Below are 72,089 nucleotides of genomic sequence, written 5' to 3' on the forward strand. Positions count from 1 at the left end.
ACAAGATTTCATCAATCATGTCTCCGGGTAGGTCTCTTAAAATATTGGGTTGTCTATCCATTTTGTGTTTTTATACTGTAAAATAGACAAGAGTTAGATTCATAAAAAAAATACTTATTAATACAAGCAATTTTTACGTATATCAAAAAGCATAAGCACACTATATTACATATATTACACCACACGAATACAACTATCTTATTCCTACTCGCTCGTTTCTTCTTCTTCGGTTTTGGTTCGTTTTGCCAAGTTTCTAGGGATATATGATGTTCCCCTAATACGAGCCATCGTTTTCCACATTGGTTTAGAAAAACCTGGTGGTTTAGAAGTTCCCGGATTATTGTCACAACTTAAGAAATACGGGTGTTGACGATACATATAAAGTTCATCGGGTTTGGAATCAAATTTCTCTATTTTTATGCCCTTTCCCTTATTGTTCTCTTTTGCCTTATTAAATTGTGTTGGGGTAATTTCTATAACATCATCGGAATCCTTGTCGGGATCCGATTCATCGGAGAATTGGTAATCCTCCCAATACTTTGCTTCCTTGGCGGAAACACCATTGACCATAATTAACTTTGGTCGGTTGGTTGAGGATTTTCTTCTAATTAACCATTTTATTATTTCCACCACTGGTTCTATTTCTTCTTCTGGTTCCGATTCTTCTTCCGGTTCCGATTCTTCTTCCGGTTTCGACTCTTCTTCCGGTTCCTCTTCGGGAACTTGTGAATCAGTCCACGAATCATTCCAATTTACATTTGACTCTTCATTATTATTAGATGAGTCAATGGGACTTGTTCTAGAGGTAGACATCTATCACATAATATCAAACGCGTTAAGAGATTAATATATCACATAATATTCACATGTTAAAAATATATAGTTTTCAACAAAATTTGTTAAGCAATCATTTTTCAAGTAAACACGGTCGAAGTCCAGACTCACTAATGCATCCTAAAAAACTCGATAAGACACACTAATACAAAATTCTGGTTCTCTAAGACCAACGCTCGGATACCAACTGAAATGTCCCGTTTTTATTAATTAAAAACGTTCCATATTAATTGATTTCGTTGCGAGGTTTTGACCTCTATATGAGACATTTTTCAAAGACTGCATTCATTTTAAAACAAACCATAACCTTTATTTCATCAATAAAGGTTTAAAAAGCTTTACGTAGATTATCAAATAATGATAATCTAAAATATCCTGTTTACACACGACCATTACATAATGATTTACAATACAAATATGTTAAAACGAAATAAGTTTCTTGAATGCAGTTTTTACACAATATCATACAAGCATGGACACCAAATCTCGTCCTTATTTAAGTATACGACAGCGGAAGCTCTTAACAATCACCTGAGAATAAACATGCTTAAAACGTCAACAAAAATGTTGGTGAGTTATAGGTTTAACCTATATATTATCAAATCATAATAATAGACCACAAGATTTCATATTTCAATACACATCCCATACATAGAGATAAAAATCATTCATATGGTGAACACCTGGTAACCGACATTAACAAGATGCATATTTAAGAATATCCTCATCATTCCGGGACACCCTTCGGATATGATATAAATTTCGAAGTACTAAAGCATCCGGTACTTTGGATGGGGTTTGTTAGGCCCACTAGATCTATCTTTAGGATTCGCGTCAATTAGGGTGTCTGTTCCCTAATTCTTAAATTACGAGACTTAATAAAAAGGGGCATATTCGATTTCGATAATTCAACCATAGAATGTAGTTTCACGTACTTGTGTCTATTTTGTAAATCATTTATAAAACCTGCATGTATTCTCATCCCAAAAATATTTGATTTTAAAAGTGGGACTATAACTCACTTTCACATATTTTTACTTTGTCGGGAAGTAAGACTTGGCCACTGGTCGATTCACGAACCTATAACAAATATGTACATATATATCAAAGTATATTCAAAATATATTTACAACATTTTTAATATATTTTGATGTTTTAAGTTTATTAAGTCAGCTGTCCTCGTTAGTAACCTACAACTAGTTGTCCAAAGTTAGATGTACAGAAAAAAATTGATATATATTATCTTGAATCAATCCACGACCCAGTGTATACACGTCTCAGGCTAGATCACAACTCAAAGTATATATATTTTTGGAATCAACCTCAACCCTGTATAGCTAACTCCCACATTACTGCATATAGAGTGTCTATGGTTGTTCCAAATAATATATACACATGGGTCGATATGATATGTCAAAATATTTGCAAACGTGTCTATGGTATCCCAAGATTAAATAATATATTAGAATACATGTATAATACAATATAAGTTAGCTAGGATATGATTAATATAGATTTGTTACCAATTTTCACGTTGCTACAACAAGAAAAATTATCCAATCTTGTTTTACCCATAACTTCTTCATTTTAAATCCGTTTTGAGTGAATCAAATTGCTATGGTTTCATATTGAACTCTATTTTATGAATCTAAACAGAAAAAGTATAGTTTTATAGTCAGAAATATAAGTTACAAGTCATTTTTGTAAAGGTAGTCATTTCAGTCGAAAGAACGACGTCTAGATGACCATTTTAGAAAACATACTTCCACTTTGAGTTTAACTATGATTTTTGGATATAGTTTCATGTTCATAAGAAAAATCATTTTCCCAGAAGAACAACTTTTAAATCAAAGTTTTTCATAGTTTTTAATTAACTAACCCAAAACAGCCCGCGGTGTTGCTACGACGGCGTAAATCCGGTTTTACGGTGTTTTTCGTGTTTCCAGGTTTTAAATCATTAAGTTAGCATATCTTATAGGTATAGAACATGTGTTTAGTTGATTTTAAAAGTCAAGTTAGAAAGATTAACTTTTGTTTGCGAACAAGTTTAGAATTAACTAAACTATGTTCTAGTGATTACAAGTTTAAACCTTCGAATAAGATAGCTTTATATGTATGAATCGAATGATGTTATGAACATCATTACTACCTCAAGTTTTCTGGATAAATCTACTGAAAATGAGAAAAATGGATCTAGCTTCAAAGGATCCTTGGATGGCTTGAAAGTTCTTGAAGCAGAATCATGACACGAAAACAGTTCAAGTAAGATTTTCACTCGAAATAAGATTGTTATAGTTATAGAAATTGAATCAAAGTTTGAATATGAGTATTACCTTGTATTAGAAAGATATCTTACTATAAATAAGAAATATTTCTTGAGGTTGAATGATCACTCTACAAGATTGGAAGTAAGCTAGCAAACTTGGAAGTATTCTTGATTTTATGAAACTAGAACTTGTAGAATTTATGAAGAACACTTAGAACTTGAAGATAGAACTTGAGAGAGATCAATTAGATGAAGAAAATTGAAGAATGAAAGTGTTTGTAGGTGTTTTTGGTCGTTGGTGTATGGATTAGATATAAAGGACATGTAATTTTGTTTTCATGTAAATAAGTCATGAATGATTACTCATATTTTTGTAATTTTATGAGATATTTCATGCTAGTTGCCAAATGATGGTTCCCACATGTGTTAGGTGACTCACATGGGCTGCTAAAATCTGATCATTGGAGTATATATACCAATAGTACATACATCTAAAAGCTGTGTATTGTACGAGTACGAATACTGGTGCATACGAGTAGAATTGTTGATGAAACTGAACGAGGATGTAATTGTAAGCATTTTTGTTAAGTAGAAGTATTTTGATAAGTGTCTTGAAGTCTTTCAAAAGTGTATGAATACATATTAAAACACTACATGTATATACATTTTAACTGAGTCGTTAAGTCATCGTTAGTCGTTACATGTAAGTGTTGTTTTGAAACCTTTAGGTTAACGATCTTGTTAAATGTTGTTAACCCAACGTTTATAATATAAAATGAGATTTTAAATTATTATATTATCATGATATTATGATGTACGAATATCTCTTAATATGATATATATACATTAAATATCGTTACAACGATAATCGTTACATACATGTCTCGTTTCAAAATCATTAAGTTAGTAGTCTTGTTTTTACATATGTAGTTCATTATTAATATACTTAATGATATGTTTACTTATAATAATATCATGTTAACTATATATATAACCATATATATGTCATCATATAGTTTTTACAAGTTTTAACGTTCGTGAATCACCGGTCAACTTGGGTAGTCAATTGTCTATATGAAACCTATTTCAATTAATCAAGTCTTAACAAGTTTGATTGCTTAATATGTTAGAAACACTTAATCATGTAAATAAAAATTTCATTTAATATATATATATAAACATGGAAAAGTTCGGGTCACTACACAATAGTGCTCTGCCTAGAGCTCTTTCAATCAACTGTCTTGCCCATCATGACAAATAAACAACGTGACTGGATCGAGAATCATCTTAATTAGTTTGGAAACTAGAATCAGTATAAAACTTAATACTTAACTCTTCTTCCAAACCACCGTAAATCAAGAACATATCATTAGTACTCTGCAAATACTAAAGAATATTCTTAACAACAATCCAATGTACTTCACCTGGATTATGTTGACAATGACTCGTTAAACTCAAAACTAACGAAATATCGAGTATAGTACATATCATGACATACATAATGGATCATATAGCCGGAGCATATGTGATACATTTCATTTGTCTCATCTCATCTGCTGTGATAGGACTTTTGAGACTTTCTCAAGGTTATGCCCTTTTGCATTGGCAAAGCTCCATGCTTGGAGTTTTGCATGCTAAATCTCTGCAAGATAATGTATGTACTTTGATTCAAACCAATAAGCCAATTGGATCTATTGTATAGATCCTCATTCCAATAATATAAGTAGCTTCAACAAGATCCTTTATGGAAATACATTTTCCAAGCCAAGACTTGACATCTTGCAAGTTGGAATGTTATTTCTAATCAGTAATATGTCATCAACATATAAGATCAAGAAGACTACTTTTCTCCCACTAGCTCTAATGTAAACTCGGGGCTTATCTTGGTTTTGATAAAAATTAAACACTTTGATTTTCTCATTAAACTTAAGATTCTAGCTCCTGGATGCTTGCTTTAATCCATAAATGGATTTTAGAAGCTTGCATAATTTATTAGGATGCTTAGGATTCATAAACCCTTCTGGCTGAACCATATATATATGCCCTCACTTAGGTCGCCATTTAGGAAAGCGGTTTTGACATCCATTAGCCATATTTTATTATCATGAAAAGTAACCATGGCAATAAGTATCCAAATTGTTTTAAGGCTCGCGACTGGTGAAAAACTTTCATCATAACCTTTTGTCACCAATTGAGCTTTAAAAGTGTTTACATCACCGTCCATAGCAGTCTTCCTTTGAAGACCCATTTTTACCTCATTGTCTTACAATTGGGTAGAAGATCAATCAAGTCTCATACTTGATTATCCTTCATGGACTGCATATCTGTATTCATAGAATCTAGTCATTTTTAGATTCAGGATCTGATATGGCCTCACGCAGCTAGAGGGTTCATCATAATCTCTTAGTTGAGGTTTATCTGAATTAATCAGATAATTAAACCTCATAAGCCAATGAGTTCTACTAGATCTATAAAGTGCAGGTGTAACACGTTCTGGCTCACCAACAGTGCACTCAGTTTCAACGTGTGGATTGCTAGTGCTTACTGAAGGTATGTTACTTTAAAGTACTTGAATTTCTTCAAGATCTACTTTACTCCCACTGACTTCTTGTAAGAGAAGATCTCTTTCCAGGAATTCAGTAGACCGAGCATAAAACAAGTTGCCTTCAGCTTGGTAGTAAAAATAGTAACCCATTGTTTTCTTTATGTATCGTACAAAGTAACATTAGATAGTTCTGGGTTCTAATTTGTTTGAAGTGTCATGCTTCACGTACGCTTTACAACCCCAGACTTTCAGATAAGACAACTTGGGATTCTTCCCATGCCATAACTCATATGCTGTCTTTTCTACCTTCATAGTTGGAATCACATTGAGTATGTCTGCAGCAGACTCTCATGCATATCCCTAAAAGACGGTAGTAGAGAAATCAGACTCATCATAAATCAAACTATATCAAGTAAAGTTCGATTCCTCTTACTCAGACACACCATCGTGTTATGGTGTGTAAGGTAGAGTGAACTATGAGACAATCCCACAATTCTTTAGGTGGTCCAAAAACTCTTGACTCAAAAACTCACTTACTCTACCAGAGCGAAGTGCTTTAATGGTCTTTCCAAGCTGATTATCTACTTCATTTTGGAATACTTTTGAATGTTAAAATAGCTTTATATTTATGTTTCAGCAAGTGAACATAATCATAGCTACTGTACTCGTCAGTAAATGTAATGAAGTAAAATTAACTAAATCTATACATTGTTCTTAAAGGGCTACATACAACAGTATGTATTAGTCCTAAAAGATCTTTAGCTCTTTTACCTAAATCGGAGAAAGAAGCATTTGTCATCTTTTCACATAAACATGATTCGCATACATCAAATGACTCGGAGTCAATTGATTCCAAAAGTCCATTAGATTGGAGTTTTGAAATGCATTGTTTGTTTATATGACCAATATGACAATGTCATAGATAGTTCTTATTCAGGTCTTGCTTGAAGACTTTGGCGGTGTAGGTATACACATAATTCTCATTTGAAATTACACTATGCATATCAATTTCAAAAATACCATCACGTGGATAGGTATTAAGATAAATATATTATCCTTAGAAACTGAAATACCTAAGTGTGTAAATGCAAGTTCAATACTAACATCTTTCAAACTATGTCGCTCGCAGTATTGAGAGTATAATGCTATTGTTCCAACAAAACAATAAGACCACTTAGAGAAGTAAGTTCAGAGGTACCAATAGCTTTAACAAAAGCTTGATCCCCCTTGCCTACTTGCAAATCCAGTGTGTCTTTCTTCAGTCTATTACTTCTTCTCATTCCCTTCATATTGTTACAGGTGTGAAGGCCACAACTAGTTAACAAAGATCTAGGAATCACTAGAAGAAGTATATAACTATATATGGAATATACCTGATTTGCTAGTCTCACCAGCGTTGCCTTTTCTCAGCTCAGATTGGAAGATAAGACAACTTCCTTCTCCAATTGCCAACCTTTCCATAATGGAAACATTCGGCGTCTTTTGTTGGGCTTTCCTTCTTGGAAGGTGGAATATTTTTCCTAGCAAATGATTTGTCATTTTCCTTCCACAAAGTATTCGGCTTATTCTTTTTATCCCTTTAATCCTATTTCTTCCTGATCATCGAACAACATTCGATAATCATTTTGCTGAGCAGTAGCAACTGCCACAACCGGAAGAAAGGATATGGGTTCTAAACTTTATTCAACTTCCAATTATGCTTGAGAACAATTCTCAGGTTGCAGTGCCTGTCTAGGAAGTTTGAACATTGAGTTATATTTCTCCAACAAATAAGGAAGTGTGTTTGGTTTACGTTTTGATTATTTAACATCTACAACAGAAATAAGATTCAATTTAGTATTTTCGATATTGAGCTTTAATAAATTAACTACCCAAGTTTTTTTATAATTTTTTAAAAACAATTAATTTACGAAAGCCTAAGATCCACATAGAGGTTCCATAGCCACATCTGTTGATCAGCTAGCAGTTATGGAGTCTATTGGTAGGTAGCGAGTACCAATTGCATCACAAGTGCAACTCTTAGTTCTTTATGGGACCTAGAGATATGTGTAGTCCAACAAACTACTATTATCTACTGGCGTGTTTGTCCCATCCTTGCCTCAAACTCAGGTCTCACCGTGAATACGATTAAGTCGTCCAATTTGGAAATAGTGGAAATTCACGCCAGTCTTACTAGATTAGAAATTCTACCTCGTGGTTATAATTCATGCTAGTCTTACTAGGTTAGAAAAACAACGAGGAGTGTTTGCAAGCTCATTGGATGGCATGACTTAAATTTGACGGGTATTTGAAAATGTTTGTGTCAACGAATAATGCATGCACACAAGATTCGCTACACTATTTGTTAAAAAAATCATTTTAACCAATTATATATGTCGATCGTGTTTATGTGTCAAGTTTGTAATTTAATTTCTAGCATAAAAATAACAAATACACAAACCTGTATCGTTTTAAAACAGTTTTAAAAGATGTCGTCCATATATATTATTTGACTTTCAAAATCATTTGACATTAAGCTCGTTAGAATTTAACTTATTTTAAAATCATCAATTTTAATCTTTGAAACTCGTTTAGAGTTTTATTTAATGTTTTCATCAAAAACATATATAACTTGAGTCTCAAAATTATTTAACTTTAAACTCGTTAGAGTTTAACCTTTTAAAATCATCAATTTTAATATTTGAAACTCGTTATCAGTTTTATTTAATGTTTTCATCAAAAACATTTAGCATATATATTCTAATCAACAATTATATATAAATGCAAAATTAAAACACAACCATGCATCACACACACATAGTCTAGCCCAAAAATCATATGCTTGATCCCATGAGCCTACATGGGATCAAGAGGTCAAACTAAGGGTAATATCGTAGCTCCCACTTAATTCAAGAATCAAGTGAAAACTTGACAAACGTCATCATTGTCAACTTGACCTGTTCGCCATCTTCTAAGTCAACTCCACGTTGCATCTTTATCTTTAATCTTCATCTTATTACATTTATTTAAAATTGAAAAATATAACTAATCTAATACTTTTACAATTTAGAATAAACTTAAATACAATACCATGAAAATGAAAAATAAATATAATACAACTTTGGCTTCAAAATGACCTTTCTAATAAATCAAATAATCAGCATAATATTGTCGTAATCAACAATCACAACAATCATACATAGGTCGGGGCATTATGGGCTATGTGTGAAATCACAATTTTAATAACTACATTATTAAAACCTACATATGGCTTGTCCATGGTTACAATACATGTGTACAACCATGGGATGAAATAAACAACAATTATTCAAGTCATAAAAAATAAATTCAAAATTTATAACAGTGATTTTTTCAGATCTTATTCGTGCGTCATGAGGTAATCAACAAAGTTGACTTTCAAAACCATAAAGGTTTTGACTCTTACCAATTCACCACAAAGCTAAATCTAAAGAAAATCACGCGACAATTAAGATGGTGTAAAAGCAGCTCGGATACCACTGTTGGAAAATCGTGTGTAGTTTTAAATCAGATTAACGCAGCGGATGGTTAAAATAATAATCAATTATTATTTTATAAACCATTTACAAAATTAAATATTCATATATTTAAATTTAATAAAACATGCACGTGATTAACGATCCCAAAGATCCAGTTACACCACTAATAATTGTCAAAATATGTAATTCACAAAGTGAGTAACGATATACCTTTCTTGAAGAAACTGATTGAAGGCGAGAAACCTACGATCAAAAATATGACCGTCCCTTAGGATAGTCCACACTTTCTTGAAGAACGGAGAGAAACCTACGATCAAAAGTATGACCGTCTCTTTAGATATTCCACACTTTCTTGAAGAACGGAGAGAAACCTACGATCAAAAGTATGACCGTCTCTTTGGATAGTCCAGACTACACTTCAAACAACGTCAATGGATGCTAGTCCAAACCCAAGTAATAATTAATCAACCTTTGATTAATATTGTGAACCCAAAATAATACTCCGTATGTGTTTATGGATGATATTGAAATGGAATAATAGGATATCTTTCTATTCAATATTTGTAATCTCTTTTCTAATTTGTTTTCCCGTTTGTGTATCTCAAAAAGAAACAACACATATTAGAATATATATGGTCTTACAAGGTAGCTAAACATATCCTTTTGGTATACATCTAAGAGGATAAAAACAAAATCCAAAAGACAACATATTGATTGATCACTTAAAATCAATTTATATCAATCACAAAAAGATACGGAGGATTTGATATAATTTTAAAAAGTCGTATTTCTCAAATATTTTAGGAGTATGTTATTTAACTTATAATTAATAATTTCTATCATGTCACTTTCATGTGAATAGTAAATTAATTAATTTCGTTTCATTTACTATTCATATGAATACTAAATGAATTAATTTCGATTTACTATTTTGTTACTTGAGTAGAATTGTAATCCCTTTAATCCAATAATTTGCTTGAAATTCAACGGACCAATCAGAGCGCGACATGTGACGCAACAATCACATGTTATTGGAAAAAAAAATTAAATTTTTTTTTTCTAAATAAATTTTTTTTGAAAAAAAAAATTTTAATTTTTTTTTGAATTTTTTTTTTTAAATTTAACATTTCAAATCCAATCACATGTGATTGTAAAACACAATCACATGTGATTCTGCATGTCAAATCCAATCACATGTGATTGAAAAAAAAATTCAATTTTTTAAAAAAAAAATTTCAAATTTTTTTTCAAAAAAAAATTCAAATTTTTTTTTCAAAAAAAAAAATTTCAACCGAAAAGCGACTTTAATTTGGTGATTTGATCAAGTTTGTTAGCGTTTCGTGATCATATCTTCAAAATTTCAGATTTTAATTCGGTGATTTGATCAAAAACTTGGTGTTTAAAGGTTTTAGCACAAATTAACTGAAAATCGTCATTTTACTATAAAAAAAACTTTCAATCACATGTGATTGAATTTGACATGCAGAATCACATGTGGTTGAGTTTTACAATCACATGTGATTTACTGTATGTCAAATCCAATCACATGTGATTGAAAAAAAAAATAAAAAAAATCCGAAAAAAAAAATTTCGGAAAAAAAAATTTGGAAAAAAATTAATTTTTTTTTTTGAAAACTTTTTTTTTAATTTTTTTTTTCAATCACATATGATTATTGCGCCACATGTCGCACTCTGATTGGTCCCTTGAATCTCAACTTAAAATTTGGTTTCATTTGAATATTCCTCATAAAGTAATATATATATATATATATATATATATATATATATATATATATATATATATATATATATATATATATATATATATATATATATCTTATTTGACGTCTCGGTGTATATGTGTGTGACCCCGAAGGCTCAAATGAAGTTGGTCATATAGTTATATGTTGTACCTTGCACATTAATCCTACAGTTTGTAGAGTTTGTTGATGCTTCATTGGTTAGTTGGCCCAATTTCGTTTCAGATTTATGTATGGTTTTGTTTAGAAGAGGCTCGGTATCGATAGTTTGTTCGAAGACAACTACCGACTAACAACACAAATTCAAACCCCACTAACCGATGACCTCATCGCCGGTGATGTTGGTGTCGTCGCCATTGCCCCCCTAGCCTTGAACGAAAAGGTCGTACCGCTTCCGGTCCCGCCACCTATGTAAGTATCCGACAGAGGAGGACTAAAATCCATTTTTTAAGCTACTCGAAAAAATTGCTTTTTCTATATTAAAAAAAAAAAAAACGGGAAATTGTTATAAATCATAGACTTTTGATAAAGTAAATTTAGTGGCCGACACTTTTGATAAAGTAGATTTAGTAGATCAACAAATTTGGTGGATCAACTCACGGATGTATTACTATTCCACCTAACTGCACAGTGAAATATTGTACTATAAATATGTAAAGATGTAGTTTGCAGTTGGATACCATTCTTACATATATATGAAATATATATTCATCTCTCTCCATTACTACTCTTCAATATATAAGTATTAGTATAAACTTAGACAAAAGGTAGTAATAAACTACTAAATTACAACACGTTATCAGCACGAAGAGCTCCCGCCAACCACCGTCCTCCGCCGCTAAAACCACCGGAAGATCTAGAAACCTCTGATGTGTCTTCTGATAAAAAATTTATCAGCTTGAATTCTTCCACCACTGAGTTATACTCATCAGGTATTCCAAAAATTATTGACGTTATTTAATTTAAATTACTTTGAATTAATTAATTAATCAACTCCTGAAAGGAGGTACAGAAAATTAATACACATAATAAATGTAATAATATTTAAAATTAAAGAAATTCCTTAATGAAAAGATGTTGAAAAATGATCATGTGCAAAGCAGCACTAATACAGTAAAACTTGAAAATTGTAAGGGTGAGGTGGACTCATGAATGAGTCTGTTTGATTATGTTAAATCTCAAACATCACTCCGTATATGTCATGTTTATCCGATAAAAAATTGACAAGATTATTATAGTCCAGTTTTTTTTCAATTTCATAGTTTCATACATCTTTCTTTCTCTCATAACTACACCCAAATACATCTCTCACCGCCACCACACCCATATAATTTTCAGTTTCAATGTTCCAAACTATAAATGTATAAAAATGGAATACCGGGCACTTTACTACATAAAAAAAAAAAGGCAACCATAACAAAGTTGTACCTGGTGCTTACAAAGTTGTACAATTTGCTGAGAGGGTTGTAAATCGGCCAGAAACGGAACCAGAAAAGTAAGTGTCCGGGATAGCATCAACACACAAGAAGGACACCATCAACTTTTTTTATATATACATACATGAATACATGATACGAGATGTTATAAGCATTTTAATTTATAACTTACACATTACTAAGCTTCATTAGTGCGGGTGGGACAGGTTTTCCATTTCATACCCTAAAGAACAAACATAATGATAAGGTTATATATTTTAAAAACTACTAGTGGGGTTATGTCTTAGCATATGTCGGCTATAGAAAAAAAAATGCCAAGGAGATTCAATTCACTACAAAATAAATATATATAATTCTCAAGTATGCAGTAGTTAGCATCCCTTCATTCCTTTTCTTTATTTAGCTTTAATCACAAATCAACAAGTGTTTCATCTTGTTTTAGTGGGTGCCGGTAAAAAAATAAAATAAAAGAATCCGATGTTGTGAGTGGGAGATAGAATAACGACATGTGGGTTTGGTTCTTCATCAATATTGTATCCCCATGATCATAATCATAATCATGGTCTTCACGAAATAAAAATAAATATATATATATATATATATATATATATATATATATATATATATATATATATATATATATATATATATATATATATATATATATATATATATATATATGAAACGTCCTTTAGTTGGCTCGTATAGGTCAGCCACAATTCCCACTATTTCCACTTGCTTTGTAAAGTGTAGACCAAGGGATAAAAATATATATATCAAGAAACCAACTTGCTTAATAGTTCGGTTTTTAAGATGCAAAAGTATTCAAGTGGGGTATCTCCTTTTCTTTTGATTGTCGACCAACAGAGAGGGACAAAGAAAGAAAAAAATAATCCTTATCAACTTATTATTTTAAGTACCTAGTCATCTTCATATCACTACCCTCATGTCTTGAAGAAAAAAAAAATAGAAACCTTCGCAGCAGTAGCAGGAAACAGCGACGGTGTGGTTAGTTTGAAGTGATGTATACACGGTGGTTTTAAGGTGGTGTAGCAAGTGGCGGTTTATCGTGGAACAGAAAAGAAACAATAGTATGGTTGTGACAGATGGTGACTTGGTCGATTATCATGGGTGACGGTTGAAAAGGGGTTGGTGAAGGTGAAGGTGAGGGTGAGAAATACTTCGGAGTACCTAAAGAATAGGTGTAGACGTGTCGTGTTTGTATGATTTTAATTATATGTACAAACACAAGTTTGTAGGTTGACAACGATACTTTTGTCGTTAGAATCATGTCAAATTTTATGGAGATAGTTGACGTGATGAGTGTGGGGACAAGTGCATATAAATATAATAGGTGTCATATGGCTACTAAGAATAAGTCCCCATTTTTTAGACTATGGACCTACAACCAATCACATCCTGGCGCATCACTGCATCACGACATTTTTTATAGGTTTTCGGTCTTCATTCGGTCCAATAAAAAATTTAAACATGTCTAAATAAAAATACCCAAGAAATATGTACCACTAAGGAGTAAAATACAAAAACCATAAAAGACAAAATTGAATAATAATCGAATTTGAATAAAACATTAATGAAAAAGCACATATGGTGATAAATGAAAAACACATATGGTGATTAATGAAATGAATATTGAGAACGAATCACCAATGTTTCTTGAAAGAATTCAAGGTTATATATATGGACCAATTCATCCATCATGTGGACCATTTCGATATTTCATGGTTCTAATAGACGCATCTTGCGGATGGTCTCATATTTGTGTGTTATCAAGCCATAATATGGCATTTGCAAAGTTCCTTGCACAAACTATTAAATTGAGAACACATTATTCTGATTACACCATTAAAAGGATGAGACTTGATAATGCTGGTGAGTTAACATCTCAAGCATTTAATGATTATTATATATCTACATGGATTGTTGTTAAACATCCAGTTGCTCATGTGCATACACAAAAAATTGGTTTAGCTGAATCAATAGATAAACGTTTACAACTAATAACTAGACAATTGGTAATGAGTACAAAACTCTCAATATTTATATGGGGACATGTAAATTTACATGATGCGATACTAATTCGCATTAAACCAAGTGCAAGTCATAAGTATTCTCCATTACCAACTTAATTTTGGTCGAGAGCCAAATATTTCTCACCTTAGAACATTTGGTTGTATAGTGTATGTTCTAGTTGTACCACTACAACGCATTAAAATGGGTCCTCAAAGGAGGATGAGAATGTATGTTGGATATGAAACATCTTCAATCATAAGATATATTGAACCCATGACGGGTGATGTTATTACAACATATTTTGCTGATTGTCATTTTAATGAAATATTGTTCCCTAAATTAGGGGGAGATCTGAAATATAAATAAGATGATGTTTCATGGTGCGAACATAAATTAAGGTATGTTAATCCTCGCACAAAAAGAATGCAAAAATAAAAAATGCATATGCAAGAACTTGCAAATCGATTACTTTATGCATTTAAAGATACAAAAAGAGTGACTAAATCACATATAATAGCAGGAAATGCTCCAGCTCGAATTGAAATTCCGAAAGCTGGCAATAATGTCACTCATGAGTCTTTGCCACGTCTGAAACGTGGAAGACCAATTGGTTTTAAAGATGAAAAATCCTTAAAAAAGGAAAATCAGCTGATAATGAGGTAAAAGAAAGTGTTCAAGAAGAACCACAAATCAATATTCCTTCTGCAGAGGATATTGATAAATGTAAATACATAAATTGCGATAATCTATGCAATATTATGGAACCGAAATGAAATGAAAAATCTTGATGAGATATTTTCATATAATATTACAATGACATCATGAATAAAGATGATGATCTAGAACCAAAATCTGTCATTGAATATCAAAATAGACATGATTAAGCTCAATGGAAATGAGCAATATGAGCTGAATTAGAATCGCTCAATAAAAGAAAAGTTTTTGGATCAATCGTTATCATTTTTTAAAGATGTGAAACGTATGGGATATAAATGAATTTTTATCCGAAAAAGAAATGTGTGCAAAAGAAGTTACAAGGCAAAACTAGACTTGTAACTCAAGATTTCACACAAAGACCAGAAATGAATTATAAGGAAAACTTATTCTCCTGTAATGGATACAATTACTTATTAGATACTTAATCAACCTGGTAGTTAAATGCATCTCATGGATGTTGTTACTACTTATCTGTATGGATCACTTGATAGTGATATACATGAATATACCTGAAGGATTTAAGGTATCATAAGCATCTAATGCAAAACTCAAGGGAATGTATGCTATTAAATCACAAAGATTTTTATATAGGTCTATACAATTGGGACGTATGTGGTATAACTGATTAAGTGATTACTTGATAAGAAAAGTGTATACATATAAACTTATTTGCACATGTGTTTTTATTATGAAAAACAATGATCGGATATATATCGTAGTTATTTATGTCAATGTTCTTAACATCATATGAACAAATAAAGAGATCTATGAAATCATTCAACTTAAGAATTATTTTGAAATGAAAGATCTTGAAAAAACCAAGTATTACCTTGGATTGCAAATTGAACATATGCCTAATGGTTAACTTGTACATCAAACAACTTATACCGAAAAGTTTTTAAAACATTTTTTTTTAAAGACAAACTCATTGTTGTTAGATCACTCAATATTGACACTGATCTATTTCATCCCTGCGAAGATCATGAAAATCTTAACAGGTCGGAAGTTCCATATTTTAGTGCAATTGAGGTTCTTATGTATCTTATAAATTGTACAAGACCTGACATTTCTCTTGCAGTTAATTTGTTGGCAAGATTCAGCTCAACTTCTACCAAATGACAATGTAACGGGATCAAACACATATTTTGATACCCTTGAGGAACTACCAATTTAAAATTATTTTATTCTAACGCTTCAAAACAAGATTTGGTTGATTATGTATATGCAGGTCATTCGTCAAATCCTCATAAAGATAACTCTCAAACTCGATATGTATTCCTAAATGGAAGTACCACAAAATCATGGCGTTCTCAAAAACAAACACTTGTTGCAACATCATCAAATTATGCCGAAGTGACTGCATTACATGAAGCCACTCGGAAATGTTGTTGGTTAAGATCAATGACACAACTCATTATTGATTCTTGTGGACTAGAACGCGATAAAAGTTCAACAACTATCTATGAAGATAATGCAGCTTGCATAGCACAGATGAAAGAAGGATATATCAAAAGTGACTGAACAAAACACATACCTCCTAGATTCTTCTCATATACTCAAGATCTTATAAAAGACAACCAGATTAAAATGAGATACGTTCAATCAACAATTATGCAGATCTTTATACCAAAACACTGTCAACTACTGTTTTCAGAACACATGTTCACAATATTGGCATGAGGCAAGATCAAAAGATGTGACGACTCAGCGATGTCTACTTGAGGGGGAGTCAACTCTATGCTGCACTTTTTTTCCCTTGGCTAAAGTTTTTATCCCACTGGGTTTTTCTTTAGCAAGGTTTTTAACGAGGCAGTAACATATAGTTGATTTTTAATGAAACAAAATTGTCGTCCAAGGGGGAGTGTTATAAATCATAGACTTTTGATAAAGTAAATTTAGTGGCCGACACTTTTGATAAAGTAGATTTAGTAGATCAACAAATTTGGTGGATCAACTCACGGATGTATTACTATTCCACCTAACTGCACAGTGAAATATTGTACTATAAATATGTAAAGATGTAGTTTGCAGTTGGATACCATTCTTACATATATATGAAATATATATTCATCTCTCTCCATTACTACTCTTCAATATATAAGTATTAGTATAAACTTAGACAAAAGGTAGTAATAAACTACTAAATTACAACAGAAATGATATAAAGATCAGAAATTAAAGACCTCCTGTCAAATCGCAAAAAATCATTTGTCTGATAGTTTTTTTTACCGATCCCACCATGAGTCTATGAATGAACACTCTAAAGCTACGTATGTTTTCAATTTTTCATATTAGTTCTACTTTTAGACATATAGGGGTTTTTGGTGTCTTCCTTTTGTTTTTACATATGTAGTCGAATAACGTCCCTTCGAGTACAATTCATCACCATACATATCTCTATCAATCCCATGAGAATAAGTCACAAAGGTTTGGTTTTCTTTTCTGTTAGACCACTCCCCATTGAGGCAAACAATGGGCGTTGTTAGCTGATTTGGAACTTAGAAACACCCAAAAAAAAATTGAACGTTAAGGAGGCATCAACTATTATTAAATTACTAATCTACTCTATACTAGTATTTTCTCACTTTTTAAACTCAAATCTTATCTTATCAGATTTTGTCATATCACCCAAAACATTTCCACAACCATCTTTCACAACATTTCACATTACACACGTTCATCTCACAACATTGCTGCACCATAGTTATCATTATCACACCCAAAAATTTCCAAAACGACTTCATGTCACAATTACCATTGTGGGTGGTCCTGGTCAGTTTTTGCATGACCTCATTAGGCAAGATCAATATAGGACAAGGTGTATAAAATGAATACTATAAAACAATCTATAACTTGTTAGGCATAACACCCGCCTATAAGACACTTTATATAAAGCATGTACGCAAAATAGAGCTCATCACAACGCTTCTCTGCATTAGTGCATCGCCCTAATGCTTTATACCCACAATCATAATCCAAAAAACAATGGACCAATTTATGGGATTGGCGTATTAAAGATAAATATGTTATTGGAGAAATCACTTAAGATTTTATACTTTTAATTCTCTGACTAGATATAATTCCTAAATCCACTCAATGCACCTTATTTTAGATGCTGTTGCACAAATGATTACCCCTAAGTTAATGACTTGAACCCTTTTATAATCCGAGCACAAAGATTAAGATCCTTCAATTAGCAAAGTATCCAAAACAGAGTACAACTTTTCGGTACTATACAAGTCCTAGCAGCTTAACTTTTTTGTTTGTTTACTACTACCATAAATGCTAATTTGATTGTATACACCTGATTAGTACACTAATCCATCACATAGAGCAAGAGATAACAAAACTTGAATGTATTAATTGACAAGTATCCATTTGAAAAACACCATCCTTTATGCAAAACGTACAAATGTACGCCCATGATCGTTTTCTTTACCACATATATGTAACAAGTCACATGTTGTATGAGAAAAACAAAGAGAAGGTGAATACAAAGTGGTCCCTTTGCTCTTAGCAAAATGCAGTCAGCCAGAGCTTAGCTTATTCATGGGCACACCCATCTTCCTTCGATTGTGACAACGTCTCCTAAAGCACATGAACCCATGTTACTCTTGTCTATTACCTATTACAATCTATATATCTATCTATATCTATATACTATATATAATATATACATATCAAGAGATACGACATGTTAGATTAATCTCAACTACTTGCAACAAGTCACTATCATCTAAACAACTCATAAGGAAAGCTAGCCAAGTATTTTATTGCTTTGTGACCCCAACATAGTCTATTGTCCTTGCATCGTACGAAACACTATCTGCCTAAATATTTATACTTTTGAACTTAAATTAGCATTGGCATGCATCAGCATGTAAAATGTACAAATACAGAATGCATGAAATGTGTAGGCATGGAAACACGGCAGGTGGTCATGCTTCATGTGTAACATCCAATATATCGCATGCGTATTTCTATACCCGAAAAAGTTATTTTTGAAACAGTAACATAAGCCTAAATTGACGCTGAGGTTGTCACGAATTTATTTCAGTCAAAAGTAACATTCTTATGATGAAGTTCGTTCCAAAATCAGCATCATAGTATAAAAAATGTAACTTTAAATGAGTGTGTATATACATGTATAGGGGTGTATCTATGGATAATATTTTACACATACCACTGAGATATTATAAAAACATTGTTTCCCAAAGGATTATATCCTACATACATATATATGTAAAGAAGTTATTGAACTTATTTATTGTGTTTTTAAGAACAAGACTGCTTATACGAACCTGGTATGTTGTACACAACGATCACAATTTCCAAAAGCAGTAACCAACATCTTGATCTATGAAGATAATGCTTTTACTTTTAGAGCACATGTGTGGTGTTAGACGCATCAATAACCGAAATCTCAAATCACTCCCTGCAAAATCCAAATTTAACGAAGAGTGATAAGTGATAACACACAAGGCACATGAGTATGGTTTGTCCTTTAGAAAGCATTCAACTGAAAAAAACTGTACCTTGGGTGATGATAAGGTCAGCCACCATATTTGTAGGTTGCGAAGAAAACAAAGCACCCAACTTTATTTAATCACTTGAACGTATCAAACCAATAAAGGGGTAGAACAGAATATATGGCATGAAAATTATAACCTTTTCATCTGCATGACGTTTTAAGGAATCAATCACCTGGATTTCGAAATTTATTAACTAACGTAAACGGATATTTTCATTTAAGAACTAGGTAACAGTTACGTGGAATATGAGCACAGACGGGTTATGTGTTCAGGGAATTATCCATTTTTTCCCATGCAAATAATTTATGAACTTGCAAATGTTATTTTTCGTTTATCTAGGCCAATAAGCAATAATGTGGATGGATCTAATATCAGATAAAGTCAGATCAAACCTAACGTTCACACTTAAATCCAAACAGGGAAAAAAACGACTCATAAGAAGGAGAGTTTACCAATTTGAAACTACCCATTAGTAGACTAAATTACAAAAAGATTTGAACCACTTTATACCAAGTATTAGTGATCAATAATCTGCGAAAGCTAAGGCTGAATACGCCAAACTAATCATATGCACCCCATTTAACCAAACATGATCCATTTCCTAATCCCCATTAATCAGTTCCCCGCCACCTTACAAGCAACGCATTTCCAAATTTGTGGGTTAGGCACGACTTTAGATTTGATGCTACATGCAATTGCGCAGATAATGGGTCACTAAGGCAGTAAGGCTTTCCATATAAATTTTCTAAGAATACTAAATAACTATGTTCACATTCGTGATTCCAAAGTTCTCTAAGAAAATAAAATACCCTATTTACCCTTCTATAACTACAAATAACTATAATCTACGGGTTTGCTAAATTTCTTTTGTGGATATAAAAACATCATATTTACAATTGAACATGATTTCTGAAACCCATTAGTTTTCTACAAACATACCAAGCTTCAAATACTCAAAGAAAATGAAGAATTTTGTTGGTAAAACACACACTAGAAGTAAAAATTGGTCTATTGTTTCTCACTCCCTTCTGTTGCAAAATAAGTGTCCACTAGACAAAAGACTTTGCAGCAATATCAAATTATTACATTACACGTTTTAATTAAACACATGCCTTTTGGGAGATGGGCACATGTACACTTTTTACCCAATTACTTAAAATGAGTAGATTCAAGTTATTATGTTATTTTTATTCTTTCAAAACCAGTTTATAGTGTGGATCTAAAACAAAATCGCTCAAAAGAAAGAGGTCAAAAGTCTCCCAAATTATATTCACAAATCCATTTATTATTAGTAATAAATTGATTAAATTATTAGTATTGTAATATAACTCCCAAATCTAAGACAAAATAGCTTACTAGAAACACATCAAAAGTCACCCAAATTGTACTTTTAGCACATATAAGCTCGCTCCTATATCATTTTATTTATATCAATAGAAATTATAGAAATAAGAAATAAGCTAAGTTTTATTATTATATTCGATCAAGTATGTTAAAATACAATGCAAATTTGATATTAGTAGATGTATATATGTAAATATCTAGATATTAAAATGTAAAAGAAATATCTAGATATTAATGAGGAAAAATCTAGATGTTAAAATGTAAAAATCTAGATATTTTTATGTGGTAAAAATATCTAGATATTTATCCATGAAAAAATCTAGTGTGTAGAAGTTTCCATGGAGTAGTATAAATATGGGTGGTGATTTCATTTGTGAGTAAGTTGTGAGAGTGAAAAGAGTGAGTTGAAAAGTAGAGAAGAAGTAAGAAGTGAGAAGAGTGTGAGTAGAGAAGAAAAGTTTGTAAGTAAGTAATATTGTAATTGTATTTTGTATTAATAAAAGTGTTCTTTGTTAAGTTTCCCGGTTAAGCCTTAGTATGTGTTTAAATTCTTAGTGCACTTGTGTTGTTCTTATTATATGGTCGGCACTGCCGCCTAAGTGATATATGGTCGGTTATACCGCCTGAACGATATATGGTCGACACTGTGGCCTAAGTATTATTGTGCACTAAGGATTTATAAAATTAAAGGCTAATCAACGTCAAAGTGTTGGTGTAGTGAGTCTAGTATAGTCTAGATCCTCTATAGTGGGTGTGTTGGGCTCGTCAAAACTTCCAACAATTGGTATCAGAGATGGTAGTTTGGGACCATTGCTAGTGGAGGTACTCATCGGTAAACGTTGGACGTTTACATCGACTTGTTTTCACCAAGGCTCTAAGGGAGATTCTGTCGGAGCACAGTTAGGAACTGTGAAAGTTCATCGGTCTGGGACCAAGCGTATTGGACGTTGGACGTCATGATGGCAGATCTTGCAAGTACGAGCAGTGGAATCAAGAGTCTCAATAACCACAACTATGGTTATTGGCGGACTTGCATAGAATCCTACCTACAAGGACAGGATTTATGGAAAATAGTTGCTGGCAGTGATACAAAGCCTCCACCGAAAGAAAATGCCGAAGCCTTGAGAAAATGGAACATCAAGGCCGGGAAGACTTTATTTATATTGAAGACTACAATCGAGGAGGATCTGTTGGAGCACATCCGTGACGAGAAAACACCAAAGGCAGCTTGGGAAACTTTTGAAAAGTTGTTTTCAAAGAAGAATGAAGCACGACTCCAGCTCTTGGAAAATGAGCTCGCATGTATCTCACAAGGAAGTCTATCTATTTCTCAGTATTTCACCAAGGTGAAATCTATTTGTCGTGAGATATCTCAACTTGCTCCTGAAGAGAAAGTGAGTGATGCAAGGATGAAGAGAATTATCATCCATGGCTTAAGATCCGAGTATAATGGATTTATAGCCGCTGTGAGAGGATGGCCTACTCAACCATCATTAATAGAGCTGGAGAATTTATTGGCTAATCAAGAGGCATTAGCCAAGCAGATGAATGAAGTAACCATAAAAGACGGAGAAGATGCACTCTTCACCAATAAGAAGAAAGCAACATCTCGAAGACAAGATGCGATGAAAGAAAGTAAGACATATGGGTGGAAGGGTCACCCAAAATCAAAAGGCAACGCTTCAGGGGGAGCTCAACAAGGAAGAAGAGATCATCGCCAACAATACGGGAAAAATGATAAGAGAAAGAATGGTGAATGCTTCAATTGTGGCAAGAAGGGTCATTTTGCTCGAGATTGTAGATTCTCCAGAAGACGAACTTTTGAAGGAAATGTGGCCGCCGCAAGAGATGAGAAGAAAGAGGTCACATTCGAAGCAACCATTAATGAGGAAACATGGGATGCAGAAGCTGGACTCTCTGTTGAAGCTGACATAAATGATCAAGCTCTTACAACAACTTTAAAGTCAAAAATAAACTACAAAGATGATTGGATCATCGATTCTGGGTGCTCAAATCATATGACCAACGATGGGACGAAGCTGCAAGAAGTGGAGGATTACAAAGGAAAGAGAGTCGTGTTGACAGCCGATAATTCAAGGTTGTCTATTTCTCACATTGGAAAGACAATAATTCCAAATGAAGGCGACTCTCATAAGCTCCAACTCGAGAAGGTGTATGTTGTCCCTGGCCTAAAGAAGAATTTACTATTAGTACCACAATTGACAGCAGAAGGGAATTATGTGCTCTTTGGACCAGAAGATGTGTCCGTATTCAAGAGAGTAAAGGTGGTTGGCAATCCAGTTATGCATGGAAGAAGAATAGAATCGGTCTATGTATTATCTGCTGAAACAGCTTATGTGGATAAGACTCGAAAGAATGAGACGGCTGATCTGTGGCATGAACGTCTTGGGCATGTGGGATACAATAAGTTAAAGGAGATGATGGTGAAACGCATAGTAAATGGGCTTCCTCAAATTGATATCCGAACAGATACAATATGTGCTGGATGTCAATTTGGCAAAGCTCACCAATTACCATTCAAGGAGTCAGCGCATCAGTCCAAGACACCACTAGAGCTCATACACTCAGATGTCTTCGGCCCAGTGAAACAAACATCACTTGGAGGTATAAAATATATGGTGACATTCATTGATGACTTCTCAAGATATGTGTGGGTTTACTTCATGAAGGAGAAGTCGGAGACTTTTCTGAAGTTTAAAGAGTTCAAAAACAAGGTAGAAAGTGAGCTCAATACTAAGATTCGATGCTTACGCACAGATAATGGAGGAGAATATTTATCAACCGAGTTCAATATCTATCTTGACAAGCACAAGATCAGAAGGCAATTAACTTGCCCTAATACTCCACAACAGAATGGAGTGGCAGAACGTAAGAATCGTCATCTTGCTGAAACCTGTCGAAGTATGCTTCATGGTAAGAATGTACCAGGAAGATTTTGGGCCGAATGTATGAGGACGGCTTCATACGTGATTAACAGACTCCCACAAACGAAGTTGGGATATATTTCACCTTATGAAAGATTATGGAAGATCAAGCCAACCGTCAACCATCTCAAGGTTTTTGGAAGTGTATGCTACGTCTTCGTACCAGATCATCTACGAAGCAAATTTGATAAGAAGGCAATTCGGTGCATTTTCGTTGGTTATGATGATTCAAGAAAAGGTTGGAGATGTTGTGATCCAAATACTGGAAAGTGTCATACTTCAAGAAATGTGATATTTGATGAAGCTTCTTCATGGTGGTCACTTCAAAAGATAGAGCTTCCAGAATCTCATGGATTAGAAGAAGTTCCAGAAGAGAAAGAAGAACGTGAAGAGCACGTATTGAATCCAACTAAAGAAGGAGATGGGTCGTACTTTAAGGAAAAGAGTCCATTGAAAACTGGTGTACATCAATCTATATCCGAGGAGGTTCGTCCAAGCCAAAAGGAAGTCGAGGAGCATGCACAAGAATTAAGGAGATCAACAAGGCCGAGACAACCTAATCCAAGGTATGCCAATGCTGCTCATGTAGATGTATCAATACCTATTGAGCCTTCTACTTATGAAGAAGCAGCGCAAAGTCGAGAGTGGCAGAAAGCGATGGAAGAAGAAATTAATGCACTAAAAGAAAACCAGACATGGAGTTTAGTTCCAAAGCCAAAAGATGTAAAACTAATATCTTGTAAATGGGTTTACAAGGTGAAGACTCGATCAGATGGCTCCATTGAAAGGTATAAAGCTCGACTTGTTGCTAGAGGTTTTTCTCAACAATATGGGCTGGATTATGAAGAAACGTTTAGTCCAGTGGCGAAGATCACAACAATTCGAGCTCTACTAGCTTTAGCCGCTAGCAAATCTTGGAAGCTGTGGCAGATGGATGTCAAGAACGCTTTCTTACATGGAGAACTTGACAAAGACATTTATATGGAGCAACCAAGAGGCTTTGAGAACAAAATCCATCCTGACCATGTCTGCAAATTAAAGAAGGCACTATATGGCTTGAAGCAGGCTCCAAGAGCTTGGTACGGGAAAATTGGTGAGTTCTTGGTACAAAGTGGTTTTACAGTTGCTCCTTCAGATTCTAGCTTATTTGTGAAACAAGATCAAGGAAAACTAGCCATAGTGCTAGTATATGTGGATGACTTAATCATCACGGGAGATCACTATGAGGAGATCCAAAGGACAAGAGAGAATCTGTCTATCAGATTTCATATGAAGGAGCTTGGAGAACTCAAACATTTTCTTGGACTCGAAATAGAGCAGAAAAGAGAAGGATTATTTCTGGGACAACAGAAATATGCGCGAGATCTTTTACAAAAGTACGGAATGCTTAATTGCAAACCTATCTCAACTCCGATGGATCCGAATACAAAACTACGAGCAGATGAAGGAAAAAGTCTTCAAGATGTTACCATGTATCGAAAGATGGTCGGAAGTCTTATTTATCTCACACTAAGCCGGCCAGACATATCTTATGCAGTTGGAGTGGTTAGTCGATACATGAGCAATCCCAAGAAGCCTCACCTTGATGTTGTACGACGCATCTTAAGGTATGTTAAAGGCACTATCAACTTTGGTATTTTATACAAGAAAACAAAATAATGTCATGTGACTGGATATTGTGACGCCGATTACGCTGGAGACTTTGATACACGACGGTCAACAACTGGATACATGTTTAGTCTTGGATCAGGAGTAATATCATGGTGCAGTAAGAGACAACCAACAGTATCCTTGTCAAGCACTGAAGCAGAATATCGATCGGCATCATCAGCAACACAAGAAATCACATGGTTGAAACAACTAATGGAAGATCTTCATCAATCAACAGAATATCAAGTAGAGCTTTTCTGCGATAACTTATCAGCTATACGTCTAGCAGAAAATCCAGTCTTTCATGCGAGAACAAAACATATAGAAGTGCACTATCACTATGTTCGCGAGAAGGTCCTTGAAGGGGAGATCAAGATGGTGCCAACAAAGACAGATGAATAGGTTGCAGATATATTCACCAAGAGCCTAAGTAAACCGAAGTTTACAAAATTCAGAGAAGCACTTGGAATGGTCTGCAAGACATCGTTGGAAGAAAATTTGCATTGAGAGGGAGTGTTAAAATACAATGCAAATTTGATATTAGTAGATGTATATATGTAAATGTCTAGATATTAAAATGTAAAAGAAATATCTAGATATTAATGTGAAAAAATCTAGATGTTAAAATGTAAAAATCTAGATATTTTTATGTGGTAAAAATATCTAGATATTTATCCATGGAAAAATCTAGTGTGTAGAAGTTTCCATGGAGTAGTATAAATATGGGTGGTGATTTCATTTGTGAGTAAGTTGTGAGAGTGAAAAGAGTGAGTTGAGAAGTAGAGAAGAAGTAAGAAGTGAGAAGAGTGTGAGTAGAGAAGAAAAGTTTGTAAGTAAGTAATATTGTAATTGTATTTTGTATTAATAAAAGTGTTCTTTGTTAAGTTTCCCGGTTAAGCCTTAGTTTGTGTTTAAGTTCTTAGTGCACTTGTGTTGTTCTTATTATATGGTCGGCTCTGCCGCCTAAGTGATATATGGTCGGTTATACCGCCTGAACGATATATGGTCGACACTGTCGCCTAAGTATTATTGTGCACTAAGGATTTATAAAATTAAAGGCTAATCAACGTCAAAGTGTTGGTGTAGTGAGTCTAGTATAGTCTAGATCCTCTATAGTGGGTGTGTTGGGCTCGTCAAAGCTTCCAACAAAGTATGTTTTAAAAGTTAAAAAATGCTTCCCTTTTAACGGTTTCATACACGAACGCCAACTTCTTGATTGCTTCCCTTGTGATTTGCTATTATATGATTTATATCTACTTTCATTCCCTTTACTTTTTCTCTCTTTCATTGAATCGATTTTTCACTGCAACAACATCTTATCTATTGGATCAGATACAAATCTAACTAGGCTATAATATGAATGTCATTTTCTCCATTTGTGAGTCCCTAATTCTCGTTTCAATCATCTTATATTTTGTGTTAGCTCATCCTGTCAAATATCAAATAGATTAACAGTTATAAGGTTAGCAAAATAAGCAAACCAAACCCATTGTATCCCTATAATCCATTAATCAGAGAACTTAAAGTAAGACCTAAAAATAATTTTCGACATAGACTAAACATTTTAAGCTACAACAATAGAACTTATATTATCTTATCTAAATCTGTTTTACCTAAAACCGCCAAGATGCTAAATCTGTTTTACCTATTAGAGACACACCAATAACACAAATAGTTATCATCTTATTTTATCTTGTAACAGCGATTCAGTATTATAGTATACACATTGCGCTAGCTAATGACAACTCTAAACCTTTAAAGGATCTGAAATAGTCCCATTCACATTTGTACTCTGCAACATAATTCCGCCATGGAACATATAATGAATGAAATTCACTATTCGACTAGAGTTAATGATCATGTGTTGAATCCTTTTATGGTTAAGTAAATGTTATACTCTTATATCCTTTGATGAGCATCTGCTAGTTTTAGAAGCTCGTCCGATTTGGATAAATTTGAAAGTAAGAGGATTATCTCTCGGATCAAATCTCTTCCGTTTTTCTGCATCCTCGGCTTGAACTACAAATTTTGACCCGGTAATAATTACATACACATTAAATAATGCTATAATAATGACGTTTGACCAGGTGGTAAGGAGGTGCCAGGTGGCAGCCTAGGAACAATGACGGCTGGATGATTCTGAATACGTGCAAATAAATTCTCAAATGGCACGGAAAACACAACTTCATCGTATGATTCCACAACTACAGGTTTCTTCATTGACATTGAAGCAGAATCGTCCTCCGGATATAACTTCAAGTGGTGATATCTGTCAACAGTTAAGAGCTCATCAAACTTATAATTGTATGCACTTTATGGGAATCGTAAAGTATATATTGGATGTGACAAAAAGGGTGGATCGGGTAAGGCCAATATGGGCAAGTTTTGGGTACCCGTCGAAACGTGACAGGTTGTCTCACAACAGTTCTCATTGAAAAAAAAGATTTACAGTTTATGTGTGCATATATGTTGAAGTAACTTATTACTTTATTAGCATGAAGAACAAGAAAGTAACTAGCAAGTGCATAGGTTTTTCGGAAACATCGCTGTGGAAATGAAGGGTAATTAGCAATTTCAAATTCAACCCAACCAGATTCTGGTAGCTCAAGTGGCGAGGATTCAACAACATGCATCGGGTTATTAAAACTGGAATGTAATTGGAATACAATTCGTTTCACCATCACACTCAAATCATCGTTCGTTGCACTCCTCACATAAACTGTCCATTTGTGAGACTGATAACTTTTATATATATATATATATATATATATATATATATATATATATATATATATATATATATATATATATATATATATAAATGTTACAACATGAGACTATAAATTGGTATAAATCAAAAAAGACAAAAACCCAATTTCAATTTTAAAAATAAATCATGAATAGAAAATTCACTCGCTTACTTTCTTTCCTAGCCAGAATGCAATGTTACCGTAAACAATTGGAAGACTAATATCAATGTCTTTTAATTTCTTGACAACATTCTGCACAACACTTGGAAATTTATTACACAGAATTAAAAATGATTAAAAATTAAAAAAAAAAAAAAAAAAAGAATGATAAGGAGAAAGTAAGTTACATTTTGGTGTAATAAGACCTACTAATAAACAAGAACAAAACCTTATTTTAACAACTCTGCCATACATACATATATATATATATATATATATATATATATATATATATATATATATATATATATATATATATATATATATATCATCAGTAAAACACATACATTTTCAACACAATTAAGCTTCGTGTATTCGTGTATGACGTAAATACCCACATCATAACTATAAGTAATCAAGATTGATTGATAATTTCTTAATGTATAAACCAAACCCATACGCAAATAAACCCTAATTTAGAACTGAGCACAAAAATGCATGAAATTTACATGGGAAAAGGCCGATTTCTGGTAAATTACATATTACATATCAAAATTATAATAAAAATTGATTGATTGATGTTATTACAATAAAAAAAAAAGTTGGAAGAGTTTACCTTCTTTTCGTTATCATCCGAGGATCGAACCATTTTGGTACGGCGCGTGGTTTGGGGGCCCGTGACGTCTAGGCTGGTTTGTGTGTGCGTGCTTATACTTCTGGGCTTGGCGAATTGGGCGTATTAATTACTGGACACTGGAGTAACAAGACCAAAACATATGGAGTTGCTTCCGTACTGCATCAAGCAGAATCTCTGTTTTATTTTACGTTGACTTGTGTAAGTCACCTTCTTGTTATGCTATACGAGTATAAGTTAAAAATTAATGTCGCATTTCCTTTTTTTTCAAAAGGCAAGAATATTATAAATGAAAAAACTAGCCAGAAGCTAGAAATACAACACAGAAAGAAAAATACAACAATTATCACGACCTCACGCTACTCACTACACGACCTCGACAAACAACACGACACACAAACCGATTAGAAAAAAACTCATGAAACTACAAAGCCGAAATCCTTGCTTGAATTAACCAACGTTCAAAACCGGAAACCATTATCCGAGTTTAGCGCCCTAGCTAACGACCTTCAAAGCAACACCATTTGCGATCACACAACCTTATGATTCCGACTCCGAGCAAGAGCAAACTTCGTCGTCATCGTCATCGTCATCGTCGTCGTCGTCATCATCATAATCATCATCATCTTCCTGGTCCGCCATCATCCTAGAGAGCGTAAATCTTTGGTACCACTTAATTTCATCCTTATGTTTTTTACGAATTAAACGTTTCTTTCTTTGAATGAAATTGAAAAAATGGTGTTTATCTTTTAATCCAATCTTCTTTCTACGCTGAAATCTAGTCGCAAGTGACTGAACCAATTTATTATTGTCTAAATTATGTTGCGTAGCTAAATTTGTTTCATGAGACCCAGTAGCGTTACTTGGCCCATCCCAATTCACATTTTTTTTCATCAACACAAGGTTCAACATTCTTTTCATGCCCATCAAGTGAGTCCGGCCCATGACAAGATATTAATATACGCTCTTTTCCCGATTTACACGCATGCTCTGCTAATTTATTCTCCTCGATACCAGCATTTGATTTATCACATGGTGTGACTTCCTGATAACTATTTTCCTCGATACATGCATCTAAATCCTCAAACAACGTGAATTCTTGAATTGGGACATACGAATGGGCTTCCTCATTGACACCCGTGCCTACAGATTTTTCTTAAGTTGAATCCTTACCAACAATCGGTTCATCGACGATTGAATTCCGGCCATTCAATACCTCTCCGGCGAACTTGATTTCACCACCATGCGAATTATGGAGGCTCCTGCCTTCATCCACGTAACTACCATCAAGATTAGGATCAACTTTTTCGTTAGAAATATTAACATCTTTATCACGATCATGTGTACTAGATGACAACCCGTCAGAGGTGGTGTGGTTAAGATCTTTGGTGTCGTCAACAGAACAACCGAGAACCCCATTTGTTGGCTCGTTGCCTACGATGGAAGCTTTCCCGTCCTCTTTAATAAATTTCCATCTATGGTGTCCAAGAAAGAAACTAAACTCGAATTTTTGATCGATTTCTGATGCGGGTATCTTAAACTCGAACACTTTTCCGTCTATCTTCAATTCGATGTGTTTAGCATTCTCATTGGTGAAGTTTGAAGAACTGATAACATTACTATCACCCGACAAACCACCATTTAATCCCGATTGTTGCCCCTGAGACCACGATGGGACCTGTTTGAAGACATTGCTTCGAGATATCTTTCTATCACGAGCTTTGTAAACCCGTAACCACCTTCCATTTAGTTGAATAGAGTTTAGAACCTTAACAAAATCATCGATATCACCTAATCCACGATATCTAACGAATCCAAATCTTTGCCCGTTCGACAATCTTTTTCTAGGCAAGTATACCTCCTTCACCTCACCATAATGTTTAAACACTTGCCATAGATCAACCACTGACCAAAAATCCGCGAAATTATGAAACATAAAAGATGTTATTTGACTCCCGTTGCATCCTGTCGAGAAAGACTTAGCAAACTGATTTCGAGCACTGAACGACACACTCGGAGTGTCGCTGTTGTACCCTCTCGCACTCTTGAAGAAACCACTTTCGCCCATTAAAAGGTCACACCGTAGCCCACAAACAATTCACACGATGCCATGAAAACCATTGAAAAAACATATGCAAATGCTTGATGAGAATGTTAAGAAGAATAATATCCAAATCATGTAGATTAAATTTTGAAGAGATAATTATGCTTTTAATGTCGCATTTCCTATTTGTTGTTAGATATTTCATACTTGCATTATTTTATCATAGTTTTCACCAATATTTTATTATTTATGCTAATGTTAATGATAATAATAATAATACGGATTATTAGAATACACTTGTAACTCTATTGGTACTTACCTAGACTTTGTTTCAAACTTCAAATAACTTATTTTATAATGAGTGACGGATCTAAAAATGTTAGTCAGTGGTGTCACTGGTTATAATAGAAGAAGTATAAATACCAAAGACAATTTTTCAAAATTAATAATAAGACAGAGTAATGACTAATAATCATAATCATTAGAGTAATAAATCCAAACAGACTTGCGATCCTTAGACCATGAATAACCATGCCTGTGACGTCACAGGCAGATTGTCCACTTTTTGGCCAAAAAGTGCAATCTGCCTGTGACGTGGCAGTGTCACCATTTGACACCAAAATAACCCTGACGCCCCTCCAGTGTCAAATATGTCCCACCAGTTTTTTTTTTCTTTTTTATTTTATTATGCATACAAATTATATTACATATAATTAAAAACATATAAAAATTAACCATTACATAAATTTTAACCATTACATAAAATTCAATCTTTACATAAATTATTGAGTTTGATGTGTTAAAAATGATAGGTTTTGATGGGTTATATATAAAAGAAAATAAATAATTTAAATAAATAAAAAAACAAAAACAAAAAAAAAATATTTGAATGAAAGTGTTAAAATGATAGAAAATATTGAGTTTGATGGGTTAAAAATGATGGGTTTGATGTGTTTATATAGAAAAGAATATAAATAATTTAAATAAAAAAAAACAAAAACAAAATTAAAATCATTAAAATACGTGAACCAATCAGAAACCCTGACGTCTTTTTTTTTCCGTGAGAAAGTTGACTAACGCCCCGTTCGCGTCACCGGTGACGCCCCACTAGGGGCGTCAGGGGGCGTCACCCATCGCCAACATGTCTGACGGGACTCCTCTGACGCCGCGTTAAAATTGGTCTTAGTTATGAAAATAATAGATGTCGAATCCAACAATAACCAACTTATACAAGTTCAAGCTCCTTTGACGGCCCTTATTATCTTAATTAATTATAATAATGAATAATAGTAGTTGTAACGATTTAAAAGAGAACTTAAATGAAAGGAGAAAAAAAACCAATTTTATTTATAGAAATTTTGCACAACAAATTTTTCTGTATTCAAGATTTCGATAACAACAACTAAATTTGTCATTTGCACTTACATTAACTATGTACCTAATTTTGTCATTATTGATCGAGGTACGATCTTAGTACAAAATATCGCCCACTATATCCAAACAAAACTTAAAAGTCATAAAGATTCGCAGCGAGATAGTTGTTTCTACAAGATATAATGTTCAAGGAGACACATATTCAAAATCAAGGTTTTCGTATATCCATTTCTGTCCGTAGTATAGAAAACATAGATATATTTCACTTTGTAAAGATCGTTTCCTGATAGGTACGTAGACACAACGTACATCATGTATATAAAAAGTCTCTTTGGTTCATAAAATAATCACATACTTGTTACTTCTTATTTTTTGTTACACTTTGTGAAAATCAATAAAATTGTCGGAAAAGATCATATGGGTATGGGTATTTGTGGATTAAACAGGATTATTCAGGTCACTCAGATTCGCAAATGCTTGCTTTTAAATTCTAGTCGCAAAGAAGTTGTTCCTAAAGGATTTTTTGTAGTTTACATTGGAGAAGATAAGAAAAAGAAGCGCTTTGTAGTCCCTTTGTCGTACTTGAAACATCCTACATTTCTGAACTTGTTAATGCGAGCGGAAGAAGAGTATGGGTTTGATCATGGTATGGGAGGCCTCACGATCCCATGTCGAGAAGATAGCTTCCAAACGATTGTTGAAAAAACCAAAGAGCCAATGGCTTGGCGGTATCGAGGCCATCCTTACAACCTTGAGGTTGAGGGTTCGAGTCCTGCTTAGGACAATTCGTGGTGTATATATTCGAGTTAGATTTAGATGGGTGTGTGAGTTTGCCTTTCAAAAAAAAAAAAAAAAAACGATTGTTGAAAAAGAATTATAATCATGTCATTCATTTCAAATGATTCAATGTTATCAACTTACAAAGCTAGAATTGGCTACAGTTTTCCGGTGTTTATTGGGAACTTTGAAGTTCAAGGTTCCCCTTTCTCCTTCAAGGTTGTCAAAATTTCACTCGGGTGTATCCTATCGTATACACACATAAAAGGCATAATAGTTGCATAAAAATAGCATCAGGAAGGCTGGAAACAACAGTTTTGTGAAGATTGTCCGTCTAGCGTTCTGCGCTGTACAGGCTGCTCCGTCATGCGTAAGCCCTGAAGGCCGCCTAGCGCATAAGCCCTGGCCGGAGAGCGCCGCATTTAACATAAATTTCGGAGTACATGTAACAGAACGTATCATCATTCGACACGTGTCCCCAAACAAATCTGGTAGATCTGACACTATAAATAGACCCCTTGGGTCGTCATTTTACACAAGTTCAGATATTCTGACAACTTTGAGAGCTGAGACTTCACTTCTCTTTCTCTCTCTACTTTCTCTCACTAGAAGTCATCCGGCTAGCACTCTTACGCTCTACGGACGACAGATTGATTAAGCCACCCCACAAGTTCTTACACTTGTGTACCGGGTCTGCAGGGATTATTTCCCGAGGGTAAAAATCAATCGGCAACACTCCGCTGTGATGACCCGAAAAATTTTGACTTATTTAAACCAATTCTCTATATGATTTAATATTTACGACATGATAAGCAATGAATTTTGACAAGTTTTAAAACTTTTGAAAATGATTTTTTATATAACAGTTGACCACCGTGTTTGTCCAACGATTCACGAACGTCATAACATGTATTATATACATATTTTAATAAATATAAGAGTTTTCGATATATACGGAATCATGCGAATAATATTTATATACGAAATGATTAAAAATTTACTATTAAACGATGCTATTTCAAATTAAAAAATTTACGTGTTAAGTCATTTTATTTTTATGATATAATTTTTGTATTTTTTTTAAGAAAGGAAGTTAAAATTAATAATGTACAATTTGTAAAGCACAACGTACAACGTGTAGCTTAAATAGTTGAATTTAAATTAATTCATTTACTATTCACATGAAAAGATAGAAATTATTAATTATAAGTTACATAGAATACCCCTGAAGTATTTAATAAATACGACTTTTAAAATTTTAAATTTGATTTACGTATTATATTATAACATGTCGACGAGAATAAAAACAAGCATATAAGAGCTGTGAAAAGGGGCCATGCGATCGCATGGTTTCCCCTCACATTCCCCATGCGATCGCATGGAGCTCAGAGGCTGGCCACACTATAAAACGAGCGAAAATGATTCAATTTGTGCACTCCTTTCTTCTCTTCTTTCTCTTCTGTAAATTTTATTAATTATATTATTATTATTATTATTATTATTATTATTATTATTATTATTATTATTATTATTATTAATCTTATTATTATTATTAGTATTTTTAGATATCGTTATTATTAGTATTATACATAAAATACTACGACGAGGTTATGAACGTGTCACTTTCAAAATGGGTTTCGAGCGGGATAGAGCTAAGGAAATTATGGGTTATAGCTATGGAGGTTATGGGTAATATTCGTGGGTAATATTCGCAACTCAAACCTAGTGTTTATCATCTCCGTTACGTCAACGTACTTTCCTACAATATTGAATCTCAATATTGATACGTTGAGATCTACGATTAATTGGTAATCCGAGTTTCGGTCATATTTTGGTGAACAACTTTATATGCTGCTAAGGTGAGTTTCATATGATCCCTTTTACTCAATATATTTTTGGGCTGAGAATACATGCGACTGTTTATAAATACTGAAAATACTAGATTTATATGCGTGAGTTTCATTTGCTCCCTTTTTAATTGCTTTTGCAATCTATATTTTTGGGCTGAGAATACATGCACTTTATTTTAAAAATGGATACAAGTACACACTAAATTCTACATCGAGTTTGAACCGAAAATCCCTTAGCTTTGGTAACTAGTAACTGCCGGTTATAAGAACTGGTGGGCGCGAGTAGTAGTATATGGATCCATAGGGCTTGATATCCCCGTCCGAGCTAGAGCACTAGCCTTTTAACGGACGTATGCTATTTGAGAAGCGTACACGTTGGTTTGCGTGTATTATTAAGATGATTATACAAAGGGTATAAATTATATATACGTTAAGTTTAGTTACCAGGGTGCTCAATCTTGTAGAATATCTTGATAAACGTTTCTGGATGAAACAACTGAAATCTTGTGATCCACTTTTATATACAGATTATACGAAACACTAAACTATGAACTCACCAACCTTTGTGTTGACACTTGTTAGCATGTTTATTCTCAGGTTTCCTAGAAGTCTTCCGCTGTTTGCTTATATGTTAGACAAGCTATGTGCATGGAGTCGTACATGGCATATTTTTCAAGGAAACGTTGCATTCACCAAATCATCACCATGTATCTTATTTTGACTGCATTGTCAAAGGAAGTACTATTGTAAACTATTATTTACGGTGATTGTCTATATGTAGAAATCATCAGATGTCGAAAACTTTTGATTTAAATAATCATTTATGGTGTGCCTTTTCAAAAGAATGCAATGTTTACAAAACGTATCATATAGAGGTCAAATACCTCGCAATGAAATCGATGAATGACGTGTTTGTCCATATGGATTTGGAACGATCGTCACAGTTGGTATCAGAGCATTGGTCCTAGCGAACCAGGTCTTGCATGAGTGTGTCTAACTGATAGTTGTTAGGATGCATTAGTAAGTCTGGACTTCGACCGTGTCTGCATGTCAAAAGTTTTGCTTTATCATTTTTTGTCGGAAATTACCTGCTTATCATTCCTAGTCTAGACACGTTTTACTGCATTGATTGCATGAATAGTGTATAGACAAAATTCATATCTTAGCGTACCTGTTACTGTAAACTTTTCCTGACCTCTTCCGAAAATTTCTCCGTGATTTATGGAATTTGGTATTATATATACATATGTAAATTATGTATTGAAGAATACCAAACTAAATTCTATAATCTAATTCGTATCAAAAATCATCTCCCTAATTATACAAGATGGATCCCGTATCTAGTTCAAATTCCTTAAACTCTGACAGTTATTCCGATATGGATATTCACCTGAATTCCGAAGACAGTGTAACCGGAATGGATCAACCAATTAGCCATCATCTATTCTGGATGAATTGGGGATGGGTTCGTAGCCTACTTAATTATTGGAGACAAGAAGAAGGCGATCCCTTCCATCCACCACATTGCCCTCTTGGCGAAGAACCTGAAGCACTTACCGGCGAACCTGTTCGAGACACCATTTTCTCTCTCATTTCCAGAGTATCTCGTCACGATAATATACTATCTCAAATTCTGGATCTTATTCATCCGCTCGTCCGAACCACCAATCATCCCGGTGTAGTAGAAGAAGTCAACGAGCTTCGTGCTCGGGTAGTGGCTTTGGAGAATATGGTGCAAAGGTTACAAACACCAGCAGCATCACCGGCATCAACAGTACCATTGACAACAACACCAACAGTACCATTACCACCACCAACAATATTCGCATCGCAAACCTTAACTTCACAATCTGTTCCACGAGCATCAATGTCATACGCACCGTAGTTACCATGAAATACCAGCAACAATAACCGATGAAGTATTAACTCATTTCCCCTAAAGAAAATTTATGTATATTTAATATATATGAATTTTGAAATCAAAACAAATATTTTCGTACTAAGCTATTACGTGTGAATCTTAACTGGTAGGTACTACTCGGTTAGTTCATATTACTAATATGCAATGATGTACATCCTTCCTTAACAACTTAACCATTGTTAACTACAATCTCTGTTTCAACTTAATGAATTCCACTTCATAATAAACCAAGTGTATTATTCAATTACATAATTGATTTTACATTTTCATTTTCGATATACTCAAAACTTTCCAGAAAACATCATTTTTACCTTGCGAAGTTAGCAAGAGTTCCATAAGCACCAACATGATTCACTGAAGAAATATCAATAAAACTGAATAACGAAGTATTGATTACATTAGTAAAATACTCCACGAAGATTATGAAATCTTTAATGTTTTAGAGATTATTCATTTCTAATCCAGCCAAAAATTAAATGAGCTTAATATGATATTAACTCATTAAATCTTTGTTACATCTGAAGAAAATATACATACATATATTTTCATAAAGATGGTAATAAAAATTCTTTTGTACAAAGTATTAATTGTGAAATCTTTAACGTGTAGGTAATACCCGAAAAATATATAAGTTCGCAATTAATATGTTACACTGTACATTCTTCAACTTTGATTCAAAAATTATTAACAATGCTCACAGCGATATACAATCGTTTCCATACAAATTCAATTACATATTCTGATATTGACAGAGCAGAATCCAAGTCAAGATTTAACAAGTGACATCATTCTTAGATCTCTACATCTTTCAAAGCTATACTTTGACTTCAAAACGGTGAAAGATCCTTTAGCATTGTTATTACCGAAAATAATCTTGCAATTTCTTTTCAAAGTATCCAATTTTGTCACACTTCCAACCAGTCAACTTCAACTTTTCAGATTAAGCCTTATTGTAACCTTGATATACACGTTTTGTTACTGGGGAACCTTTCATGTTCCGCCACATTAGCAGTAAATTTACCAAACAACTTTATTAATCCTTGACCTTTCGAAAAATTCTTATACTCATTGAAACCCTATCATGTACTCATCCACATCTTGTAACAATAATTTCCATACTAACCACCGAGAATTAGCAATCAGTATTTTGAATCTCGTAGCATTTTCTACGACAACAGTTATATATATATATATATATATATATATATATATATATATATATATATATATATATATATATATATATATATATATATATATATATATATATATATATATATATATATATATATATATATATAACATCTATCTTCTAGACTTACATACTTCGAATGTGAAGTTTCTGAAAAAACACTCCAAACTACGAAACTAGTTCTACGAATTTTGGAAAAATGCTGATGAAGCAGCAAAAACTATAAACGACTTTAACAGTCGAAAGTTTGATGATAAAGAGTAGTGTGTTGGAAAAGCACAGAAAAAGAGAAGGTTTGGAACTGAAAACGGGTTGAGTAAAGTATGAAGAAAGCTGTAGACAAATCACAAGGACGAAATCTACCTTCAAAGAATCTAAATGATTCAGTGTCTGCTGAAACCATTAGTAAGAATCTTACTTCTTATTCTAAACCTTCACAGACAGATTTTCCGCATCATCCTCTGATATTAGAAATTCTAAAATATCATCATATCTTTCATTATAAATATCCTCGATATTTCTGAAAATATTTTTTTATAACCATTCTTATCTGAAATCATTCATCTCTTCGAGCTATCTGTGTTACATCATAAAAGAAACTATTTTAGTTTCTAAAATCTGAAAAATTCGAAAAATAGATGTTTTGAAGTAATGTTGGGAATTGAAGCATGAGTTAGTATAATATAATGACACTTGATCAACGTGATTATATTACAGTAAGTCATGCTGAGTTTCTAATGAAATGTGATAAAGGTTCACAGATCACACCCTCATCATGAACCATGTTACATAACTCTTTCATTCTATTTAATCTTTAAATATATCAAGAAAATACTTTTCTTGATGATTCGGTCTTTTCCAGATATTCTGGTAATTTGACAAATCAAGATCGTGTCATTACAATTTCTTTCTTAGAACATTAACTATGTTCATTCCGAAATGTATAGCTATGAATTCTGGACCATTATTCACTTGACTTAAAGTCGGGAAGAGAAAACGAAAGCATGAAGCTCTGAAATATAATGGAAAATATAAAGCTCGAAAACAACCCCGAAATTACAAACCGTGTATATCAATGCATATAGCAATATAAAGACACGGGAGAATGAAAAACAATATAACCCCAAGGTAATAGTAGAAGAAAATAACCTCCTCTGGTGGCAGATGAAAAAGAAGAATGAATGATATGATAGTCAAGAAAATATCAAGAATCGGAACTGGATGAAGCATTTTCACAAATCTTTTTGTAAGTATGAAATAAGAAAGAAGATTATAGGAGTGATGAAAATAAATAAAACGGAAGAGGTTAATTTATAGCAAAATATCAGACATAGCAATCGAGGCAGATTACGCATTTAATCAAAGAAAATCTTAATTTCCGCAAATTCCGAAGAATCAAATCTTATTTAGATTATGAAGATTTTCTATTCCGGAAATCAATCGTTACTACGTCAAGAGATAAGACGCATCTCTATTCTTCATTTCACTCTTTTACGATAACTTCCCTCATACGCTTCGAGTAATTGAATTGTTTTATCCATATTATTCAATGGTGATAAAAATTCTATTTATCAACTCATATTCGTCATAAAAACATTTTTATTGTTAACCATGATGAACTCACTCAAATTTCGGGACGAAATTTCTTTAACGGGGAGGTACTGTGATGACCCGAAAAATTTTGACTTATTTAAACCAATTCTCTATATGATTTAATATTTACGACATGATAAGCAATGAATTTTGACAAGTTTTAAAACTTTTGAAAATGATTTTTTATATAACAGTTGACCACCGTGTTTGTCCAACGATTCACGAACGTCATAACATGTATTATATACATATTTTAAAAAATATAAGAGTTTTCGATATATACGGAATCATGCGAATAATATTTATATATGAAATGATTAAAAATTTACTATTAAACGATGCTATTTCAAATTAAAAATTTTACGTGTTAAGTCATTTTATTTTTATGATATAATTTTTGTATTTTTTTTAAGAAACGAAGTTAAAATTAATAATGTACAATTTGTAAAGCACAACGTACAACGTGTAGCTTAAATAGTTGAATTTAAATTAATTCATTTACTATTCACATGAAAACGACATGATAGAAATTATTAATTATAAGTTACATAGAATACCCCTGAAGTATTTAATAAATACGACTTTTAAAATTTTAAATTTGATTTACGTATTATATTATAACATGTCGACGAGAATAAAAACAAGCATATAAGAGCTGTGAAAAGGGGCCAAGCGATCGCATGGTTTCCCCTCACATTCCCCATGCGATCGCATGGAGCTCAGAGGCTGGCCACACTATAAAACGAGCGAAAATGATTCAATTTGTGCACTCCTTTCTTCTCTTCTTTCTCTTCTGTAAATTTTATTAATTATATTATTATTATTATTATTATTATTATTATTATTATTATTATTATTATTATTATTATTATTATTATTATTAATCTTATTATTATTATTAGTATTTTTAGATATCGTTATTATTAGTATTATACATAAAATACTACGACGAGGTTATGAACATGTCACTTTCAAAATGGGTTTCGAGCGGGATAGAGCTAAGGAAATTATGGGTTATAGCAATGGAGGTTATGGGTAATATTCGTGGGTAATATTCGCAAGTCAAACCTAGTGTTTATCATCTCCGTTACGTCAACGTACTTTCCTACAATATTGAATCTCAATATTGATACGTTGAGATCTACGATTAATTGGTAATCCGAGTTTCGGTCACATTTTGGTGAACAACTTTATATGCTGCTAAGGTGAGTTTCATATGATCCCTTTTACTCAATATATTTTTGGGCTGAGAATACATGCGACTGTTTATAAATACTGAAAATACTAGATTTATATGCGTGAGTTTCATTTGCTCCCTTTTTAATTGCTTTTGCAATCTATATTTTTGGGCTGAGAATACATGCACTTTATTTTAAAAATGGATACAAGTACACACTAAATTCTACATCGAGTTTGAACCGAAAATCCCTTATCTTTGGTAACTAGTAACTGCCGGTTATAAGAACTGGTGGGCGCGAGTAGTAGTATATGGATCCATAGGGCTTGATATCCCCGTCCGAGCTAGAGCACTAGCCTTTTAACGGATGTATGCTATTTGAGAAGCGTACACGTTGGTTTGCGTGTATTATTAAGATGATTATACAAAGGGTATAAATTATATATACGTTAAGTTTAGTTACCAGGGTGCTCAATCTTGTAGAATATCTTGATAAACGTTTCTGGATGAAACAACTGAAATCTTGTGATCCACTTTTATATACAGATTATACGAAACACTAAACTATGAACTCACCAACCTTTGTGTTGACACTTGTTAGCATGTTTATTCTCAGGTTTCCTAGAAGTCTTCCGCTGTTTGCTTATATGTTAGACAAGCTATGTGCATGGAGTCGTACATGGCATATTTTTCAAGGAAACGTTGCATTCACCAAATCATCACCATGTATCTTATTTTGACTGCATTGTCAAAGGAAGTACTATTGTAAACTATTATTTACGGTGATTGTCTATATGTAGAAATCATCAGATGTCGAAAACTTTTGATTTAAATAATCATTTATGGTGTGCCTTTTCAAAAGAATGCAATGTTTACAAAACGTATCATATAGAGGTCAAATACCTCGCAATGAAATCGATGAATGACGTGTTTGTCCATATGGATTTGGAACGATCGTCACACTCCGCCCTCCTAAAAGCTAGATTACTTCTAGTCTCTTGTTGACATACTAAGCCTTACCTCATAAGGAAATAGGTGTTAATAATGGCGCCATCCACTAATGCAAAGAACACACGAAACGGAAAAGGAACGAAAGCAGCTGAAGCTCCATTTCTACTTGAAGCAGTCAATCCTCCATCAACTGACGACATGGTCACTGTTGAAGATGTACCTATTTCACCACTAGATGGTACGATTGAAGAAACAGTTGCTGAAACTACAGAGAGGCTTAAACATTTGGCAACTAATTCGGAGAAAAGACCAGTAATCGAAGAAGCGACAGCTAAAAGTGCAGAAAGACTTCCAAATTTTGTTACTAATCCAGAGCGACGACCATTGATGCAGCCACGGCGATGTCCGTCATTTATACCTTTTCAGTGGATGGCGGATGGCAAAGACAAGCAGATAATGAAAAGGCAATCTATATCAAAGTACAAGTTATCCAGGCTACTTGACAAGCTGGGCAGTCTTATTGATGATTATGGGGATGATAATGACCTGAGTTGTGATAATAATGACTCTGATGATGAAATTGACAAAGATGAGTTCATGTCATAAAAGCAGGCAGTGTTGCTTTTAAATGACATTCTTAAGCAGACAGCTCCAGCAAAATACAAGCAACGCTTAGCGCAGCCCGCCGTCCGTGCTGTGGCTGTGGACAACTTTTTTGCCCTCATTACTGGAGAACAAGCCACCAAGCCACCAGCGATGGCAGAATCAACGCAGTGTTTCATTGATCGAATTGCTAATTATCCATTGCCCAGAAATCTTGCTATACCAGCAATTGGAGTTTATGATGGTACAACGGATCCGGAAGATTTTCTAACTATGTTTGAAGGTGTTATGAGGTTGCAGCATTGGGAGGATGAAACTGCGTGCCATATGTTTCCTATGGTATTGCAGAAAATGGCACGCGAATGGTTTGCTAGTTTGCCACCAAGGAGTATTACCAGTTTTCTTGATTTGAGAGCAAAATTTGTGATGCAATACCAAAATCTACGGAGCTGTACTCTGACACATCTTGATGCACACGAGATCACAATGCATCATAACGAATCTTTGAGCAATTTTATGAAGCGTTATACACTTGAAGCACAGAAGATTCCTGATTGTCCAGAATCACAGCTTGTATCTGGTTTCATTTTCTGTTTGGACCAACGACGGTTTAGTGCACTTGTTCATGCATTACGGTATGACTTGCCAAAAACATTGCATCAAGCTTTGGAGGTTGCACAGAGGCATGTTCGAGCTGGTGAGCGTGGGTTGAACAAGTTTGATACTGGCAGTAGTAGCAAGCCGCACAACGGAGGACGGTATTTTGACAGAAATCAGAGAAGGAATGTCAATTCAAATGGAGGATGGAGAGGAAACAATCACCCTAATGATTTTCACCACAACAGAAAGCCAATAGAAAGGCACCCGTTGATTATGGCGCTTACCAAAACTCCGAAAGAGATCCTCTTCACTGAACCAATTCGGACCACTTTCAATGCTCCAGCACCTATGGAAGAAAGGGAGGGTCCAAAGAGTGAGTTGTGGTGCGATTTCCATGAGGCATGGGGCCATGATACGGACAATTGCAAATCTTTGATGAGAGAAATCATAGCGAAAATCAAGGCAGGAGAATTGAATCATTTGTTGCCTGGCAAGCAGTACAGGAGGAATGATCCTCGCAGGAAATTTGCGTGGCAAAGGAATGATGGTAGCAGAGGACGCCGTGGAGAGAACAGAAGAGAGCAGCAGGGCGTAAGAGATAATCGGAACCAACCGCAGTACGGAGAACGGATCACAGAGCGTGAGACAACTCCAGAAGTTGTAATCAGGATGGTTTGGATTAACGATGGTCATTATGAAGAAGGTGAATCATCAAACAGCAATTTGGACAGCGGGAGATATGCCCCAATTATCTTTCAGCCAATTCAGAATTGAGCGTTGTCCGTCCAACCAGTGATCATTTCAGCAAAGATAGCAAATAAGTTTGTCAATTGTATCTACACAGATACAGGAAGTGAAGCTGACATCATCTACTGGCATTGTTTGAGAACTTTTCCAAGGCATGTGCAGAGCAGAGCTAGGCAAACGAGGTTGAAAGTTTTTGGACTAACAGGAGCACCGATAAATGCCATGGGGCAGATTCGTTTGGAAGTTGTTATGGGCACATTCCCATTATTGAGAACGGAAACAATTGATTTCACAATCATAGATGGCAATTCTCGTTTTAATGTCCTTTTTGGAAGAACAGCTTTGGCTAAGTTTGGGGCAATAACATCGACGGCCCATGCAGAGGTTAGATTCCCCACTCCAAATGGAGTCGCAGCCATACATTCACAGTATGTGCAGCCAACAAGGGAAAGATCAACGTTTGCAAATGGGCCAGAAGGCAGAATGAATCAGAGAAGGCGTGATAGGTTATTCAGCGAGGAAGAAGTTCAGGAGTTTTTATTTTGTAAGCAAATGTGAAGGCCGGACAGCGCTGGGCTCTCGGCATATGAAGAAGCAATTTGTCAACAAGTTATCAAGAACAGTGTTTATCTTTTCAATAAAGAGCAGTTTCATTTAGCATTTCAATAGAAACAGTCTTTTACAATCGTTGTACTCATGCCTGTTTGGCATTTGAAGAACACATTTCGAATTATAAAATGAAGCAGCGTTTATCAAACTTACTGTGAACCATTGTGGTTATTTTGCAGTGCATACATTAGCAATTGCATACATTAAACATTCATGACGTACTAATTAGGCTTGATCCACCTAAAAGTCGTCATCAATCGTTTATGTACTGCACAGTACTGAGCAATAATTTTATATTTTTCTTAAACAAAGTGCTGCCCGTGACAAATGTAAAACATTACATTTATAACCTGCCCACAGAAGGATCGTATTTTTAAATACCTCCGATGGCGGAAGCTTTTGTGCCGGCCAGTAAAGGCACAAGGGATCGGCTAGAAAACGTTTAAGTTTTACTAGAACGCACCGAGGCATGATACAAAATTCAGATACTTGTCATGACAAACATTATAAAAAATTACTTCACAGAACGAAGTTATATATTTTATGTATGAAGGCAAAATAATTAGCAATTCTTCCTCATATACTTTATGACGGAAGGCGTAAGACAGAGAATTTATTGATTTATAGTCATTCTTCTAAAACACTTCATAATTCTTCCTCATTAATTTTATGATGGAAGGCGTAATCAGACATCGTATTCTTGATACTGCAAGGCATTTACATATGAGTTACCTTATGCACTTTTCAAAATGATTTGCTCAAATTATACACTGTACAATTGTGTATAGAAATTTATGCTCAGGTGCATAATTGATTGGTTTTAAAGCGTTAAGCATAAAAATATTTGCAACAAGCATATAAGCACACATAGTCATCACAATAAAGTCAGTATATATATATATAATGTTAAAGTCAGTAAGAAGTTTATTACAAAACATTGTTTGAAATTTTTACAAAGATCAATTAAACTGCACGCCAAGTACATCTTGAGCAGAAGAGTCTTCTTTGCTGCATACTTCATCATAAACATTTATCTTCAGATTTATCAATTTGTTCTTGGCCTCATCAACTTTTTCTTGAGTACCAGGAGGCATAAGTTTGGCAATGGCAGCAGAAGGCGTTTGGTTGGGAGCAAGGCGTTTGAACAGCTTGCCGGTCACATCAGCAATAGCATGGGCGCAGGCAGCATCAACATAATCATTGTCGGGATTCCCTACAAGACTGGATCCAAGCACCTTAGCTATCAGACCTGGCACACCTTTCTTAAGCTCAGCAAAATTGCCCTCGCCTTTCTCCGCCCTCCGGAGTAGCTCAGCAGACTTCTCTCTCTCTTCACTCAGCTGTTTCTCCAGCTCACCCACTTTCACCTGCTCAGCATCCTTTTCCCCTTGCAGAACAGCAGCAACATCCTGAGCACTTTTTAACTCAACTTCTTTAGCCTTTATTATGTTCTGCGCATCATTTAAGGCACGCTCAGCATCAGCAGCTCTTTTACGAGCATTTGCACTTTCAGCTATGTCTTTACGAGCAAAGGCAAGAATAGACTCTTGATGTTCCTGCAGTTGCAGCATAGATTCCAGGTGGTTGGTTAGCAGTACATGAGCTGCCATAGTTGATTCCCTGAGTTGATGAGAACGTAGAGCAGAGAATTGAGGTTTCAGCTCGGGGATAACACAACCCTGTACATCAGTAAAATTTTATGAGTTATTTCAAACAGCTCACATCAATAAATTACAAGCATATACATGTAGATGGTCTTATCATTCATACCTGAAGAAGAGTTGCAAATTCTTTATCCATAGTGGCAGGGTTCGCAATGATGGCCTGCAAAGCCCTCACATGAGCAGGAAGAGTTGGCTCTTGAACATTGGAAGAGGTGACAGCAGGGTTAGTGATATTAGGAAGAGGAGAATCATAAACAGAGTTGCCTTCCGGCCTATCTTCATGAAATTCAGATTCATCGAAGGGAGCAAAGTCTGGGTCAGGCATTTTCAGGCCCTTCTCTCCTTCACTTTCAAGATTCCCCTCCGGCCTCCGGTCACCGCCCTCCGTAGCCTTCCCTTGGCTATCATCCGACTCTGCTAAAATTACTAACAAAAACAAATTAGTATTATGAACAAACATAACAGTTATAAGCAAAAACATGTGCATTTTCAAAAGAGAGCAGAATGGACATACTTCTCCTGCATTTTTGCTTTTTGCCCTCCTCAGTACTCTTCCCCCTTTTAGAGCCTATGCTCTTCTTTCTTGTCTTTTGGGTTGGAGGAGGAGTAGGGTTGGTTTCACCCGTGATGTCAATTGATGCCGATGTTTGCTGATCGGCGGTGGTGGTGTCATCCGTTGTCCGCTCAGTGTCTGTATGATTAGACCCAGATTCGCTGTCAGAGCTGCTCACAGCAATTTCTTTCCCCTTTTCAGCATCAGCAGCAGCTTTAGCTTCAGCTGCAATTCTCTCCGCCTCAAGCTCTTCAACAGTTTTGTCACGAGCAGTGACCTCCACATCATCATCAAGATCAGGGGATAAGAGAGCAGAGCGGACCTGCATCACGGAGTTGCCTGCAAAGATTACACATTAATAACAATATAAGTACACATGACAAACAGTGGACAAAAATCTATATATATAATAGGATGATCATATCACATCCTACCCTGTTTTTTCTCACGAAGTACTGGCACAGAATTGCTTGGCCATTCTTGGCTCACTTTGCACAGCACAAGGATTCCCTCATACCTTTCGTATGATCTGGGTGGAATACGGAGTCCTTTCAAGCTATTTACTATCCGCTGTTCTGCGGGAGAAATTTTAACACCCTTTCCTATGCCAGCATCAATAGCACCCCACTCCCGGACAACGGAGTATTCTTCCGGAATAACAGTTTCATCAACAAAGAAAAATGGACTTTTCCAGTCCTTCAAGTTTGAAACTCTATTTAGACCAACAAAATGATTATTTTTCTTACTATCAATAGTAAGCCAGCAATCGCTAATTGTGCGGATTCTAAACAAAGAGATAAAAACATTAATGCGAGGCTTTATATTAACAGCATTGCAGTACATTTAAAAAAGGATGATTTTTTGAAGACCATGGGGATGTATCTGACTAAGACAGGCCCCGTAATATCTAAGAAGGCGAAGAAGAAAGTTAGTAAGGGGAACACGGAGGTTGCCGTGGGTAATTTGTAAAGCGTGTAAAGTAATTTTTCCCTCAGGAGGATTGTCAGCAGTTTGTCCGATAGTGGGAAGAACAGGGTTGTATTGATTGAGATGGCGAAAGGCAATCTTTAATCCATCTAAGTATTCACTAGTCAATGATGAAGCCATCGTGCTAACTTCTGGAATGTTAGCAGTATTTGATGAAGAAGGCTTGGCATGTTCTTGGCCAGTACTCCGTGAAGAAGCCATGATAATACAGTAACAGATATCAACAACAAGAAAATAGCAGTAAGATGAAGTGTACTGACCTTGGAAGACGGTGAACCTTAAAAAGTTGAAGATTGAAGAAGGCGATGAAGATTTGGGAGAAATATGCTTTTTGGATCTTGGCAAAGGTAAAAAAGTGATGGTAACAGGGTTATGACGGTTTTTATAAGGGTTCATCGGTGCAATTTTTATGGTCATGATTGAGACACGTGTATGGGTGAGTTTAAACGAAGTGTGCAAGATAACACTTTTTACAACTGGAGGCGCGTGGATGATCTCAGCCCTAAGAAGACAATCATAACAGTGTCAGTAAAATTCGTCTGCATTTAATGCCTAAAATGTTTTCCCCGATGCAAGTGGGCAATGAACAGGATGGTTTGGCATGCGTTATCAAAAGTTTAACAACTTAATCATTTTTCAAATGCTTAAGTCCTTAAACTGGGGGGACTTAATGGTGTATCCTATCGTATACACACATAAAAGGCATAATAGTTGCATAAAAATAGCATCAGGAAGGCTGGAAACAACAGTTTTGTGGAGATTGTCCGTCTAGCGTTCTGCGCTGTACAGGCTGCTCCGTCATGCGTAAGCCCTGAAGGCCGCCTAGCGCATAAGCCCTGGCCGGAGAGCGCCGCATTTAACATAAATTTCGGAGTACATGTAACAGAACGTATCATCATTCGACACGTGTCCCCAAACAAATCTGGTAGATCTGACACTATAAATAGACCCATTGGGTCGTCATTTTACACAAGTTCAGATATTCTGACAACTTTGAGAGCTGAGACTTCACTTCTCTTTCTCTCTCTACTTTCTCTCACTAGAAGTCATCCGGCTAGCACTCTTACGCTCTACGGACGACAGATTGATTAAGCCACCTCACAAGTTCTTACACTTGTGTACCGGGTCTGCAGGGATTATTTCCCGAGGGTAAAAATCAATCGGCAACACTCCGCCCTCCTAAAAGCTAGATTACTTCTAATCTCTTGTTGACATACTAAGCCTTACCTCATAAGGAAATAGGTGTTAACACACTCCATTGTCTACACACGAATGTTGAACAATGTATTTTTTTCCCTTTTTTTATTGATTGAAAAATATATTTGAGGCTTAGTTTAACTCATGAATATTGACACTAAATCTTCCATATTTTTGCTTTAAGTGTTCTTAAAGAATATTTGTTTGAACACCGAATTAATCCCGTCACTACTTATCTTACACTTAGGTAGCCGAAATTCACTTTACAACTTGCACCAATGATTACTCGTTACTTTCCAACAACCGTTTTAAATTCACATGATTATGAGTTTTGAAATGTAACTTATCATAGTTGTTCAAAAGGAAAAAAGTTAATGTGATTGAGAATCAAAATTAGGTTGAATGTGTCTTTTAATTGTTTATTAATATGTAACTCTTGTCTTATTAAAAAAAACAACCAAACTAAATACCATTTAGTAGGTAGTCCAAAACCAATTTAAAAACAACTCTTTTGCACTCACTCAATAATTATAATATGCCACTTGAACCCTCCGGATTTTAAGGGTTGGAATGGACCCGAGCTTCTTCAAAAATTTGGTTAATTGAGTAATCATAGTTAATAATCTTGCTAAGTTTTATCTCACAAACATGTTGCAACTTTTTTATTTTTTGACATTCTCAAGTTTCGATTTGTATCGTACTAATATTAGTCATATATTTTCTGCCTTTAAATATAGCATTCAACATCCGCCACTGAATATGAACACTATTATCATACTTATGATTATGATTATGATTATTATAACTATTATGCTTGATGAATTTGAATTTGGTTCTATGCATAAGATTATTAAATAATTTAGAATGATAGATTCGATTCATTAATTGGAAGATAGCTATCATGCTTGCACAGTTGCACATGGGGAAAAAATAAATGTATTCCAATCTGAAAAATTATTCGGAAGTATTCATCTGATAATGCTTTGTAAAATCTTTCTTTGTTGAGTTGTAGATATATTTGATGCCGATCAATAGGGAATAACTATTGTGATCTCACAATTATATAATTGTATTACTCCGTATTAAATATACGTGCAAGAAATACTTTGTTGTATAATTGTGACCGAGAACCAACGGATCTTCGGTCCAGCGGTACCGCGGTTACACTTGTGTACTCGCAGGGCTAGAGGTCTCGGGTTCGAACCTCGTCACCCGCTCCAGGAATTGAAATATATTCCTTGAAGGTGGCCCAAAGGGAAGGTTTTACCGACCCGCTCCGGGACTAAGGTCCGGCCCGCCTGCCCCTCGGGATGGTTTAAGGGTCGGATCCTCAGAGTGTGGTTCGGGTTTCCTGCCCGAAAGTGCGTGTGTGTGTGCAAATGATGAGTGTCGTTGAAATAAATGATACGCTGATGCAAGCTTGCCTTTCAAAATAAAAATAAAAATTGTGACCGAGAACTAAATAATTGATTGATATATAGTTGCACTTACAGAGGTAACTATTCTTTACTAACTGCAAATTTAGAGTTAGTGTTCAATTGCTTAACTCATTTCATTTCGAAGGGAAGAACTTTACAACAAGATAATTGTATATACTTGATCATGGGAATTGCTATTATTTCACATGGTACGTATTCATGGCCGGTTTAGTATTCACGATATCAAATATCGATAGTGCATCATAAATTTGTGTTGAAACATAAAATCAAAATAACTTCTGCTTCAATATGATAAATTATTTTTGATAATATATATAAACTTATAATTTGACATATGTTTCCTTAGATAGTAACAATTTATTTTTCTAATATTATGCACCATCGCCGCTTGCTTAACTTTAACTAAGTTACTATCCCATGAAAATATGTTGTTAGTATGCAAATTTAATAACAAAATTTTTTAGTTATATATTACGGTATTATTGTATCGCTCTGGGCATCATAGAATTCATAACTTGTTTGTATCCATTACCAAAATTAGCTATCCTTCATTTGCCGTTCAATCGGGTAATATGTCCTTAGTCAGAGGTTATGAACGATAGGTTATTAATATAATAGCTATATTCTTCTTTCTTTCTCTAATTATGAGTTGAAGATGTTGCATGTGTTAGCTAATTAAATTTACTTCAATACTTATTTAGTTCTTGTTTGGAATATCATGTTTACATCTTAATGATCCATATATTATATGAGTGAAAGATGCATGAACTAGAAGATGTTTTTCCAAGCATGCCTATAGAGTAGCAAGTTAAACTAATCCACATAGTTAATGTACAACGTACATGATTAATTAACAAATGGTTTAATGAAGTATCAAAAGTGATCTAAGCCATGTTATGTTTCACATGAGGTGGGACCCACTACATGATTAGTTAAACACCATTTTTGTATCATAATCTCCTCGCTATAAATACAACTATCAAACCATCTTCAAATCACAACTTGTGTACACATCATCTTCAACATTACAACTAGTATTTCTCTATCAACATTACTTCAAGAGATATATAATGGGCATCATTCGACTTCCATCATTGATATCAAACGCGAAACAATTTAGCAAATTGCATTCTTTTTGTAACCGAAACAACAATTCAGATGTACCCAAGGGTTATCTAGCCATCTACGTTGGAGAAACTCAAAAGACGAGATTAATAGTCCCGATATCTTTTTTGGAAGAACCTCTGTTTCAAGATTTGCTACGCAACTCTGAAGAGGAGTTCGGGTTTGATCATCCAATGGGAGGACTTACGATTCATTGTCGAGAAGAAATGTTTACAAAACTCACTTCTAGATTGCAAAATTTTTGATCAACTATTCTTATATGATATACTTGTGAAGAAATGAATTATCTTTCAAGTAGTAATTAAGGAAGTGCCGAGAAGTAATATATATATGTCACCATTTTTAAAGAGACATATATAGCTTCCCCTTCCACTACTTCCAGATAACGAACATTGCTTTAGAGCAGTCAAGTATATTTTTATATTTTATTCATTTTATTTTTATTTATAAATAAATTTATCAAAAATTGGCTTTAGAGCAATATGAATTTATTTTCAATATTTAAATTTTTAAATAGGAAACAATGCCTCTAGAGCAATCACTTATATATTTATCATCTTATTTTGATTGAAATAAAATAATGTAGTTTAGTCTTATTGTTATCAATGCAATTTCTTTTTCTTGATATTGTTGGTTTGAAAAATGTGATGGGTGCTATAAAAACTCTATGTGCTGGTTTTTATTTGCAACTTTAACATGTGGGCTAAATTAGTAATATTTTTAACAAGAGATCTCAGAACCGCGTTTGAATAAAAAATAAAAAAATTGATCATTCTGCAAATTTTTAACAGCCCAATGGCTTATATTTGATACCAAGAGTCGTAACCATTAAATTCCCAAGTCATGGCTTCTACTTGAAATCATTATTAACTTCAACTTTGTTTATCCGACTTTGACCGAATAAAACTAGTCGTACTACTTCAAAATCCCGACTACTCAGGGACTTATACAACCATTACTAAAAGTGCACAATATTAGTGGTAAAATGGGTGGGTTGGTTGAGATAAGTAACAAGTCAAAAGGTGAATTTTCTTATATGCATCAAAATGGAACGGGTTGACCAGAGACATAATGTCAAGTCTTGTTATATCTTCTTAGTGCTTTAGCAAAATGATATAATTATAAATTTGATTTGATAAAATTTTTTGTTCGCGTATGCACTCTGCTTGAAGCGACCCGTCCTAATCCATCTGGACGAATACATTACATTTGGTTACATCGCGAGGTACTTGACCTCTATATGATACATTTTACAAACATTGCATTCGTTTTTGAAAAGACAATCTTTCATTACATCGAAAGTTGACGGCATGCATACCATTTCATAATATGTCCAACTATAATTGACTTAATAATAATCTTGATGAACTCAACGACTCGAATGTAACGTCTTTTGAAATATGTCATGAATGACTTCAAGTAATATCTCTAATATGAACAATGCACAGCCGAAGATTTCTTTCATACCTTAGAATAAACATGTTTTAAAGTGTCAACCAAAAGGTTGGTGAGTTCATTAGTTTAACATAAATAATCATTTCCATCATTTTAATAGACCACAAGATTTTCATTTTCATTTCTCATAAATATACGTCCCATGCATAGAGACAAAAATCATTCATATGGATTGAACACCTGGTAATCGACATTAACAAGATGCATATAGAATATCCCCATTATTCCGGGACACCCATCGGACATGATAATTTCGAAGTACTAAAGCATTCCAAATTCCAGAATGGGACTTGTTGGGTCCGATAGATCTATCTTTAGGATTCGCGTCAATTTGGGGGTCTGTTCCCAAATTCTTAGGCTACCAAGCTAAAAAGGGGCATATTCGGCTTCGATCCATTCAACCATATAATGTAGTTTCAATTACTTGTGTCTATTTCGTAAAACAGTTATAAAAATAGCGCATGTATTCTCAGTCCCAAAAATATATATTGCAAAAGCATTTAAAAAGGGAGCAAATGAAACTCACTCTACAATATTTTGTAGTAAAAATATTCATACAACGATACTGAACAATGCAGGGTTGGCCTTGGATTCACGAACCTTCCAAGCTTTTATAAAAAAATGCTCCAAACCAGGTTCGAACCTGCAAACTACTGCTAACCACTCACACACTCTAACCATTGATCCAATTGTACTTTTCTAATTATTTCCATAACAGAAATATACTTAATCTGTTTATTTATTTCAATATTCATCTTCAAATCTTGAAATCGTCCAAAACCAGAAAGATATCATAACAACAATATATGGTTCGACTAATACTTGAATTGAAAATAGAAACCATTCGGTTGTAGGATATTGGATTAATCAGAACTAGAAAAAAAATTATAAAACAAACTGCAGTAGCAGTCAACCCATTATGAACACAAGGAACTCAAACGTGATTTTGGATTATAGATTGTTTTAAATTGAAATTACAACATGAAATCTGTTATAAATCACATTTTAAACACTCGACACCCAAAATTAACAACTTAAACAACCTACAATCTCCTAATTTGATTGAAGAAGATGCGTTTGACTTTTTTTGACCCAAAGTTTGACTCTCAAATTCGCAATCAATTTAAGAAATTAGAAGCTAAAATTTTGAAGATAGTTCGACTAGATGATTCTCAACTCGACTGCAATTTTAGTTTTTGAAGATTGCTTTGAATTCGAATTTTTTTGTTAAAAGTTAACACACGCAGAGGAACGGGTTGTTTCTTTAATTTTTTTTTTTTTTTTTTATGAATATCAGCAACATCAATATTATATCGTGCTAGTGAATGATTACAGCAGCGACAAGAATTGATCGAAACTTGTTTGTATCTTGGATTGAGTAGACAAGGTTCCACGAGTAAGCAGGAGGCAGGAGAAAAAAAAATAATAAAAAAAATGATGGGGATGGCAAAACAGAATCACGCGTTTTACCTGCTATATATCTTATATTTATATTTATTATTCTTAATTAATTAATAAATAAATATTAATACTAATAATGTTGATATTAATAATAATATTAACAATAATAATAATAAGAGTAATAATAATAATAATAATAATAATAATAGTAATAATGTGATGATATTAATAATAACAATAATAATGATCTTAATAAATTTATTAATAAATAATAATATTGATGATAATAATAAAATGACAGTAATAATATTATAAATGTTACTAATAATATTATTAGTCATAGTAGTATTAATATTATTAATTATAATTATAATATTAATAATAATATTAATATAACAATTTACATGTTTCTAATTTCATATCTTTGTATTATATATTAATGTTAATAATATTGATATTAATATTAATATTATTAATAGTAATGTAACTACTAATAATAATATTAGTATAGCATTTATATTTTATTTGTAAATAAATTTTAATATAATAATGTTACATATTATTAATTATTTAATACTTATATAATAACATATATTGTATATTTAGTATTTATACATTTTCTCAATATATATATATATATATATATATATATATATATATATATATATATATATATATATATATATATATATATATATATATATATATCATATATCATATATATTCAAACTACTACATATATAATTATGTTTTAAATATCAAGTTCTATTACTTGGATAAATGTATAATATATATATATATATATATATATATATATATATATATATATATATATATATATATATATATATATATATATATATATATCAAAATAATTAAACTCAAAGTATAACATCATATATTTAATACTTTGTTATCGTTGAAAAATTCATGTTTGAAGTCATTTATATTCAATATACTCTATATATTCAAAATAACAAGTTTAAGTTATGTTACTAAATCACATAATAGATTATTAATATGTTTAACTTATAATATGTATATATATATATATATATATATATATATATATATATATATATATATATATATATACATTTAAATTTACAATCAAAGGTTCGTGAATCATTGAAAATAGTCAATGGTCAGATGGTTTCATATAATAGTTTAAACATTTTGAGACTTGATTTAATAGACTTTGCTTATCGTGTCGAAATCAATATCAGATTAAGTTTAAATTTGGTTGGAAATTTCCGGGTCATCACAGTACCTACCCGTTAAAGAAATTTTGTCCCGAAATTTGAGTGAGGTTGTCATGGCTAACAATAAAAATGTGTTCATGACGAATATGAGTCAATAGATAGATATTTATCATTGTTGGGTAATATGAATAACTGAATAAGACAATTCGATTACCCGAAGCGTATGAGTGAAACTGTCACAAAAGATTGTACTGAGAAAAATAAGAATTTTCTTGACTTTTGACTTAGTCAAAGTTGGATTTCGGAATTCAAGGGATTTAGAGAAAATTTTCGTAATAAGATTTGATTCTCCGATAATTAAGAAAATTAGGATCTTTTTTGATTAAATGCAATAATCTGTTTCGATTGCTCTGCGAATATTTCACTATGAATCCACCCTCTTCATTTCCTTTATATTTTGGAGTTCTGTACTTTTGTTTTCTCTTCACGACTTTAAGTCAAGCGAATAATGATCCAGATTTCATAGGTATGAAGTTTCGAATGAACATTACTAATGTTCTAAGAGAGAGATTGTAATAGCACGATCTTGATCGGTTATATTACCAGAATTCAGGAGAAGAGATGGGACTATCAGGAAATTATGTTCTTGATATGTTTATAGATTAGATAGAATGTAAGAGTCGTGTAGTATGGCACATGATGACGTTATGATCTGTGAATCATCACGTTCCATTAGAAACTCAGCATGACTTACTGTAATATAATCACGTTGATCAAGTGTCATTATATTATACTAACTCATGCTTCGATTTCCAACACTACTTCAAAAACATTCATAGTTTAAACTAGAAAGTTTACAGAATATAGAAACTAACAGTTTCTTATATGATGTAACACTGATAGCGTGAAGAGATTAATAATTTCAGATAAGAATAGTTATGAAAATATCTTCAGAAATTTCGAAGATATTTATGATGATATTTTGGAATTTCTAAGTTCGATGGTTGATGAAGAAAGATTTTTCCGCAAGATTTTAACATGAGTACGGAGCAAGATATTCGTTGAAGGTTTTATCGGATCCAGAATTACCTGGTGTGACGACTCGAAAATTTCTGAACAAATTTAAACTTTATCTTTATATCATTAGATAAATATTTCAAACATATATATTACGTACAAATTTACAATTCTAAATAATATATATATATATATATATATATATATATATATATATATATATATATATATATATATATATATATATATATATATATATATATATATCTTAACTTAGTCATAAAATGTCCTAACTTAAAATAATATATTTTGACAAACAACGAGCCACTGATTTATAGAAGCAAATGACCACAACACTCAATTATATAAGGTACATTTGTCATAAAGTAATTTTTCAATAACTAAAACCAAATTTTTATAATGGTACGAGTCATTAAACGTAAAAGGCTAGTTTTCTAAACGTACGAAAGTGCGCTCGAAAAACCGAAAGTGGTACATGAGTCGTGAGACCACGTCCGTGTCATTTTTGTAAAAATTATATTTTTACCATGAGCGTAAATATAATATAATATTTAATTAATTCTATAGATTAAATATATTATTTATTAAAATAATATATATTAACTATGTACGTAGTAGTAGTAATAAGTTAAGAATGTCGACAGCCGTGTTTAAGAGCTGGAAATATTACTCATGCAATCGCATGGGTATAACACCCATAAGCTATGCGATTGCATGGAGGGAAGTATCAGACAACATGTATAAATGATCGAGCTCGTTCACTTGTGCACACACAATTACCTTCTATGTCTCTCAATCTCACTTTATATTTATATATATTTTAATTATTATTATTATTATTATTATTATTATTATTATTATTATTAATATTATTAATATTAAGATTACTAATAATCTTATTATTATTAGTATTAGTATTATCAAGAGCGATATTATTAGTATTATACATAAAATACTACGACGAGGTCATGAGTGGGTTATTTTCAAAATTAGTTTTATAAGTAGAATAGGGCTAAGGAAATTATTGGTTATAGCTATGGAGGTTATGGGTATGGATCATGGGTATGCTCGTGAGGTCAATTTGGTAGTTATCGTCTCCGTTGCGTCTACGTACCTTTCCTGCAATATTGAATCTCAATACTGATACGTTGAGATCTACGGTTATTTGGTAATTCGAGTTTCAGTCACATTTTGGTGAACGACTTTATATGCTGCTAAGGTGAGTTTCATTTACTCCCTTTTTAATTGCTTTTGCAATATATATTTTTGAGCTGAGAATACATGAACTTTATTTTAAACACAATGGATACAAGTACATACTAAATTCTACACCGAGTTTCAACCTAAAATCCCTTAGCTTTGGTAACTAGTAACTGCCGGTTATAAGAACTGGTAGGCGCGAGTAGTTATATAGGGATCCATAGGGCTTGATATCCCCGTCTGAGCTAGAGCACTAGCCTTTTAACGGATGTATGCTATTTGAGAAGCGTACACGTTGGTTTGCGTATATTATTAAGATGATTATACAAAGGGTACAAATTATATATACGTTAAGTTTAGTTACCAGGGTGCTCAATCTTGTAGAATATTTTGATAAACGTTTCTGGATGAAACAACTGAAATCTTGTGATCCAACTTTGTGTACAGATTATGCAAAACATTAAAACTATGAACTCACCAACCTTTGTGTTGACACTTGTTAGCATGATTATTCTCAGGTTTCCTAGAAGTCTTCCGTTGTTTGCTTATATGTTAGACAAGCTATGTGCATGGAGTCTTACATGGCATATTTTTCAAGGAAACGTTGCATTCACCAAATCATCACCATGTATCTTATTTTGACTACATTGTCAACGGAAGTACTATTGTAAAATATTATTTACAGTAATTGTCTATATGTAGAAATCATCGGATGTCGAAAACCTTTGATTTAAATATTCATTTATGGTGTGCCTTTTCAAAGAATGCAATGTTTACAAAACGTATCATATAGAGGTCAAATACCTCGCAATGAAATCGATGAATGATGTGTTCGTCCATATGGATTTGGAACGATCGTCACAGTTGGTATCAGAGCATTGGTCCTAGCGAACCAGGTCTTGCATGAGTGTGTCTAACTGATAGTTGTTAAGATGCATTAGTAAGTCTGGACTTCGATCGTGTCTGCATGTTAAAAGTTTTGCTTACCATTTCTTGTCGAAAATTACATGCTTATCATTCTTAAGTCTAGACACGTTTTACTACATTTATTGCATAAATAGTGTATAGACAAAAATTCATATCTTAGCGTATCTGTTACTGTAAACTTTTCCTGACATCTTCCGAAAATTTCTCCGTGATTTATGGAATTTGGTATTATATATACATATGTAAATTATGTATTGAAGAATACCAAACTAAATTCTATAATCTAATTCATATCAAAAATCATCTCTCTAATTATACAAGATGGTTCCCGTATCCAGTTCAAATTCCTTAAACTCCGACAGCTATTCCGATATGGATATTCACCTGAATTCCGAAGACAGTGTAACCGGAATGAATCAACCAATTAGCCATCATCTATTCTGGATGAATTGGGGAGGGGTTCGTAGTCTACTTAATCATTGGAGACAAGAAGAAGGTGATCCCTTCCATCCACCACATTGCCCTCTTGGCGAAGAACCTGAAGCACTTACCGGCGAACCTGTTCGAGACACCATTTTCTCTCTCATTTCCAGAGTATCTCGTCACGATAATATACTATCCCAAATTCTGGATCTTATTCATCCGCTCGTCTGAACCGCCAATCATCCCGGTGTAGTAGAAGAAGTCAACGAGCTTCGCGCTCGGGTAGTGGCTTTGGAGAATATGGTGCAAAGGTTACAAGCACCAGCAGCATCACCGGCACCAACAATACCACCATCAGCAACACCAACAGTACCATCACCACCAACAACAACATCCGCATCCCACACCTCAACATCATAATCTATCCCACGAGCATCAACGTCATACGCACCATAGATACCAAGTAGTACCAACAACAAACGATGAAGTATTGATTCATAACTTCATCGAAGAAATATTCTGCAGAGAATATGTAATTTCTAAGAGTTTTAGAGATTATATATTGTAAATTAGTAGTGGACGGATAGAAATAATAAAGTGAAACCCTGACAGGAATAGTGCGCGATTTACAAGCTAGACTTGTTATACAAGCAGCATCAATAGTACCGTCAGCATCACCAGCACGTCATTACTATCAACATCGTCAGCACTAGCAGCACCTATAACATCACGATTTCCACCAGTTCCATAATCACCAACATCATCACAAATCAACAACGCATATATTGTATCAACGAGTTACGAAGTATTAACTCATTTCCCCTGAAGAAATTATATGTATATTTAATATATATGAATTTTGAAATAAAAATAAATCTTTTCGTACTAAGCTATTACGTGTGAATCTTAACTAGTAGGTACTACTCGGTTAGTTCATGTTATTAATATGTTATTATGTACATCCTTCGTTAATGACTTAACAATCGTTAACTATAATCTCTGCTTTGACTTAATAGATTCCAAATCAAGTGTATTATTCAAATACATGTTTGATTTTACACTTTCATTTTTGATGTACTTGAAACTTTCCAGAAAACATCATTCGTACCTTGCGAAGTTAGCAAGAGTTCCATAAGCACCAACATAATTTACTGAGGAAATATCAATAAAACTAAATAACGAAGTATTGATTATATTAGTAAAATACTCCGCGAAAACTATGTAATCTCTGATCGTTTAGAGATTATTCATTTCTAATTCCAGCCAAAAATCAAATAAGCCTAATATGATATTTGTATTACATCTGAAGAAAATATACATAAATAAATTTTCATAAAGACTGTAATGAAAATTCTTTTATACAAAATATTACTTGTGAAATCTTTAACGAGTAGGTAATACCCGAAAAATATATAAGTTCACAATTAATATGTTACACTGTGTATTCTTCAACTTTGATTCAAAAATCATTAACTATACTCACTATCTTCACAGTGATACACAATCATTTCATACAAATTCAATTACATATTCTGACAGAACAGAATCCAAGTCAAGATTTAACAAGTGACATCATTCTTAGATCTCTACATCTTTCAAAGCTATACTTTGACTTCAAAAATGTGAAAGATCCTTTAACATTGTTATTACTGAAAATAATATTGCAATCCCTTTTCAAAGTATCCAGTTTTATCACACTTTCAACCAGTCAACTTCGACTTTTCAGATTAACCTTATTATAACCTTGACATATACGTTCTTGTTACTGGGGAACCTTTCATGTTCCACCACATTAATAGTAAATTTACCAACAACTTTATTAATCCTTGACCTTTCGAAAAATCCTTATACTCATTGAAACCCTATCATGTACTCATCCACATCTTGTAACAATAATTGCCATACTAACCACCGAAAATTAGCAATCAGTATTTTGAATCTCGCAGCATTTTCTATGACAACAGTTATATATAGATAACATCTATCTTCTAGACTTACATACTTCGAATGTGAAGTTTCTGAAAAACATCCCAAACTATGAACTAGTTCTCTGAAATTGGAAAAATGCTGATGAAGCAGCAAAAACTGTAAACGACCTTAACAGTCAAAAGTTTGATGATAAAGAATAGTATGGTAGTAAAGCTGAGAAAAAGAGAAGGTTTGGAACTGAAAAACGGAGTAAAGTATGAAAGAGGCTGTGGATAAATCACAAAGACTGAACCTACCTTCAAAGAATCCAAATGATTCAGTGACTGCTGAAACCATTAGTAAGAACCTTACTTCTTATTCTAAACCTTCACAGACAGATTTTCCACATCATCCTCTGATATTAGAAATTCTAAGATATCATCGTATCTTTCATTATAAATATCCTCGATATTTTTGGAGATATCTTCATATCTATTCTTATCGGAAATCATTCATCTCTTCGCACTATCTGTGTTACATCATAAAAGAAACTATTTTAGTTTCTAAAATCTGAAAAAAATTCGAAAAAAATGGATGTTTTGAAGTAATGTTGGGAACTGAAGCATGAGTTAGTATAATATAATGACACTTGATCAACGTGATTATATTACAGTAAGTCATGCTGAGTTTCTAATAGAACGTGATAAAGGTTCATAGATCACACCCTCATCATGAATCATGTTACATAACTCTTTTATTCTATTTAATCTCTAAATATATCAGGAAAATATTTTTCTTGATGATTCTGTCTTTTCCAGATATTCTGGTAATTTGACAAATCAAGATCATGCCATTACAATTTCTTTCTTAGAAATTAACTATGTTTATTCCGAAATGTATAGCTACGAATTATGGACCATTATCCGCTTGACTTAAGGTCGGAAAGAGAAAACGAAATCATGAAACTCCGAAATATAATGAAGAATATAAAGTCCGATAACAAACCCAAAATTACAAACCGTGTATATCAATACGTATAGCAATATAAAGACACGGGAGAATGAAAAACACTATAACCCCAAGGTAATAGTAGAAGAAAATAACCTCCTCTGGTGGCAGATGAAAAAGAAGAATGAAGGATACGATAGCCAAGAAAATATCAAGAATCAGAACTGGATTAAGCATTTTCACAATCTTTTGAATTTGAGAATTAAGTATAGGTAAGGTAAAAGTGACAAACCGGAAGAAGTTAATTTATAGTGAAATATTTGATAGAGAAATCAAGACAGATCTTCGCATTTAATTAGAGAGATCCTAATTTCCTTATTCGCCGAAGAATCAAATCTTTTAGATTTGGAAGATGTTCTTTAAATCCCTTGAATTCCGGGATTCAACCAAGACAACGTCAAAAGTTAAGATAAAACTTTAGTTCTCATTTCATTCCTTTTAGGATAGCTTCACTCGTACTCTTTAATTAATCGAATCGTTTTACCTATATTACTCAATAGTGATAAAACTCTATATACCAACTCATATTCGTCATAAAAACATTTTTATGATTAGCCATGACGACCACGATTAAATTTCGGGAGGAAATTTCTTTAACGGGTAGGTACTGTGACGACTCAGAAATTTTCGAACAAATTTAAACTTTATCTTTATATCATTAGATAAATATTTCAAACATATATATTACGTACAAATTTACAATTCTAAATAAAAATATATATATATATATATATATATATATATATATATATCTTAACTTAGTCATAAAATGTCCTAACTTAAAATAATATATTTTGACAAACAACGAGCCACTGATTTATAGAAGCAAATGACCACAACACTCAATTATATAAGGTACATTTGTCATAAAGTAATTTTTCAATAACTAAAACCAAATTTTTATAATGGTACGAGTCATTAAACGTAAAAGGCTATTTTTCTAAACGCACGAAAGTGCGCTCGAAAAACCGAAAGTGGTACATGAGTCGTGAGACCACGTCTGTGTCATTTTTGTAAAAATTATATTTTTACCATGAGCGTAAATATAATATAGTATTTAATTAATTCTAAAGATTAAATATATTATTTATTAAAATAATATATATTAACTATGTACGTAGTAGTAGTAATAAGTTAAGAATGTCGACAGCCGTGTTTAAGAGCTTTATGAGCTGGAAATATTACTCATGCAATCGCATAGGTATAACACCCATAAGCCATGCGATTGCATGGAGGGAAGTATCAGACAACATGTTGATGTGCGCAGAGGTGTATATAAAATAGCTTTATTTTTACAACGAAAAACTATTAAATACGATACAATTTTACACAAGATATTTATTTGTTTATAGAATGGATATACTTAAACCTTGCCACAACACTTATAGGCAGTGTACCTAATCGTACAGTAGTGTAGTTTTTAGTAAGTCCGGTTCGTTCCACAGGGAAAATCTTTAAACAAAGCTTAACGCTATATTAGTTTTAATTTATAAAAATACAAATATATAAATAAGTAATATTATTATTATAAAAGGGGGTTTTTACCGTTTAATGACCGGTTTGTCGATTTTTAAAACTTTAGTCGCAGTTAAAACCTAATGTAAAATATTAAAAATAAATATAACTTAATTTAAAGCGTAAAGTAAATAACGATAATGAAATTGCGATAAATAAAAGTGCGATAAAATAAAATTGCGATAATTAAAAAGTACGATAATTAAAAGTGAAATTAAATAACAATAAATAAAAGTGCGATAATTAGAAGTGCAATTAAATATAAAATAAAGGAAATTAAATATGAAATAAAAGAATTATGCTTATTTAAACTTCCGTAATCATGATGTTTGACGTGTTGATTTTAGTTTTATGCCCATGGGTTAATTGTCCTTTGTCCTGGATTATTTAATATGTCCGTCTGGTTTTTGTCCATAACAGTCCATCAGTCATAAATATAAAGTGCGAGTGTCCTTGTCAAATTATCCTTATACCCGAAGTCAAATATTCCAACTAATTGGGGACTTAAACTGTAACAAGATTTTAATACTTTGTTTAATAATTACACCAGGTTATCGACTGCGTGTAACCCAAGGTTTTAATACTTTGTTATCAATTATGCCAAGTGTCCTTGTACATAATTTCAACCCTGTTTTATTAATTCCATAGACTATTAATCCATTCCCGTGTCCGGTTAAATGAACGATTATTCGTACATATAAATATCCCGCCCATCGTGTCCGATCGAGTGTATATGGTTATTTATAGGGACGTCCAATTGTAATCTTTATATTAAAATTAACAAACTATCATTTAGTTAAACAAATATAAAGCCCATTAATAGCCCATAGTCTAATTTCCACAAGTGTCGTTCTTTTGTCCAAACCCCAATTATGGTACAAAGCCCAATTACCCAATTTTAGTAATTAGCCCAACATCATGATTACTTCGGTATTAAATAAGCATAATAATAACTTAGCTACGAGACATTAAAAAAAATTGAACATAACTTACAATGATTAAAAATAGCGTAGCGTTACACGGACAGAATTTCGACACACCCTTACAACATTCACTAACATACCCTTATTATTAGAATTAAAATTAAAATTAAAATTAAAATTATAATATATATATATTACGTATGAATGAGGAGAAGAAAAAGATATATAAAACGTTCAGAATGCGCGAGCTTTTATAGGCATTTTTGTCCAGGACAGCTCCGCGAGTTGCGGCATTTTTGCACTACAAACTCCGCGAGTCGCGGAGTTCGTAAATCCAGCTCACACAAGTTTGGATCTTAGTCTGCCGACGGTTTTAATATATAAATATAATATATATAATTTATATAATTAATTATATATTATATTATATTTATATACATAGTTAACTTGTAATTTTTAGTCCGTTGCGTCGAGCGTTGAGAGTTGACTCTGGTCCCGGTTCCGGATTTTCGAACGTCCTTGCGTACAATTTAATATCTTGTACTTTGAGTTTTGAATCTTGTACTCTTGTAATTCTGAGACTTTTCTTATCAATAATTGGAACCTCTTTGATTGTATTTTGTACTTTTGAGCTTTTTGGTCGTTTGCGTCTTCAATTCGTCGAATCTATCTTTTGTCTTCACCTTTTATTATTTAACCGAATATCACTTGTAAATAGGACAATTGCAACTAAAAGCTTGTCTTTCTTGAGGAATAATGCTATGAAATATATGTTCGTTTTTAGCATTATCAAATATTCTCACACTTGAGCGTTGCTTGTCCTCAAGCAATATAGTCTTGAAATATACTAGAATCACTTCTTTATTCTTCACACTTTGTACATCAATGATTTCTATACGTATATATAAACAATGGTAGTAACGATGTGGTTTACAGTCCCACATGACTATAAAATTTAGATCCATTAAGGAAATTGGATCTTTATGAAAACATTTGATCTTTTGAAAATTCATTCTAGCTTTTACCCTAGTTAAGTTTTCCGGAATAACCCTTCACCGGTGTTTGCAAAATATTTTTGTGGGTTTGGTGGGTTTCAGATTTGAAAATTTTAGCTTAAAACTTGTGGTTTTGTGTCACCCACTTGCTAACCTTGTATTAGGAAAGCAACACGTCCAGTATACTTGCTCCGTATATTACCTTTCGGTAAACTACCGTCCGGTTATAAAGGAAAGCGTTGAACAAGCAACTGTTAAGGCAATGTCCCCTGACATGCTTTTAATTATGGTCTATAACATGTCAGACGCAATTACTATCCTTTGTAGGAGCAATAGTAAAGCTCACCCTTATAATTTGTCGGTCTGGCACAAGGTCCTGTCTTTGACCATACTATGAAACCACCGTTCTTACGGTTGACACCCGATTTGGTTCAGGTGACCTAATGAATTCCAGGTGAATTTCTAGGATTTTACGTTCAATGGTAATGAACGTATTGAAAATGGGTTTTTAGAAAAAAATCGGTTTGAAATTTTGATCAAAATATTTTCTCGTTCAAGCTCGAGTTTAGATATCATTGAATTCCATGAGTTTGTAATTCTCAATCTTTAAGGTCAATCTCTAGGATTGAGTAATATCAGTCTTAAAAGCTGATTTTTGATCTTTAAGGAGATTATCCTTTCTGGGGATCTGGTTCATTAGTCTTATCCAGCTAATTTGCACGGCGTCCTCCCCATTTTACGAGACAGATCCTCTCATGGTTAGGATAAGTCTGACCACTTGGCGACCCTGTTTTATGCTGAGGTCCGTGGATTTCCTGCTGATTTTAGAGATGACTCTAGGTTTTTCGTCAACCTACAGCTGGTCTGGACGACAATTTCATGACCTAAATCAAGAAGCGCGTTTCTTTTTCGGAAGACTTTACTTCCTTTTAATGATGGAATTGATTCATCGTGTAGATCCATCTTTCTTACAGTAAATCGGGTAAAACTTTTTAGTTTAGTCTAAAGCAAAAGTATTTTCAGTTATTTGTTACAGAAATATGTGACATATGTTTAAAATAACTTGGTAAATTTTCCCACACTTGGCTTTTATTTTCTTTTTTATTGTCCTCTATTCCATTTTAAATGAATTCTAACATTTTGGTTTGTTTCTCAATTTATGTCCTTTCCGAGGTAACAATAATTTCGGTGTTAACACCTAGTTTTATCGTTCATAAATATGTATAAACATGATTTTGAGTTCATTTAATTGAAAATTTTAAAAATTTTTACTAGAATTGGGTAGTCAGTATATAAGACTAGGGCTGTTCTTTATTATCAGAGAGCACTAGATTCTAATACAACTACTGCGTTACTAGTATTTTTAATGGTAACCAAGTGTTTAAATAAAAAATTTTTAAAATCCGAAAGAATTTAACCCCTTCCCACACTTAAGATCTTGCAATCCCCTCATTTGCAAGAAATCAGTAACAATTTAAATTATTGAGGGTGATTAGCGTAGAAAAATGATTAAATTTTACCAAAGTTTTCAAACATATTGGCGTTTGTTTTAAAAGCAAAGATTTTTGGGTTTTTTTTTAATGTTTTTGGCATACTTTAAATCAATAAGATTAAAAATAATGATAATAAAATTTCTCGTCCCTCCCTTGGGTAGAGCAATTTCGGTTCAACGACCTAGTCTTCAACTTACGACGAATTTTTAAAAATCATATTTTTAACTTAGGAAAATAAAGTAAATTTTTGTTTTTAAATTCACACCAAACTTAAATTTAAAATGCATAAAATTAAAAATTCATATTTTTTTAAAATTAAAAATTCACACCAAACTTATATTATATTTTTATTTTTATACATACAAACTTATATTAAGTTTTCAAATATTTACAATTTTAAATAAGTTTACAATATTAAATTAATATTTATATATTGATTTTAAAAAAAACATGGTAAAAATAAAATTAAAAATCTTTTTGGTCTTTTATCCCACTTTAATCAATCAAATATTATCAAAAATATACGCCCATCTTTTCGGTAAAGTAATTTCGGTTCCATGACCTAATTTAACTCATGACGAATTTTTGAAATATTTTGGGTTGATTGGTTAAAGATATTTATACCTTAAGAATAAACGTTAAATTTCGCAGTGATGTAATAAATATTTGAATGATATCAATAATTTCGGTCGCAAAACCTAATTTCATCGAATACCAATTTAATACTTTATAGCGAACAAATTAGCGTTTATTATCAAAAGGTTAAAAATGAAAATAAAAATAAAAACTGTACAAACTTACCTGTGAAATAGATTTCTTAGTGATATGCTCTAGCCCACTCATAAGATAGTCGGACTAATTGATTTTCCATGGCTACATAGGCGTAACCTCGAGCATTTAATGTTTTTTCTTCTAAACATATGAACGGTCCATCTCTGCATAAAGTAACAAATTCGGTGTTTGAATAGCTTTGATTATTTGAACATTTACCTTCGTGTGACCATTTTCCGCATTTGTGACATCTTTCAAGGTGTCGTGCTCTTCTTTTCGCTGCGGATTTTGATTTTCCTTTACCAAATTGTAACTTATTATTTTCGCATCTGGATTCTTTTCTTACTCCGTCCAATTTTTCTCTGATTACTGATACCAGTTCACTCGGAAGTGTGTCATTATTACGTTTAGTAATCAAAGCGTGTAGCATTAGACCATGGTTTAGTTCACAGGAAGTCTTCATCTCGTAAAACCTAAAAAAAAATAAAAATTCAGAATGGGAGGAGAAGACTAGTTCTTTAGGGTCTGCTAGGAAAAGACCATTCGGGTTCCATTTTCGAGAACTACACGAAAACAGAAAATCTAACTCTAACAGAAATACATATTATCCTTTAAAGACTTGATTCTCCCCACACTTAGTTAGTTGTGGTATTGAAATTGTGATTAACTTCGTTGTCGACTTCCATCGGACTATCTATGTAGTGTTTAACTCTGTGACCATTAACCTTAAATTCAATCCCATTTGAATTTATTAATTCTATCGTTCCGTATGGGAAAACTCTTTTGACTATGAATGGTCCAGACCAACTTGATTTTAATTTTCCAGGAAATAGCTTGAATCGTGAATTGAAAAGAAGAACTCTGTCTCCTTCTTTAAATTCTTTTGAACTTCTGATTCTTTTATCATGCCATTTCTTCGTTCTTTCCTTATAGATTAACGAATTTTCGTATGCTTCATGTCTTAATTCTTCTAATTCGTTTAATTGACTTAACCGTAGACGTCCAGCTTCATGTAAATCAAGATTACATGTCTTCAAAGCCCAAAATGCTTTGTGTTCAATTTCTACTAGAAGATGACATGCTTTTCCGTAAACAAGTCTGAAAGGTGTGGTTTCAATTGGAGTTTTGTAGGCTGTTCTAAAAGTCCAGAGTGTATCCTCCAATTTTATGGACCATTCCTTCGGATTTGATCCTACGGTTTTCTCTAGAATACGTTTTAAAGCTCGGTTGGTATTTTCAACTTGTCCACTCGTCTGTAGATGATAAGTGGTGGAGATTTTATGAGTTACTCCATATCTTTTAAGAACTTTCTCAAGTTGATTATTACAGAAATGAGTACCCCGATCACTTATTAAAGCTTTCGGTGTTCCAAACCTTGCAAAAAGACGTTTTAAAAAGTTGACTACAACTCGTGCATCGTTAGTTGGGAGAGCTTGTGCTTCCGCCCATTTAGATACATAATCAATGGCTACGAGAATATATAGATTATTATGAGATTTTGGAAATGGACCCATAAAGTCAATACCCCAAACGTCAAATACTTCACATACTTGAATGACATTTTGTGGCATTTCATCACGTTGACTTATTTTTCCGGCCCTTTGACAAGCATCACAGGATTTGCAAAGAAGGTGTGTGCGTCTTTGTAAATTGTAGGCCAATAGAATCCAGCATCGTAAACTTTTCTTGGTGTTAGTTGAGGCCCATAATGCCCTCCTGTTGGTCCTGTGTGACAATGGTTTAAGATTTGATTGGCTTCATCTCCGAATACACATCGGCGTATTATTCCATCTGGACAACTTTTAAACAAATGTGGATCTTCCCAGAAATAGTGTTTTATATCACTGAAGAATTTCTTTCGTTTTTGGTACGATAATCCCTTTTCAAGGAATCCACATACTAAGTAGTTTGCATAGTCTGCAAACCATGGAATTTCATTATGATCTATCTTCAATAGATATTCATCAGGAAAGTTGTCTTGTATGGCCGATTCATTTAGAACTTCTAATTCGGGATTTTCAAGACGAGAAAGATGATCAGCGGCGAGATTTTCTGCTCCCTTTTTATCTCGGATTTCAATATCAAACTCTTGTAAGAGTAAGATCCAACGGATTAATCTTGGTTTAGCATCTTGTTTTGAAAATAGGTATCTAAGAGCAGAATGGTCGGTATAGACCACCGTTTTAGCTAGAACGAGATATGAACGAAATTTGTCAAAAGCAAAGACAATAGCAAGGAGTTCTTTTTCAGTAGTTGTGTAGTTCGTTTGTGCTCCTTGTAACGTCTTACTAGCATAATATATATGTTGAAATCATTTTTCAATCCTTTGTCCTAAAACGGCTCCCATTGCAAAATCACTTGCATCGCACATAAGTTCAAACGGTAGATTTCAATTTGGTGTTATCATGATCGGCGCATTAGTGAGTTTTTCTTTAAGAATATTAAAAGATTTAATGCATTCATCTGAAAAGATGAATGGAGCATCCTTTTCTAGGAGTTTATTCATAGGAGTGGCAATTTTAGAAAAATCTTTTATGAAACGTCGGTAAAAACCGGCATGCCCTAGAAAACTCCTAACTCCTCTAACATTGGTGGGATGTGGAAGTTTAGCAATTACATCTACTTTGGCTCTATCCACTTCAATTCCTTCCTTTGAGATTTTATGACCAAGAACGATGCCTTCTTTAACCATGAAATGGCATTTCTCCCAATTAAGTACTAGATTTGATTGTTCGCATCTAATAAGCATTCGTTCAAGATTAGATAGACATGTTTCAAAAGTATCACCGAAGACTGAAAAGTCATCCATGAAAACTTTCATGCATTCTTCTATCATGTCGTGAAAAATTGCCATCATGCACCTTTGAAAGGTTGCAGGGGCGTTGCAAAGTCCAAATGGCATGGGTTTATAAGCAAAAGTACCATAAGGGCACGTGAATGTGGTTTTCTCTTGGTCCTTGGGTGCTATTGGAATTTGAAAATATCCGAAAAAACCATCAAGAAAACAATAGTAACTATTTCCGGCTAATCTTTCCAACATTTGATCAATGAAAGGTAAGGGAAAGTGATCTTTTCTGGTGATGTCATTTAATTTTCTATAATCAATACAAACACGCCATCCTGTTACAGTCCTAGTAGGAATAAGCTCATTTTTCTCATTTGTAATGACAGTCATGCCACCCTTCTTAGGCACGCATTGAACTGGGCTTACCCATGGACTATCAGAAATTGGATAAATTAAACTTGCATCTAGCAGTTTAATAATTTCTTTTTTAACAACATCTTGCATATTAGGATTTAGTCTTCGTTGGTGTTGCACATACGTTTTATGATCTTCTTCCATAAGGATTTTATGTGTGCAATACGAAGGACTTATTCCTTTAATGTCATGAATCTTCCATGCAATAGCTGGTTTATGAGCTTTTAACACAGAAATGAGTTGAGATTTTTCATTTTCAGTAAGAGAAGACGATATTATTACAGGTAATTCAGATTCACCATGTAAATAAGCGTATTCCAAATGGTTTGGAAGTGGCTTTAACTCTAATTTCGGTGGTTCTTCTATCGATGATTTATATCGATATCTGTCTTCTTCTTTTAACATTTGAATTTCTTCTGTTGTTGGTTCATATCCATTAGCCATTAGTGTAGCTAACATTTCAATTTCATCAATTGGTTCAGTTCCTTCTCCTAAAGAACATTCTCCCGTTCCTTGTAATTCTGGAAATTCTTCTAACAATTCTGCATGTGATTCTATAGTTTGAATATAATAACATGTATCATCTGCAGATTGCGGTTATTGCATTGCTCTATCAACTGAAAAGGTAACACTCTCGTCCTCTATACTTAGGGTCAGTTTCTTACCAAACACGTCTATCATTGCTTTAGCCGTGTTTAAGAATGGTCTTCCTAATATGAGAGGAACTTGAGAATCTTCTTCCATGTCCAGAACAACAAAATCTACTGGAAACACTAAAGTACCAACTTTAACTAGCATGTTCTCCATTATCCCTCTAGGATATTTTATTGATCTATCGGCTAGTTGTATGCTTATTCTTGTTGGTTTCAATTCTCCAAGGTCTAGTTTAGCGTATAGTGAATACGGCATTAAATTTATACTAGCACCTAAGTCTGCCAATGCTTCTATTGAACTAAGACTACCCAGAAAACATGGAATTGTGAAACTTCCTGGATCAGATAATTTTTCTGGTATCTTATTCAACAGCACTGCAGAACAATTAGCATTCATAGTAACGGCCGAGAGTTCTTCCATTTTCTTTCTATTCGAGATTAGATCTTTCAGAAATTTAGCATATCTAGGCAT

At 33.4% G+C, this 72,089-nt stretch overlaps 1 long non-coding RNA gene and 1 pseudogene across 1 annotated transcript; both read right to left on the bottom strand.

The window, feature by feature from the left end:
- Nucleotides 1-18,519: 18,519 nt before the first annotated feature.
- Nucleotides 18,520-20,811, bottom strand: LOC139851323 (uncharacterized). Its single transcript, XR_011760594.1, has 3 exons — nt 19,625-20,811; nt 19,391-19,524; nt 18,520-18,677 (listed from the first exon to the last, which is right to left on the bottom strand). It is a non-coding gene; the product is annotated as an uncharacterized lncRNA (long non-coding RNA).
- Nucleotides 20,812-27,185: 6,374 nt separating this feature from the next.
- Nucleotides 27,186-29,289, bottom strand: LOC139855640 (transcription initiation factor TFIID subunit 14b-like; annotated as a pseudogene).
- Between the last annotated feature and the right edge of the window lie 42,800 nt (nt 29,290-72,089).

Source organism: Rutidosis leptorrhynchoides, chromosome 6, assembly GCF_046630445.1.
Source record: "Rutidosis leptorrhynchoides isolate AG116_Rl617_1_P2 chromosome 6, CSIRO_AGI_Rlap_v1, whole genome shotgun sequence".
Lineage (NCBI taxonomy): Eukaryota > Viridiplantae > Streptophyta > Magnoliopsida > Asterales > Asteraceae > Rutidosis > Rutidosis leptorrhynchoides.